The sequence below is a fragment of the Triticum urartu genome, chromosome 1 (genome assembly GCF_003073215.2).
Source record: "Triticum urartu cultivar G1812 chromosome 1, Tu2.1, whole genome shotgun sequence".
Classification (NCBI taxonomy): domain Eukaryota; kingdom Viridiplantae; phylum Streptophyta; class Magnoliopsida; order Poales; family Poaceae; genus Triticum; species Triticum urartu.
Genome location: NC_053022.1, coordinates 514,376,270 through 514,447,952, shown reverse-complemented (window position 1 = coordinate 514,447,952; position 71,683 = coordinate 514,376,270). Strand labels below are relative to the sequence as shown.

At 47.6% G+C, this 71,683-nt stretch overlaps 2 protein-coding genes across 5 annotated transcripts; both read right to left on the bottom strand.

The window, feature by feature from the left end:
- Window positions 1-32,049: 32,049 nt before the first annotated feature.
- Window positions 32,050-40,775, bottom strand: LOC125524437 (regulator of MON1-CCZ1 complex). 2 transcript variants are annotated; one of them, XM_048689494.1, is made up of 14 exons: window positions 40,461-40,775; window positions 39,194-39,295; window positions 38,201-38,278; window positions 37,878-38,018; window positions 37,536-37,795; window positions 37,151-37,304; window positions 36,735-36,844; window positions 36,560-36,647; window positions 35,138-35,449; window positions 34,975-35,049; window positions 34,259-34,884; window positions 34,072-34,180; window positions 32,650-32,829; window positions 32,050-32,362 (listed from the first exon to the last, which is right to left on the bottom strand). In XM_048689494.1, the coding sequence occupies exons 4-14, from the start codon at window positions 38,016-38,018 to the stop codon at window positions 32,201-32,203; spliced, it is 2,217 nt and encodes a 738-aa protein (XP_048545451.1). In that variant the 5' UTR covers window positions 38,201-38,278; window positions 39,194-39,295; window positions 40,461-40,775; the 3' UTR covers window positions 32,050-32,200. The 2 variants fall into 2 exon arrangements, with proteins under 2 accessions (XP_048545451.1, XP_048545458.1); XM_048689501.1 differs by lacking the exon at window positions 39,194-39,295.
- A 3,000-nt stretch (window positions 40,776-43,775) lies between these two features.
- LOC125524419 (serine/threonine-protein kinase tricornered-like) lies at window positions 43,776-52,059 on the bottom strand. Of its 3 annotated transcripts, none has more exons than XM_048689480.1 (14): window positions 51,890-52,049; window positions 50,793-51,180; window positions 49,887-50,061; window positions 48,033-48,116; window positions 47,700-47,941; window positions 47,377-47,614; window positions 46,324-46,403; window positions 46,126-46,210; window positions 45,462-45,593; window positions 45,261-45,374; window positions 44,681-44,728; window positions 44,472-44,556; window positions 44,320-44,376; window positions 43,776-44,229 (listed from the first exon to the last, which is right to left on the bottom strand). In XM_048689480.1, exons 2-14 carry the CDS (start codon window positions 51,002-51,004, stop codon window positions 44,108-44,110), a joined length of 1,674 nt encoding a protein of 557 aa, XP_048545437.1. In that variant the 5' UTR covers window positions 51,005-51,180; window positions 51,890-52,049; the 3' UTR covers window positions 43,776-44,107. The 3 variants fall into 3 exon arrangements, 2 of the variants coding, with proteins under 2 accessions (XP_048545437.1, XP_048545431.1); XM_048689474.1 differs by having other exon boundaries at window positions 51,819-52,048; XR_007290752.1 differs by lacking the exons at window positions 43,776-44,229; window positions 44,320-44,376 and adding an exon at window positions 45,140-45,191 and having other exon boundaries at window positions 44,471-44,556; window positions 51,819-52,059.
- Window positions 52,060-71,683: the final 19,624 nt, after the last annotated feature.

The window sequence follows — 71,683 nt, the reverse complement described above, 5'->3', positions numbered from 1 at the left end:
ACAATGCCATGGAACACAGTCCGAGTAGGCATGAGTTGCTTTGTCTTGACGTTCAGCTTCTCCAGGGTGTCACGGTACAGGATGTTGATGCTGCTCCCGCCGTCCATCAGCACTCGGGAGAAACGGGCGGCGCGTCTGTCCGTTGCAAGGGTGGCATCCAAAACCAACGCATAAGAGCCGGGAGATGGCATCACCTCTGGGTGGTCGGCCCGGCTCCAGCTGATAGGCTTTTCTGACCAGTGCATGTGCTCGGCGGGGTTGGTAGCGACCATGTTGACTTCTTGGTGCTCTCGGCATCTGCTACGCCGGCCTTCGGGTTGCCTTGTGAAGACGACATAGGCGGCATGCTCGTCGGGGAACTCATCATGCACAGCTCCGACTGCTGGCCGAGCGGTCGGCGGCTGCGGAGCCGGAGACGGCGGGCCAGCAGGCGGAGGCGGCGCGAGCCCTTCGCCTTTGGAGATTCGGGTGAGCCAGTGGCACTTCCGGGTTGTGTGGTTGGACGGCTTCGCGCCGCTGTGGAACTTGCATGGGGCGTCGAGGGTTTACTCGTAGGAGAAGGCCGACTGCCAAGCCGGCCTACCGCCCTTCGGCTTCTTGGGTGCGGGCCGCCCTTCGGGCTGCTTGTCCTCGACTGTGGCCACCTGCCGGCTAGTGGAGAGCGGCACGGGGCCCTTGCGCTTGTGGTCGTTCTGGTACGGGCGTCGGCCGGAGTCCCCAGTCGGCGTCTTGGGCGCCGGGTTGATTACCTTCCCGGACGCGTCTACCCGGAGTTCGGTCTTCATTGAGGAGTCGGCGGTGGCGTACTTGTCCGCTATGACCAGAAGCTCGTCGAGGGTAGTCGGCTCGTCGCAGAGGAGCTTGTGCTTGAGGAGGGTGCCTTCTCGGCATCCGGCGGTGAAGTATTCTATGGCTTGCACCTCGTGCACCCCTTCGCAAGAGTTGCGGAGCTCGGCCCAACGCGTGAGGTAGTCGCGAGTGGACTCGGCGGGGCCTTGTACGCACAAGGAGAGTTGTCTGGGCTTGGGGGCCCGCTTGTAAGTGCTGGTGAAGTTGCGGACGAAGGCCTCCGTGAAGTCTAGCCAGCTGTTGATGCTGTATGGCCTGAGGCTGTTGAGCCAGGTCCGCGTCGTGCCTTGCTGCATGAGGGGCACATACTTCACGGCAACGCGCCTGTTGCCGTTTGCTATGCGAACCGCTGTGGAGTAGTCGATCAACCAATCTTTCAGCTTCACGGAGCCGTTGTACTTGGGCGTGTCTCTTGGGAGCGAGAACCCTTTGGGGAAAGGCTCGTCGCGGATGCGGGGGCCGAAGCAAGGCGGGCCGACATCATCTTCTTCTTCTAGCGCCAGGGATCGCGCTAGGCGGTCAATCCGATGGCGGGCGTCGCTCTCGCCGACTCCTTCACGGAGACCTAGTCGGCCACTGAGAGTCGGATGTGTGACAGGCGGTAGGGTGGGATATCTCTCCCCACGAGGCGGAGGCGGAGGCGGGTTGCCCCACCGCTCCACGGCCCGGGGACGGCCTTCTGCGTCTCGCTCGATGGAGGTCCGGGTTCGGCTTCGGCTGGCAGCCAGCTCTTTCTCGTGTCGCGCGCGGGTTTTACCCACAGTCGGCGTCCGGCTCATCGCGCCGTGCTCTCGGCGCGGGGAAGGGATTTCCGCGCGGGCGTCGGCTTCGTGCCGCTGTGCAGCTGCATCGATTAGTTGCTGGATGCGTCTGGTCATGTGGGGGAGTTCTTCGGTCCCCAGTCCATCTAGCTCGTCTACGGCCGCCTGGGCGGCGCGCAGGTTCTCGAGTGGAGTGGCGTAGACTGGGCGGTCGACTCCTAGCGTATCGGCGAGGGCAGCGCCGCGCTGTCTGACAACGCCGGCTCGGCTTGTCCCGCCTGGGGCGGCGTGCCAAAGGCGGCGCGGTCGGCTTCGCACTGGTGGGCCTCGGTGAGGCGTCTCATGGAAGCCAACTTCCGGCCCTCCGCGAGGAGGGCGAGGCGGCGAGCCTCCAGTGCTTCGGCATCGGCATCGGCCGGGAGGGGGATGGACAAATCGTGGACCGCTGCATTCGGGGCGTCGAGGGCGTTCTCGCCAGAAGCGCCACCGTGGCCGATGACCATCACCTCGGTGGTGGCGCCGTCGCAGCCATCGGCCCGGGGAAGAGGGTCGTTGTAGATCGCGACGTCGGTGGGGAAAGCGTCGAGCGAGGCCGTGTCGGAGTCGACAGGCATCGGATCGGTGGAGCCAATAGATTCCAGGTCCATAGCAAGCTCGTCGGAGACGTGGGGCTGGCCGAGGAGGTTGACGAGGTGGTCGGTGCCCGCGTCAGAGGCGAGCTCGTCGGAGATGAGGGTCTTGTCAAGGAGATCGGCGAGGCTGCTCGCTGCGCAGACGTTGGCGACGCCTTGCAGCGCATCGTGCCAAGCGCCATCGGGCGTGCCGGGCTGGCTACGCTCACTGGGGAGGAAGAGGGTTCCCGTCCAGAACAGGTCTCCGGACGATGGTGCACCTGGCCCCACGGTGGGCGCCAAATGTTGGGTGGTAGGTGCGACATATGCCAACGGGTGGCTTATCATTGTGGGAGCCAGTAAGACGTCGCCGGTGCCTGGAAGCGGGATGAGGCGAATACATGCACGCCGGCGAATCTTACCCAGCTTCGGGGCTCTCTGAGGAGATAACACCCCTACTGCTGCTCTGCGGGGTCTCCGCATGATCACTAGATGAACGAGTGGCTACAAGATGCTCCTTGAGCTGTTTTGCGAGAAGAAGAAGAAGAAGGGCACGGCTAGCTCTCTTCTCCTCTCTATGTGGTGTCTAATACTAGCTCAGATCAACCCTTTGCATCGGTGCCCTGGGGGGTTTATATAGGCTCACCCCCCGGGGGTACAATGGTAATCCGGCTGGGCGTGGGCCCCAGCCATCTGTGTCTACGCTCGCCGGCTTCTGCGCTGGCTACTGGGGCCCGACGGCTGGTGGGTCCCGCCGGCTGCCGGCTCCTTGGTCGACAGGCAGGCCCCACTGTCCAGGGCCTTGTCGGTGGCTGGTTACTGTTGCCTCAACCTGGTCACGAGGGCTTCGCTGAGGTGGGCGTGGCTACAGTGCCGCCGTCCGGCGGGCAATCGCTGTAGCCTCACTGCATCTTGTCTCCTTAATGGGGCGTCTCCTTCGAGGGAGGGGGCAAGCCGGCTGTGGGGAGCCGGCCCCGTCGCGGGCCGACTGGGGGAGGCCTGGCCACCTTCGGGTGTCTCTCTGCCTGAAGGGGCCCACTGCCCGTGGGCCGCGCTGGCAGCCCGTCGTGGGTGACATCAGGCTCAACATGGTAACAGTGCCGCGCCAGACGGGTCATGGCCACCCCGTACGGCGCACTGTGCCAGGCGTGCTCCAGGATTCGGGGGTGGCAGGCTTTACTGTAGCCACGCCCCGTCACATCGCCGTTATGTGGATGCAGACTTCGAGGGTACGATCTTGACCGCTTGGTGGGAGCTGGCCTCTTGGAGTCGGCCTTCTCGTGGCCGGCTTCTTGGAGCCGGCCCTCCTGCGGCTTTCTTCATGAGGGCTAAAGTCGGGCCGCCTTCCGATAGTCAGCCTGGGAGACAGCCGGCAAGGGGAAGGCGGCCCCACGTCTTGGATTCTTGAGGGCCGGATTGGTTCATAATTTTTTCAGATGGGCCAGGGGGAGCCGGTTAGGCTACCCGTGGTCATTTACTCCGACACTCAAACATGGTGACCTCGATCACCGCTTGTACAATTCCTATATGGACCTTCCTTCTTAATAATGTTTGGATTATTAATGCATCTTAGTATGGCCTTAGATGTCTCACGTTTTCTCCCCTATTAATCTCATGTAAACTCTTTGGCGGAGTCTATATCAAATTATTCTTGTTGGCCCCCTCCTTCACATCTTTCCTTCGCCCAGGTCTTTTGTCCAGTGACCTGACATCCGGCTCTCCGGCCGGACATCCGGGCCCTGGGAAAATTTCCTTGCCACTCAAAACTGGTATCATCAATCACTTACAGTGGCCGGACATCCGGGCCCTGTACCCAGGCTGCCTGATTTTCTCACGCCGGATATCCGGGCCTAGCCCCGGATGTCCGGCCTGTCGCCCGCAGCCACATATGCCTGGAGAGGGGTGTGGGATTTGGGGGCAGTTCCTCACTTCTCTCGTTCCTATCCACATCTCGCCTCACAGCCGCCGCCGGGCCATCGCTCAGGTGCTGCCCCGGCCATCTCCACCGACCTCCGGCCCCGATCTCCTGCTCACGGATTCGTCTCCTCCCGATCTCCGATTCTATCCAATCCATTTCTTGGGTTGTTGTGTGAATCCCTCGGGAGGGACCGGTGCCTTGTGGGATTCACCGCCGGAGCTCCTCATGGCACGAACCAAGAACTCCGGCCCCAATTGCCCCGAGCTTTCTTCCCAGGGTATGGTTGCTGTCTCTACTCCATTCTACTTGTATGGTGACCGAAATTTTTTAGGGTTTCATTCTCTCATGCAAATCTAGGCATCTATATCTTGCTAGAGTTTTGGTGTCTCTTGCCTAAGCCTCAAAATCTTCCTAAGTACTCGGCTAATCATTTTAAATCATGGACATGTCGAAATTTTTGATCTACCACTGGACTTGTTCTATGGTCATGATAAAAAATATTCATCCCATTGTTTAAATTGTTTTATCTGTGTTCCTACTTGTTGGCTTATTCTCATCGGAACCTATTCATTATCTATTCTAGTTGATCGCCGGCAAGGCTCAACCGACTCCGATGAGCATGCTAGGCCTAAGAAGAAGAAGACCGCCACCAAGAAGAAGAAGCGGGCACCATCCACAAGTCCATCAGCCTCGGATCCAGATGATGCGGATTATGTTGGAGAGGAAGAGGATGACAGTGCACCAAGGCAGTCCATTGGACAGTCCAAGCCTGGTACTAGGAGGGCGCCGGTACCTCAAGTTCGAGGGTCTGCAATGCCCGTTGTTCATGGTCGTCGCATCTCCATGGAGCTTCCTGACAGCGGGGATCGTCCCACTCACAACTTCACCACTGTGGGGGCGGCTCAATACCTTACGTTTCGTCGGGATATCAATCAATATGAGATGGTGGCTGATGCCAAGGACCCTCGGTTCCGGACTCGTATGCAGCAGGATCTCTACTCCAGCTTTGTTCATGGTCGAGGTCTTGCTCCTCACAAATACGTGGATCTCCAATTCCTACATGACCATCCGACCATGTTTCCTAACAATCCGGTCCAGATCATTGATGCTATGACCCTAGGTCATGCAATGACCTTCAGGTGTGATTGGAATGAAGTTGTCATCCTTCAGTTCTATGCCACCTGTTTCTTTGGTCCAGACAACACTCTCACATGGATGATCGATGACACTACACTGAGTATCACCTATGATCGGTTTGTTCAGATTTTGGGCCTCTCTGGAGCTGGACATCACATTCACGTTATGGATCCAGAGTTTAAGCCCAAAGGGATTGATGCTTGCTTGCCTCTGGTGAAGCCTCCCTCTCAGCTCACTGAAGAGGAACATGTATATCCTCCCAATGAGGTATCCATCTTCCGTGCTCCTTACTTCATCCTTTATCAGTGTGTTCTTCGCACCCTCTATCCTAAGAAGGAAGATCGATCCAGGGCTCGCAACTACTGTAATGACTTGATGGTTCGCATGCTTGACGAACCCTCTCTGCCGTTGGACACAACCCATTTCATTTGGCATGAGATTCGGTTGTGCAGCTTCATTTAGTCGCGCCAGTGTCCTCATGCTCCATTTATTCAGGCACTGATTGATCACACTGCTCCCTTTGCGGTGGTTAAAACTGTTGTGCACTCTATTTGGACGCCTCCTTCTCACATGCGTAAGGTGGCTGGTGCCCAGACTGATGTTCCTACTCAGCCTAGGAGGTTTGCTAGTGGAAATCCGTCAACCGAATCCTCTGCTCCATCTTCCTCGACCGCTCCTCATGGCTGTCTTCACTACAAAAAAAGACACATCCATGACATTTTGGGTCGAACGAAAAAAATTTATGTCATACATATGACACTTCTATGACGATAATTGTGACAAAACCCGGTATCATCATAGATGTGGTGGGCTCCTACTTCTATGTCAAAAAATCATGACAGAAAATGGGCTTTTCATCCTGGGCGGGCCGGAGACGCAGTTGCATGACATTCTTTGGGCCGCCCATGACGGAAAAAACCATGGTAGAAGCGAGGGGGAGGAAAATTTCGGGGAGTTCCCGGTTACGGTGGGAGGTCGGGGGCCGAGCGATGCGCGTTTCTCTCGTATACGTACGCGCGTGTGTGCGAGGCGTTGGCTCTAACTGAACCCGAGCGAGGCGTTGGGCTCTAACTGAACCCGAGCGATTGCATTGCAGGCTACGCGTTACTGAACCCAAGCGATCGATCGATGGCTGTTAACTAAACCCGATCAAGCAATTCCCTCGCTACTGCTGCTAACTGAAGCCGATTGATGCTGCCTCTGGATGAATAGTGAGCGTTGCGGGGGGGGTTGGATGAACAGTTCCCGGTGGGGGTGGATGAACAGGACCCCGTGGTGTTGCCTCTGGATGAACAGGACCCCGATCGATCGAGCCGGTTGGGGCTGGATGAACAGGACCCCGTGGAGGGCTGGATGAACAGGACCACCCCATGGAGGGCAGGACGAACAGTAGACGGTGGAGGGCAGGATGAATAGTAGCCCGTGGAGGGGTGGTTGAACAGGAGCCCGTGGAGAGGGCTGGTTGAACAGTAGCCGGTGGACTATAGCGTGGTGGAGGCTGGATGAACAGGAGCCCGTGGATGAACAGTCGCAGGTGGAGGCTGGAGGAGGTCGACGGTGGATGACAGTAGCTCGTGGAGGCTGGAGGGGGTCGACGGTGGAGATGAACAGTATCCCGTGGAGTCCCGTTTTGCGGTACGCCACACCCCTCCCGATGAACAGGACCCCTGTTTCGACCGTAGCGCTCCAACACAAGTCCGTTTTGTCCGTTTTGTGGTACGCCACACCCCTCCCGATCAACAGGACCCCTGTTTCGACCGTAGGAGGTCTGTTTCCTCCGTTTTGCAGTACGCCAGACCCCTCCCGATCAACAGGACCCCGTTCCGAACGTAGGAGGTCCGTTTCCTCCGTTGTGCGGTACGCCAGGCCTCGTTTCCATCGCCTGTTCCGTCCAAGCCCTCCCGATGACCACGACCACGCATTCCGTTCCAACCCAGCAGGTTGGCTCCCACGCGCTCCGTTGCCTCCCGATGAACACGACGCATTTCGTTGCCTCCCCATGAACACGACGCATTCCGTTGCCTCCCCATGAACACGACGCATTCCGTTGCCTCCCCATGAACACAATGACGATGATGTTTCTCCGTTCCAACCCAGCCATGTACACGAGCCCTCGCCGTATGTATGCGTGAGTAGGCATTTGAGACCCCGCCCGTATGTACACATACGTGGCCGTATTTTCTTTCTTGCACCCTGGCCGCTGTACGTACGTGTACATGCTACGTGGGCGCCTCTACTACGACACGTGCGCACCTCTACATCGACCAGTATGTACGTACACATTCGCGACCAGAATGACAACGCTACGTACGCTTCGACCAGGTGGGTCCCGACTATCAGGCACTTCTTTGCCTGCGAAGATGTAGCTGGTGGGTCCCAGCAGTCAGGGGGCGAATCGTTTTTTTTGCCTGCACGCACTTCCTTGCGTGCGAAGATGTAGCTGGTGGGTCTCAGCAGTCAGGGGGAAACTTTTTTTTCGTGAAATACAGTGGCCCGTCCGGTGGGTCCCAGCTGTCAGGTGGAGGAATCATTATTTTCCGTGTAATAAGGAGGCACTTCCTTGCTGCGGCCGTGGACCCAGCTGTCAGCCTCTCCACGTACAGTCCACGTCCTATGGAAGTCGTTCCTTGACCACGTTGACCATGCCGCGCCGAGAGCACCAGGGCGGTGGACGATGGCGAGGCCTAGGAAGGGGACGACACGGAGGCAGGGAAGACTCGGCAGTTGTTTCCCACGCGGAGGGGAGTACAACTGTACGAGGGTTTACTGGTTCGTCTGTCATCGCCGGAGAATAACAGCAGGTGTGGGTGAGTAGAGGGATGGCTAGGCCAGCGATGGGAGTACGGTCGGGCGGTGAGGCCTGCGCGGCAGCACAGCCGGCCGCGAGGAGGAGGGAGCAGGCAGTCCCGCTGGCGCTTGTTTGAGCGGCTGGAGTAGGAAGAGCGGAGATTGAAGAAGCACGACGGCCGTTGGATGGACATCCAACAGTTAGTGCTTGTGCGTCAACCTTTTTTAGGAAAGCCACAAATCTGTGGAAAACAGCATACAGCCCATCTTCCATTATTTCTAATAATTTACAGCCCATTTGCTAATTCTTAAGGTTTTTTTTGGAACCCATATTCTTTTTGTTAGCATTACAACCCATATTGTGGCAACGGTTAAAAAATTATACAAAATTTTGCATATTTCGGTGCGGTCCGAACTGTTTTTAATCCCGAAATTTCGACTCACATTCAAACTGATTTTAAAAATAAATGTATATCAATATAAAATCCAACAAATTCTCCACGCATAAAAATTAATGTAATTTAAAATCTTGAAATGAAAAAAAAGATATTTGAAACTAATTGCCGGTTTGATGTGTTTTAAAAATGTACAACCCATTTCTCATTACTGATGGGCCATTTTCTCGGCCAGCCAAATGAAAGCTCTCCTCGTCTTGAAAGATTTGCAGCCCAACAGGCCTGACAAAGCGACTTACTTGGCAAATCACAAAAAAACTGGGTTGTGACCGTGGACCCAGCTGTCAGCCTCTCCACGTAAAGTACTCTTCTGATGGAAGTCGTTCCTTGACCACGTTGACCACGCCGCACGGAGAGCACCACGACGGTGGACGACGGCGAGGCCTAGGAAGGGGACGACGCGGCAGTGGAAGCCCGCGCGGAGAGGACTATGAGGGTTCACTGGTTTGGCTGCGGTGTAAGGTTGCCGTCGCCGCAGGGCCTGGCCAGCGGTGGGAATAGTAGGGGGCGGTGAGGCCTCTGCGGCAGCACAGCTGGCCACGGGAGGCAGGAGCATGCGGCACGATCGGCGCTGCTTTGGGCGGCTGGAGCAAGAAGATTAGAGGTTGAAGAAGCACTACGGTAACTGGAGCTAGAATCGTTCATATTGACTAAGTTGACAAAGCCCTTCGTCCCCGTCAACTTAGTAGGCCCACAAGTCAGCCTCCCAGCAAGGTGGGTCCCAGCTAGCCGGGGGAGTATTCATTTTTTGTGCGTAATAAGGAGGCACTTCCGGTGGGTCCGAGCTGACAACGTGGGGACATTTTTTCGTGAAATACGGTGGCCCGTCTGGTGGGTCCCAGCAGTCAGGGGGAAAGATTTTTTTCGCAAAATACTGGTGGCCCGTCCGGTGGGTCCCCGCTATCAGGTGGAGGAATAATTATTTTGCACGTAATAAGGAGGCACTTCCTTGCTGCGGCCATGGACCCAGCTGTCAGCCTCTCCACGTACAGTCCACGTCCGATGGAAGTCATTCCTTGACCACGTTGACCACGCCGCGCTGAGAGCACCAGAGCGGTGGACGACGGTGGGGCCAGGAAGGGGACGACGCGGAGCCGGGGAAGACGCGGTAGTGGATGCCCACGCGTAGAGGAGTACGAGGGTTCACTGGTTCGCTGCGGTGTGAGGCTGTCGTCGCCGCAGAATAACAGGGGGTGTGGGTGAGTAGAGGGATGGCCTGGCCAGCGGTGGGAGTAATAGGGGGCGGTGAGGCCTCCGCCGCATCGCAGCCGGCCACGGGAGGCAGGAGCAGGAGGCACGACCGGCGCTGGTTTGGGCGGCTAGAGCAAGAAGACCAGAGGTTGAAGAAGCACTACGGCCGTTGGATGGACATCGTACGGTCACTGGAGCTAGAATCGTGCATATTGACTAAGTTGACAAAGCCCTCCGTCCCCGTCAACTTAGTAGACCCACAAGTCAGCCTGCCACTAAGGTGGGTCCCAGCTAGCAGGGTGTATTCATTTTTTTTGTGCGTAATAAGGAGGCACTTCCGGTGGGTCCGAGCTGACAGCAGGGGGAACGTTTTTTTCACGAAATACGGTGGCCCGTCGGGTGGGTCCCAGCAGTCAGGGGAAACGTTTTTTTCGCGATATACTGGTGGGCGTCCGGTGGGTCCCTGTTGTGAGGTGGAGGAATAATTATTTTCCGCATAATAAGGAGGCACTTCCTTGCAGCTGCCGTGGACCCAGCTGTCAGCCTCTACGTACAGTATTCTTCTGATGGAATTCAGTCGTTGACCACATTGACCACGCCGCGCCGACAGCACCACGGCGGTGGACGACGGCGAGGCCTAGGAAGGGGATGACGCAGAGCCGGGGAAGACACGGCAGTGGATGCCCACGCGGAGAGGAGTACGAGGGTTCACTGGTTCGGCTACGCTGCCGTCGCCGCAGAATAACAGGGGGTGTGGGTGAGTGGAGTGGAGGGATGGCCTGGCCAGCGGTGGGAGTAGTATGGGGCGGTGAGGCCTCCGCGGCAGCACAGCCGGCCACGTGAGGCAGGAGCAGGCGGCACGACCGACGCTGCTTTGGGCGGCTGGAGCAAGAATACCAGAGGTTGAAGAAGCACTACGGCCGTTGGATGGACATTGTACAGTCAGTCGAGCTAGAATCATGCATATTGACTAAGTTGACAAAGCCCTTCGTCCCCGTCAACTTAGTAGGCCCACTATACTGGGTCCCAGCTAGCAGGGGGAGTATTCATTTTTGTGTGCGTAATAAGGAGGCACTTCCTTGCGTGTGAAGATATAGCTGGTGGGTCCAAGCTGTCAGCAGCGGTAACGTTTTTTTCACGAAATACAGAGGCCGTTTCGGTGGGTCCCAGATGTCAGGTGGAGGAAATCATTATTTTGCGCGTAATAAGGAGGCATTTCCTTGTGTGCGGTCGTGGACCCAGCTGTCAGCCTCTCCACGTACAGTCCACTTCAGATGCATGTCGGTCGTTGACCACGCTGACCGCCACGCCGAGAGCACCAGGGCGGTGGACGACGGTGAGGCCTAGGAAGGGAACGACACGGAGGCAGGGAAGACTCGGCCGTTGTTTTTGTTTCCCACACGGAGGGGAGTACGACTGTACGAGGGTTTACTGGTTCGTCTGCCGTCGCCCGAGAATAACAGCAGGTGTGGGTGAGTAGAGGGATGGCTAGGCCAGCGATGGGAGTACGGTGGGGCGGTGAGGCCTGCGCGGCAGCACAGCCGGCCGCAGGGAGGAGGGAGCAGGGAGTCCTGCCGGTGCTTGTTTGCCGGCTGGAGCAGGAAGAGCAGAGATTGAATAAGCACGACGGCCGTTGGGTGGACATCCAACAGTATACATGCCATCTGTGGAAAGCCTCAAATCTGTGGAAAACATCATACAGCCCATCTGCCATTATTTCTAATAATTTACAGCCCATTTGCTAATTCTTACGGGGTTTTTTGGAGCCCATATTCTTTATGTTAGCATTACAGCCCATATTGTGGCCACGGTTAAAAAATTATACGAAATTTTGCATATGTCGGTGCGGTCTGAACTGTTTTTAATCCCGAAATTTCGAGTCACATTCAGACTGATTTTAAAAATAAATGTATATCAATATAAAATCCAATAAATTGTCCACGCATAAAAATCAATGCAATTTAAAATCTCAAAATGAAAAAAAGTTATTTGAAAATAATTGCTGGTTTGATGTGTTTTAAAAATGTACAGCCCATTTCTCATTACTGATAGGCCATTTTCTCGGTCAGCCGAATGAAGCTCTCCTCGTCTTGAAAGATTTGCAGCCCAGCAGGCCTGATAAAGCGACTTACTTGACAAATCACAAAAGAACTGGGCTAGCCATTTTCAGAAAGAAAAAAACTACTGGGCTGGTCTGTGGTAAACATAAATGAAAAGGCTGTCTAGACAGACCAGAGTGTCCCGCACAAGCAGTATTTCTGAACGGACGTGTAGGCCGGGGCGCCTCTTCGTGAACCGTGGAAAACTCGCAACCGTCCACCGACTCTTCGCCTTTCCCTCTCAATTTGGAACTGATGTCGCACGCTCTTCCTCTCCCTCCTCCATTTTCCTTCAGCCCTTCACCCTTTCTTCTGCCATTGTTCGATCGTCTTCTCCATGGAGGGAACAGGCCAGAAACGACCCCGTTATTCTTGCCCCGGTCTGAAAGATGACGTGGTGGAGGAACTCATTGATCGATGTGACGTCATCACCTCGGCTAGCATGGTAGGTTCGTTCAAGCCCATTCTCGACTCAACTAATAACATCATTACAAAGAACCCAAGAGTCAAGGAGCGGTTTGATCTCCCCTATCTTTTTTGCCGTGACCCTGATAACTGGCGCTGGCACGACGGAGGCCTCGCCCTGTGCCAGTTGATGCCGCTTGATAATGATACGTATGATGTTAAGATGCCATCGCTCGAGGGTAAGGCTTGGGCGGGCGCAAATGGAGATTGGGTTGTTTACATTGGGTCCAACTGCGAGTGGGAACTTGTGAATGTGTACACTCGTCACCGGGTTCCACTTCCAAAAATCTCAGCACACTGCCCAGAGGTTGAGCACACCGGTAATGTACGCACGTTCAAATACGATCATGGTGACTGTCTTCTACGGAAGATAGCAATTTGTCGAGTTCCCAACCACTCTTGGAATTACAACAACTATCAAGTTGTTGCTATCTTCGACAAGCTTGTTGCCGTCCTTCGTGGTTCGACTCGATGGATATTGCTCAAAAATCAGTTTCTGTACACGGATGAGTACTGTGATGCAATTCAATACGAGGGCCTTGTGTTTGCTGCCACCACTCGTGGCACTATTTTTGCATGGCATCCTAATAGTTTCGGTACGTTTGTCTTCCACCGTAATTATAATTGTTTCATCCACATGCATGCGGGTTAGCAAGTTTCCCTTTACTAATTAACCTTCTTCTTGTGTTTCCAAGGTCCTGTGAACATCCCACCACCTATACTTGAAAAAATTTATAACCAAGGGGGAGATGACGATGGTGATGATCACGAGCATGAGGACAAGCAGCGGCGATATACTCTGTGGCGCCTAGCAACTAGATGGATCACCTCTTCTTGTGTGTATACAACCCACTAATGATGTTACTGGTAAGGAAGCAGGTGTCTCCCATGGTCGCACTCTCCGGACCAATTCCAACACCCGTTGCATGGTATTCGGGATGGATACTAGTGTGCTAGCGCCAACTCCTTCTCCCTGGCACAGAATTGATAGTCTTGGAGAAAACTCGCTCTTCCTTGGACAAAACTATCCGATGATGGTGAAAGGCGATCCAACTGCTGCTGACACATTTATGAGAAGCAATTGTGTCTATACCTCAGACATTTGGGTGGTTCCCTACCCTCGTACTGATATAGTAGGCCGCTTCAGCCTGGATGATTGGTCCTGTGTTGGTCTCCAGATCGACAACAGATGGCCCGTCCCAGAGAATCAGTTGTGGTTCAAAGCAAGCGTTTCCAACGCCGCGGAATGGTTGAGTTGAAGTTCATTTCATTGGTTGTTATTTGTTGTGTGGTGAAAACTTTAGTATTTATAATGTATCCTCGTTGTCGATTGTTGGAAATATGCCCTAGACGCAATAATAAATTGATTATTATTATATTTCCTTGTTCATGATAATCGTTTATTATCCATGCTATAATTGTATTGATAGGAAACTCAGATACATGTGTGGATACATAGACAACACCATGTCCCTAGTGAGCCTCTAGTTGACTAGCTCGTTGATCAATAGATGGTTATGGTTTCCTAACCATGGACATTGGATGTCATTGATAACGGGATCACATCATTAGGAGAATGATGTGATGGACAAGACCCAATCCTGAGCATAGCACTAGATCGTGTAGTTCGTATGCTGAAGCTTTTCTAATGTCAAGTATCATTTCCTTAGACCATGAGATTGTGCAACTCCCGGATACCGTAGGAGTGCTTTGGGTGTGCCAAACGTCACAACGTAACTGGGTGGCTATAAAGGTACACTACGGGTATCTCCGAAAGTGTCTGTTGGGTTGGCACGAATCGAGACTGGGATTTGTCACTCCGTGTAAACGGAGAGGTATCTCTGGGCCCACTCGGTAGGACATCATCATTATGTGCACAATGTGATCAAGGAGTTGATCACGGGATGATGTGTTACGGAACGAGTAAAGAGACTTGCCGGTAACGAGATTGAACAAGGTATCGGGATACCGACGATCGAATCTCGGGCAAGTATCGTACCGATAGACAAAGGGAATTGTATACGGGATTGATTAAGTCCTTGACATCGTGGTTCATCCGATGAGATCATCGTGGAACATGTGGGAGCCAACATGGGTATCCAGATCCCGCTGTTGGTTATTGACCGGAGAACGTCTCGGTCATGTCTGCATGTCTCCCGAACCCGTAGGGTCTACACACTTAAGGTTCGATGACGCTAGGGTTGTAAAGGAATTTTGTATGTGGTTACCGAATGTTGTTTGGAGTCCCGGATGAGATCCCGGACGTTACGAGGAGTTCCGGAATGGTCCGGAGGTAAAGATTTATATATGGGAAGTCCTATTTTGGTCACCGGAAGAGTTTCGGGGTTTATCGGTAATGTACCGGGACCACCGGGAGGGTCCCGGGGGTCCACCAAGTGGGGCCACCAGCCCCGGGGGGCCACATGGGCTGTGGGGAGTGTTCCTTGGCCTACATGGGCCAGGGGCACCAGCCCCACCATGGCCCATGCGCCTAGAAAGGGGAGAGGGGGCAAACCCTAAGGGTAGATGGGCCCTAAGGCCCATGCTCCCTGCGCCTCCCTCTCCTCCCCCTCTTGGCCGCCACCCAAACCCATCTAGGGCTGCCGCCCCCCCTAGGGGTGGGAACCCTAGAGGGGGCGCAGCCCCTCCCCTTCCCCATATAAATAGAGGCCTAGGGCTGCCCCAAGACACACGTGATTCGATCCCTGTTGGTGCAGCCCTGCATATCTCTCTCTCCCTCCTCTTCTGTGGTGCTTGGCGAAGCCCTGCAGGATTGCCACGCTCCTCCATCACCACCACGCCGTTGTGCTGCTGCTGGATGGAGTCTTCCTCAACCTCTCCCTCTCTCCTTGCTGGATCAAGGCATGGGAGACGTCGTCGGGTTGTACGTGTGTTGAACGCGGAGGTGCCATGTGTTCGGCACTTGGTCATCGGTGATTTGAATCACGACGAGTACGACTCCATCAACCCCGTTCTCTTGAACGCTTCCGCTTAGCGATCTACAAGGGTATGTAGATGCACTCTCCTTCCCCTCGTTGCTGGTCTCTCCATAGATAGATCTTGGTGACACGTAGGAAAATTTTGAATTTCTGCTACGTTCCCCAACATCGATGTGGGTTGATGACCTGTTGTATGTAATAAAATGATATGCCTGTGATAAACTTACTAAATTTATGAATGGCTTTCGAGTCGCTTCTCTAAATTTGTACTAGCTTCACATGCTTCGCGCGTCGGGTGGGTGTTTTTACTGTAGCCATATGTTAATGTGTCCGTTGTACGTAACCAGCACCTCGAATCCTCGATACTAGTATACTATATACTAGTAGGAGTAAGTAGTAGGAGTAGTAGGGTGACATGGGCCAGGACAAGCATTCACGTCCAGGAGTACGGCACACGCCACCACCACGACATCCATCTGACACCATATTATTTCTTCGAGTCCGTGCTAGAGCAATCTCTTCAACCTCGTCGTTTCTCTAAGGCTGGTTATAGTGGGGAGTAACTTAGACTAGTGTCATGCATATGACACTACTCTTTGTTACTACCTTCATAGTGCAAAGTAACATACAAGTAGTATCATAGATGAATGCATTTATTACATTATAGACTCATTTTGCTTTGGTTTGCGTTATTTTATAGTAACATATTATGTTACTCCAAACATTTCTCTCCTCATTAACTATATGCCACATAAGCAAACTTGTCTTGAAATGCGCTATGTTACTTGCTAAGTTACTCCCACTATGACCAGCCTAACTTCAGCCATCGCGCGGCGGGCGAGGTGGGGGTTCCGATAGTTGGTTTCCTTAACTGCGGTCCCACTTGTAAGGCCAACTCCAACGCACGGCCCCAAACGGACCTCCGTTTTGCATGAACTCCAACAATAATTTTGACTAGAAAAGCAAGACCAAAGAAAACAAGAACCACAAGAATACATTTTACTACTCCTGTAAGTTGGATTAGTGCTTTCTAGATGCATTCATTATTGATCTGCGGAGGCTCGATCTTGCGTGCTTCTTTCTTCTTCGAGTGTAAAGAAGTAGACGTTGCTTCCTCGCATCTAGTCTCATGTCTAGCCTCTATTCTAGTAGGAGTATCAACAAGTGCACTAATCTCATCCGAGAGCAGAACCAAAGATTTGGTCGGGTTCTTCCTCCTTTTTCCGACACGTGGGACATCCAGCATCCAGGTCGTGTCATGAAAGAAAATAGAGTGGTAGTTGAAGCCACAAGATGTGCATCTTGGGTTAAACTGTAAATAGAATCGTACTACTCTTGAGTAACTCCAAAAGCAGCCACCGAAGATCTTTATTGGATTTGTTTTTCATCACCAGCACATCGAGGTGAAAGATGTGCAGGTTCAGTGGGTCCTCTTGCGTTTTCACTGACATGTGGGGCCGCATGTGAGCTAACAGACGATGGGCTCCGCGCGTCCGCTGGCTGGCTGAGAAGAGAGATAGAGGAGGGCTGAGCACGGACTGCAGGATATTTGTTCTACGTACCTCGATATAGGCTCAATATAGTGGGGTGGCATGGGCCATAACTCAGTAGCATTCACGTCTAGCAGTACGGCACACGCCACCCACACGAGTCCCATCCGACACCGATTTTCTTGGAGTCCGTGCTACAGCCATCTCTTCTCCCTCCTGTTTTCTCAGCCATCATGCGGTGGGCAGGGTGGGGGTTTGCCGATAGTCGGTTTGCTCAACTGCGGTCCAAGTGAAAATGCAACACCGCACGCATTCCCGCTTGAGCGGCGTGCTAGACCAACCGTGTGGGGGTGCAACGCGAACACGGCAGGCTTTTCCTTTTGAACTCGTAACTTGTAAAATTTGGTTCTGCTCCATGGCGCGACCGATAGATAGAAAATAACGATTTTGCCTAGAGTAATGAGAAGTTTGGTTAGGGCGCCGTTCATGCATGGAGTACGTACGAAAATTATGAAGTTGATGCAAAAGGTAAGATAATTACTGTAGTATCATATACTACTACATGGATTTGACGGAAAGATAAAAATACATACGGATCCATCAACGTTCAACGACATCCTCACGCCCTAGTGCGTCGGGTCACCAACCGACGTGTGAGGAGCAGCGGCGTTGGCGGCGAGCTCAACATGCTTCTGAACAGTGTCGTCTAAGGTTGCCCTGCGCTCCAAGAAGGCCAGCGTCCTATCGTCCTCCTCTTGCATGTAGTAGTCCTTGTGGACGATTTGCGCGTAGATGTGGGTGATTATGTCGATGGTGTCTTGCTACACCAGGCGCTGCGCGGCGAGCGCGACCTCGAGGTGGACATTCTCCGGCGCGACGGCGGGCAGTCGCAGGGCCACCAGTGCGTCGAAGAGGTTGTTACCATAGTGGCCATTGAGGGTGGCGGGCATCGTAGAGCCTGGGCACGTCGGCTGGAGGCTTACGTCAAAGTCGTCCGCAAGCTTCTTGACGACGGTGAACTTGTCAAGGAAACCGACGAGGACCTCGTCGAACAAGGAGACAAAGCTGTCGTCCAAGCGGCCCCTCGCCCTGGCGGCCTCAAGCAATACTACCTGGAGACGTTCCTCGGTGCCGGGCCGCAGGTCGGCGTCGTGGACCATCTGGCATAGCCGGCTGATGCTCGCGCTCATCGCCTCCATGGGTCTAGCGTAGCTTCTAGTCAACTGATCTTGCGATTCGAGTGATCACTCAGCCCTTGGTTAGCGTGCGTAGGTGCGTAGGATTTCGTACTACTCCTCGGCCCTCTACTGCACCTGCCTTTGGCTGTATGATAGGTGGGCCAGCCACCCCCTGGGGCCACGTGTCATTCACCCAAAGGCAGTTGCCGTAAGTCAATGAAGTTGCGTCCCCCTCCATGCCGGTGCAGTATAATCATCTCACCGGACCTCTAGTTGGGGCCAAACGAGAGAAGTTTGATGTTTACTGGTTTATTGGTCCCCTTTGCATTTTACGCCAAGTTTTGACCTTTGATTTAACTATTAAATGTTAATGCATGTAAACAAAAATGTTGTGTAAGTCACCTTACGAAAACCAAATAATCCCAAAATACTTAGGCACGATGCATTAACTCCCTCCTTTCTTCTTATTTCTTGACATATCAACCAATGAGAGATGTGGGCCGTGCATGCTTTCAATGACTTGAGACTACCAAACATGACATGCAGTGTTTAGTTCATTGCATGCAATCCTATTAGTACTCTAGTTAGGAGTAGCAAAAAAACATTAAGTTCTCTCGCCGATAGGAATAAAACACCATGTATTTATTTACAGAGGGAGTAGTACATTTTTGGTGACATGCATTACTAGATATTGCTAGTCAAATACTAAAATCCAGATGGACGTGGTAGTACTCCTAAATCTAGACGGTGGTGCTACTAGTACTAGTAGTAGTACTACCAATGTAGTAGTAGGAGTACTAGCACTGTACTATCCGTTGGTCAAATTATTACGTGTTGCTCCTCACAGTGAAGTGACAAGACCCTGCGCCGGAGATGACACCTGAGTATAGGCGTCGTGTTCGCCATACCATAGTCAGCCTCACCGTCTGCAGTCACTATCATCATGGCTGTAGAGCTAGCCTGCTTACAACTAGCCCTGTTCGACATAATTTCCCGTGCGTAGATGCCCGTGCATTGCACGGAACACCAAGATTGGGGGTGGACGGCTCTGGCAGCGGCCATCGCGCCAGATTTTTCCACGGCCTTCTACTCCTAGATGTGGTGGGGAGGAGATGAGGCTGATTGTGAGAGACAAGGAGTTGTTTGTAAATAGGGAACAAGTGCGGGTATCTTTTTACAAAAATGGAGAAGCTTGATTTGTATGCGTCAGATCTAGATCCGACGGCTATTGGTGAAAGATGGGAGGCACAACATCATCACCAACTCAGGACCTGTTTGATTCGCAGGATTTTGAAAACGCAGGAATAGGTCACCCTGTGCGTCCGGTTTATTCGGTTTACATGGTCCGATTTATATGGTTTTTCAGTTTGTACGGTATTAATACTTCGGTAAATATGGCATGAAACTAAAATATGGTTCGGTTTCGGTATATACCAAATTATTTCGGTATGGTTTCGGTATATACCATAAAAACCAAAGTTGACGCGAATTTGGAAATGACGTAATAATAATTAGCAAATTTATGACTCAAAACACATACTATTCTACACAAATAGTATATGACTATATATATAAGTATATATGCATGCATTGATTCATCTGTTGATGGTTATGGACGTGCTTAGCATTTTAAAAATAGAAAAATGACTATGTTACAAGAAAAAATTACATGCTTAGTAGTGCATTTGACTCATGTACAAGAAAAATGACAACTTGTATGGTTGTTCATCTCAAGAAATATAAATTTATTTTTTACTTCGGTTTATTCGGTTAACCATTCGGTTTTCCGGTATATACCATAAAAACCAAGTTCAAATCGGTATGAAAAGTTCATACCATACCGAAACCATAAACCATAAAAACCATAAAATTGGTTCAGTTCGGTTTCAAACTGATATTACAAATGTTAGGAGTAATGCTGCACCTACGAAGAGGGAATTACTAGGAAGTTTACGTAAGAACTTTCGTTACTTTAGGTGGATGCAGCATTATCATACAAACTAAAATCCACCGCCCTGACAAGTCACTAATGGGCAAATAAGTTTTCGAGTCTCTGGCCACTTGATGTTTCAAAAAAAATTCAGCTTCTGCGGAGAAATGAGCTCCACCGTGTACCCGCGCGGGTGTGGCTGGGCACAAAGCGTGAGTACGTGCACGGTGAACCTATTATCTTCTTGTATACGTACACCACCTACGTGGGGTTGTGTGAGAGAGATACAAACCTAGAGAGATATAGTGTGTGGGTTCTTGAGAGTTTTTTTTGTGGGGGGGGGGGGGGGGGGGTCAATCAAAAAATTAACATATGCAATGTGTGTGAAATAGAGTCCTGGATATAACATATATATAGAGGGGGCGATCCACGAGAAGAGAGTGGAGGTATCATCGGCTTGAGGTGTCCATAGAATCGAAGAGAGGGATGATGTGTGTGTGTGTGCGCGCGCGCGATCGATAAAGAGTGCCATCGAATTTGTGTGTGCCCACGTCAAAGATATAGAGTGGCTGGCCTACTGGAACGTGAGATGGGACATGTGCAGTTTGTCTCTATGGCATGGATACCTACCTGCAGTGCTCGACTATCGGTGTGTGGTGGGGGAAGAGGGAGGCCCAATTAACTATAGAGGTACAATGGTTGGTATATGTGTGGAGGAGGAGAGAGGCCTACCTCATGTATTAAGGAGATCAATATGCCTCATGTATTAAGGGAGATCGATCGGCATCCATGCATATGTGCAGGAGATGAATAAGGTTGGGAGAGAGACAGAGCTAGAGTGTTGGAGGGGGTGGTAGTGGAGTTGCTTCTAACAAATGGTGGGATAGGCTTGCTAGACAAACGGAGGGCACGCCCGCAATATCAATAAGAGAGGAGATGGCTGCTTGTTGTCTGTGCACGTGCGTGTGAGAGACGGGTCAGGAGGCATGCACGAATGATGAGGGGGGACGATGTGGCTGTGGTAAGCAGACGTAACTACGTAGGAAGATCAATCGCCCTTTGTAAGAGAAAGGAGAGACATAACTTGTGAGGTACGTCAATCAATGGGGGGTAGTTAAAGTCGATCTAGGTATATGTTGGGAGATCAATCGGTATACATGCATGTGTGTGTTAGAAGCAAATGAGGCACGAGGAGAAGGATAGAGAGAGAGGGATGCATGTAGGAGGTGGTACGAGAGGCATACTATATCGAGGGGAGGAGTGTGCGAGTACGAGAACGATGAAGAGAGTGGTGGGAGTGAGGCATGGACGATGACAAGAGAAGAGGGGAAGCTTGTGTTTGTGCTAGGCACACCTGGCTAGAGAGGCATATCGATCGATGTGTGCCGTAAAGAAGGAGCTGGGGGCCTACACACACCGTGGGTGAACGACCTAAAGTGAAAAGACGAATTTGCGCGATGGAGCTAGAGAATGCTGAGGGAGGGTGAGAGGGATGCGGGCGTGTGCATGCACAAGAGAAAGTTAGCGCTAGCTACAAAGATAAGAGGGTTGTGTGGGTGTAAAACACGAATAGAGATCATATATACTTCATTATAAAAAGCAAATTCGGATATTTGAAGAATTTATCATAGTGTTTCAAACCGACGGATGTGTGAATATATATAACGGTGATACACATGGTGTGGTTATGAACATGGTATACTACATTTAATATGTTTTATCTCTACTCTTATAAAAACGGAGTTGTTGATGATGGTGTGCCTGCCATCCTGCATTATAGGCCGTCTGATTTATATCTGGCGGATAGCAAGGAAACTATGATGGTTGAAATTGGCAACAATCATGATTGTAGATTCTTATTGAAATAGAGAAATGAATTCAAATTTAGTTCGAATTGCAGCGGTAGTATAGACATTTGGAATGCACTAAAATGTTGGTATGAGTAGGTTACATGCATTATACAGCAAGAGAAAAAATTTAATCGGACATAACATGGATTCATACTCCCTCCTTCCATCTATATAGGGCGTAATGAGATTTTTAAGACCGCCTTTGACTATTGACAAGATTAATAGTACATGACATGCACAATGTGAAAATTATATCATTGAAAGAACCTTTCACAGACGAATTTAACGGTGTGCTTTGTGTAAGTTGCATGTCATATATCATTGCTCTAATATTTGGTCAAAGTTAGCATCGAAAAATGCATTAGGCCCTATATAGATGGAAGGAGGGAGTAGCTTTGAATAGCATTTATATAGTAAAACGGGGCAAGACTCTCTCTTTGTGTGGTGTGAATAGTTTTATTTTTTTCATTTTCTTTTTGGTTGAGGGAAGTGCGAATTGATTTGGTACGTACAAGTATAATATTACTACACGTTAGGCTTGTCCCTAAAATTCAACCCGCGTCTTGTTATATCCCGAAAATTCAGATATCGTGCTCCCAAAACTGGTGCCTTCACAACCCGCGCCTTGCTATCCCGAAATTACAACGCGCGCGAAAACTCCCTCCAGCTGCCAAATCCCGACACACGAAATCCCCCTTCTAACCCTGAGCCGAAAGGGCCGCTAGTTCAAATCGGTGGGGGGTACTTTTGTAACACACCCTACATTTTGGATAAGCGCGTTCCTAAGTCATGCTTCACCCCCTCCCATCGCCCCCTTTTCGCCATTCGAAATCCCAGGCCGGCATAACCTCTCCGCTCCAGCCGCGAAACCCCACCCTCCTCCGTCCGCCACGTCACCGCTGCCCAGCCGGAGCCTCTTCCCCGACGACGTCGTCCAGCGTAACAGATCGACGTCCCTCTTCCACCTCCCCGGATGAGGATTCGTCGTCCATCTCGCCGTCCCGCCGGTTCAGCCGCCCCGTCCTCCACCTCCAAGGAGCTGCTCCGACGATCGCCTCGTCTATCGCGGCTGCTCCATCCCCACAGCGCCGCCTTAACCTGCTCCACCGAAACTGCAGTATCCTCACCGACTCCTCGGATGAAGCCGAGGCCTACTCGGCGCCACCAAAGAGGTTGTACACTCATCGCATCGCACCTTCTCCTTAACTCGACCTCCCGGTGCCGACGGTGCTCCATCCCGCACCCCCATGGAGCGGCTACCTTGAAGCCGGTGCCGTAGGTGAAATCTCCATGGCGGCTCTCCCCCAGTGCGAGGCCCCTTCGGCGGCGGCGTCCATACCAGCGGGATCTGCTGCTGCTGCTCCGGCTCTCGCTCGATCGCTCGCTCGCCCAGCTGCTGCTCTCCCCCTCGCTCGTGCTACTGCTCTGCTCCGATTAAGCCACACTTTAGTCGACTGAATCGACTTTTGGGTCAGTCAATTTTCAGGGGTTGGGGGGCTCGCTGGAGTTAAGGAAGAACCACCCGCAGCAGGGACAGGGGCTCGTCGGAGAGGTACCCCACTATCTATCTTAGGGTTCAGGGTGGGGGCGGGGGCCTAGAGTGCTGGCCGGGGCGGCAGTGACGAGTTGTTTCGGGGCGGCGAGGTGGCGCTGGGGCCGGCGGTTCGGCTGGTGGTGGTTGGCGGCTCAGGGGGGTGCAGGTTGAAGATGAACTGCATGCCCTCCCTAAACTACATGTCAAGTGCCTCTCTGCTACCATTGCGTTCAGTTTCGACAGTAGCATTCAGATTCCACAGTAAATTTCAGTTTCGACAGTTAAGTTCAGAGTCAACAGGTTTTACCTCATCTTTTGTAGTCAGGTGGTTTTTGGTGATGTTAATTTTACATCCATTTTACATCATCTATTGGAGATGCTATTAGAATCCCACTTGAGATTGACGATGTTTGTCTTGTGCTGCTTTAGCCTTGACGTCTTACGGCTCATCGGAGCTGCTCCAACGACAGAACGATCTGTCACAACAGAGCAGTGCCCTGGACGCCATCTACAGATTCCTCAGATCTTCCTCCACACCTCCGATAGCCACCTCTGCCTCAACTGCTTCAGCGACCAACCCAATGATGCTGAGGTCGACACGGCTACGGCAAAGAGGTTGTACACTTGTTGCATCACTTATTACTATACATTCACGTCGATCCATTAGGGCTATTTTGGTTCAACGGAAAAACATCGATCCACTGGTTGTTACCATCACTCTAAATTTCTGCATGCTCTCCTTACATAATCTCATCATATTTTTTCGTATGCATGTCAGATATTGTACACAGTCATGCTGAACATGTAGAGAAAAAGAGAAGAGTTTTGCGCGGCAATACAATGTCATGCAGACATCGCTCCATGGTGGGTTCAATGGCAAACCCTCCCCACCCCTCTCCAGATTGTAATCCAAAGGAAGATATCTGTTCTGAGGCGGATTCGGACACCGCTGACCACTCCTATTTACCTCCCAAGGTGTTTGCTCTACCTTGGCATGATGATGTTAGTCATATCATGCATATGTTGCCTTGCAGTGCCTACTTTTAACATCATATATGCCATTTGCTTAGTTTAGACATGTTCTGTAATGCCACCTGTTTAGTTTCTATATCATATATGGGAATTATGCAGTCTCATGTCTTTTAGCCAGCCATAATATATGTGAAATGTGCAATGCCATCATGTTTAACCAGGCATCATATATTTGAATGATATCTTGTCCATCCTTTTCTTCATTACATTTCCATTTGTCGACAATGTTTGTACATTAAACTACTCTTCCTGTGAACCAGCCATTTGGGTGGGAGATGGAAAAATCTAGAGTGAAAACAAGGCCTTCAGAGCAGACAGTGCTACCTGTCGAAGCAGATCTCTTGTTGGGTCTCGATAGCTCCTCAGAGATGGATTCAGAGACAGATGACCAGTCCTATTCCACCACTGAGGTGTATGCTTTAACTTGGCACGGTTATACTGCTCATATCATGCATACGGTGTCTTGCATTGCATAGTTTAGACATCATATACACAATATTCAACACCATGTTCTTAGTTCAGACATCATATTGAATGCCCTCTGTTTAGCATATAAATCACATATGTGAATTAAATAATGCGATCATGATTACTTAGATAACATGTAGGTGAATTATGTCATGCGATCCTGTTTAGTTATTCATCATATCTTTGAATTATGTTATGCTATGCTATCCAGTTTAGATAGACATCATATATGTGAAATTATGTCATGCTATCCGTTTTAGTTAAACAATATACATGTCAACTATTTCATGCCCTCTTTTTTTCACACTATCTATTGCATCTGTCTCTCATACAATGTCTGTACATTCAACTATGTTTCCTGTTTATCAGCCATTTGAATTGGAGCGGGTGATGCCAGTATCTAGCGGACTAAAAACACGGTCTTCAAATAAAACAGTGCTACCTCTTGGTGGAGATAGCACCCCGGTTGTACATGCACAAGAACCAGCCCTACCACACATAACCCAAACTCTCGCAGATTGTACCCCTACTACGATGGACAGAGAACCAGCTTCACCCAATCTAACCCCAACCCCAGCCGATAGTAACCCAGTTCCTGTTGACACAGCACCATCTCCACCACAGAGCTCCCAGACAAGAGCAGTTAGTAAGACAGCTCCAGTGCCCATAGGGCCAGTACTATCACGACGAACCCCAACTCCACCAGTTAGTACGCCTATTCCTGTGGAGGAAGCACAACCAGCTAGTCGTAGTTTAGCATCTATCGCATTTGATGTTGTTAAATCCTATGTGCGTATCTTCCCATCTTGGAAATATTATACTGAAGATGAAGGAAAATGCCAGTTGCAGGTGTTTGTCCAGGAGTTATGTGTAAGTAATGTTATTCATGGCAATTACTTTGCTTCGTCCCATACATTCTACCTCCATGATGGTTATAATACAGCAAATTTTCCCATTTTTCTCTATAGAGAAGGACCGATTTGGAAACTCAGGATGAGGTAACCTGTGCTAATACCTCTGCTATCTTCAAGAATGCTTGGTGGCAGTATCGGAATTACCTGAAGAAAATGTACTTCACCGGCAAAGAAACTCATCAAATTCCCTTATGTTCTCCTGAGACACATTTACTGGATGATGACTGGGAACGCCTTGTTCTGTACTAGTCCTGAACCAAGAATGTGCTAAGGTCTATGAGCTCATTTTCTATTTTAAGTATTATATTCTTGCGTCTTACTGTACTCTGTTCATGTAGAACAAGTGCCTAAACCTGAAGAACAATTGTTCTAATTTAAGATTCCATTGCTACCATAGGACATAGATATATGTTTGTTTGATACTTTTTTTATGTACTAGTACTTGGCAATCGAAGACTTGGTAGTTTAATCCTGTCCACCTTACTAATGAACTGGTTCACCAAAATGAGTTTCATATACTAGTACATGCTAAACTTGTTATGTGTCTGCTTGTTTCTTCTTTTAGAATGCTGACAGAATATTGGGGAAGGGTGCCTTATTAAGCAATGGTAAAGGAAGTAATGCAGATAAGGTTCATGATAGTGACACATCCTGTCTTAGTTTAGTGTTGGAGTTACTGGCCACTACCGCTTGCACAAGCTATTCAAACTCACTGTCTGAATCAGTTCAGTTTCTTGAGTCTCAACTACAAGCTGAAAGACATCGATCAGCTGTGTTGCGACAAGAAGCGGAAGGACTGCGGAAGTCCCTGGAGCATTCAGATGCATACTTTCTGGTGCAACAGCAAGCGTTGGAGGATTTTAGCACCAAACAGTACAAAGCTAATCAGCTTGCTAAGCTTATTGCCAGCATGGTGGATACCCAGGATAACATTTCTTGAGCTCTTCTGAAGTTGTTTCAGTTATGCTCTTGTTTTGCTGCCGCATTTGTTTGCACTGGTGGCCAATTTTGACGGCCAGTGTATATGATATGCTGCTTTGTTCTCTATATTTGCACTGGTGGCGAACTTTGATGCCCAGTGGATGTAATATGTGTAATAGCCGTGATAGCCTAGCGTTAGTTGCTTGCTTATTTATTTCCTTGTCGTCTTGTTTATTTGTTTGCTTGTAGTCATTGCAGTTCTTTTTCCGCGGTTAACTAGTGGCTGCAATAACCTAATTTTTAAAACTAGGCCACAATAACCATGGGCTAATATTTACTGTAGTGACGCTGGGCCTCCTACGGGCCGTAGAAACAGTGGGCCTTCTACGGGCCGTAGAAACAGTAGGCCTTCTATGGGCCGTAGAAACAATGGGCCTTCTACGAGCTGTATCATCAATGGGCCTTATACGGGCCGTATGATCGATCGGCCAAACATGGGCCAATAACAGGTCGCATTATGGCCGTAAACGGGCTAGAGTTGGAATCGTCCGTTCATGGGCCGACCGTAACGGGCCATCGTTAATAGGCTGTATTTGATGACGCTATGAAAACGGCCCAACGTATTAACGGACCACAAACGGGACGACTGTAACCACGGGCTGAATTTGGCCCACAAGCAGAAAATGACAGTAACGGGCGTAAGTAAACGAATGCTGGAAATGAGCCCAAGAATAAATGGACTCTGAGAAGGCTGAAAGATAACATGGGCTGAAAACGGCCCAACAGAATAACAGGCCGTTAATGGGTATAAAGTGATACACTGTTCATTACGGGCCAGTTTCACCATGGGCCGTTAATGGGTGTAAAGTGATACACTGTTCATTACGGGCCAGTTTCACCACGGGCCGTTAATAGGCCAAGAGTTACATAGGGCCTCATATGGGCCAAAATACGTCATGGGCCATACATGGGCCAGAAGTGAAAACAGGCTGGAATCATATTGGATGGCCCAGATGACGCTACTGGGCCTAATTCGGATAGGGTGTAACGGGCCTTGGGTTAGCGGGCTGTAAATGGGCTATATGCGAACAGGCCGTTAACAGGCTTTCCATGGGCCGGCCCGCCACCTTTTGACCAAGTCAAATGGGTCGGCCTTTTCACAGGAATGGGCCTCTGTTGGGCCGTGCCACGTGTCGACGTATCATAGGCGCCTTCCGTCCAATGAGTGGTTGACATCTGTCCCAACGATGAGCCGACACGTATTTCCTCCAGCCAATGATGATTTTACACGTGGAAAATCCCCATTGGTCGGGTCTGTTAACGGGTTATCGGATCCAAAACCCGACCCGATAGCTTAACGGCGTTCTGTTACGGTGGATGCCACGTGTCGGTCACCCTTGACAAAAGCACTTCTGTGACGCGCGATTTATCGTCATGGAAGTGGACACTTCCATGATGATAATTTTGGTAATGTCATGGAAAACTTCTACGACAGCACAGGTATGACTATCTTGATTCTGTCATAAATTTTTCATGGATGTACATGCATGACAAAAAAGCGACCTACTGTTACAAACACGTATCATCACGGAAGTGTATTTTTTTGTAGTGCTTGCATCATTCTTGGGTAAGGCTCAGTCTGCTATCATGAAGGCGATCACTTTCAGCTGTCAGGAGAATCATGATGTTCAGAAGCGCCTTATCATCGCCTTCGTGACCGTGGGAGTCCCGTTAGTGATGATGATCCTCTTCCCGCGGCTCCATCCTCGTCCACCTTCGGCTTTCCATCTCGTGTTGAGTATCCCGAGTTCCTTGATGATGATGATGACATCCGCCAGGCGTGATTGAGTCCGTTTAGCTCCTCGCCCCTTTTTACTTGTTGCCGTAAAAGGGGGAGAAGTAGTATCCTAGTATCCTAGTAATCTTAGGTCATGCTATGGCTATGTTATGTTGACTATGTGTGTTCACTCCTATTCTGTTATGTTTGCTACCTATGGTGCTATTTGATCGTGTGAGAAACTATGTTATTATCTTGGATTATCATGTGGTTATGAAATGTTGTTATGTCGGAGTTATTATGGTTTCATATATGCATTCCATGCACACTTTGAGGGGGAGCTAAAAGCAAATAGAAACATAGACTTATTTTGTACTTTTGCTCTCATGATTGTCAATGCTAAGATTATTTAGTGCATCTATGATACTACATGTATGGTTGTCATCAACAAACAAAAAGGGGGAGATTGAAAGAGCAATCATGCCCTTACATCATGTTTTGATGTTGATGACAATATACATGTAGGGGACTAACAATGGTTGTCAAGTAAATCTCAGGTATTGTCCCCGGTTCATCTATGTGTGTGGATCAAGAGCTTACAAGTGATTTTACTCAAGGATGAAGCATAAAAGTTGATTACATATTTGTTTTCTTGAGTATAGGATCCCGCACTATTACGAGGGGATTGATAGGGTTAGTTAAAGGCTTGCTCTTGCCACAAACCTCCTGACCATACTACACATGCCAAAAACCTTCATGTTCTGTCTCTTGGCTGCCAGATGTCCGGGCTGCACGCCGGATGTCCGACCTCCTTGCCGGATATCCGGGCCTAGCCATCCAGAGAGCAGTTGTATACTGGGCTGATCGCTGGATGTCCGGGCTTTCTCCGGATGTGCGGGCCTTTCTGTTACGCCGGATGTCCGGGCCACATTCCGGATATCCGGGCATAGCTATCCAGAGAACATCTTTATGCTCGGCTGTGCGCCGGATGTCCGGGCCTTCCTGTTATGCCGGATGTCCGGGCCCCATTCCGGATATCCGGGCATAGCTATCCAGAGAATGTTTTTATGCTCAACTGCGCGCCGGATGTCCGGCCACCTGCCGGATGTCTGGGCCTTCCTGGTATGCCGGATGTCCAGGCTTGGGCCCCGGATGTCCGGCCCCTCTGTTCTTTTGTTTTGTGTTTGTTCTGTTCTTCGTAGCTTACCATGCCGGATGTCCGGCCCCTTGCCCGGATGTCCGGCCTGCTCACTCACTTACACTGCAACGGTCATATTTGAGCTCACACTATATATAGCCCTTCTTCTCCTTGGGAGTAGGTTGATCATTCACTTTGAACAAACCCTAGAACACATTTCACTCTCTCTCTATCTCTCTCTCTCTCACTCCTCCACACCAAATCTTAGATCCCCAAGGGATTTGAGAGCTTTTGAGAGAAGTTGTCCGATCAAGTGATAGATCCACCCCTTCTTCTTTTTTGCACCAAAGGAATTTGTGATTTGAGCAAGTCTTGAGCTTTTCCCCATTGTTCTTGTTACTCTTGGAGGTTGGAGACTCCTAGGCGGTAGGAGTCCTTCGGAGAGGAATCGACCTTTGTGATTACCCCCGGAAAAGTTTGTGAGGGTTTGGAGACCACCCCAAGGTCTACCACTAGTGGTTGAGAAACGCCTTCATAGTGTTGTCTCAAAGGGAGAATAGGGTGAGCCTTCGTGGCGTTGGTGTGCCTTCATGGTAACATCCACCTCTCTAACGGTGACGTAGCTTCCCTCCAAGAAAGTGAACATCGGCATACATCCTCGTCTCCCGGAGTTGCGGTTATTCCTAACCCTAACTCTCTACTTGTGGTTACTTGTCTCTTAGCACTTACTTATATCATATTGTGCTTGTTTACTTACATACTTGTGTTACTTATTTATCTTGCTTAGCACTTAGTACTACACTTACAATTGTTAGGCTCACTTTCATATTCCGCATTAGTGCCTAAAATTGCTAAGTAACAATTAAAATTTGTTATTGTACCTATTCACCCCCCCCCCTCCCCTCTAGGTCCATCTCGATCCTTTCACCTGACCCCCTGATCACGGCCGTCAATCCCGCTCGTTGACCCCATGCAGGTCATCAGGCAGCAAGCCCCCGGCACAAGGCCGACAGAGGCGGCCACCAGCGCGCCTGGTCATGACCACCTCAGGAGGTAGGTGGCGGCCACAGCACCCCAAGCTGCGACCACCAACCCCGGCCGAAGATCCTAGTATGGACTACATACGAAGCAAAATGAGTGAATCTACACTTTAAAATATGTCTATATACATTCGTATGTAGTCCGCATTGAAATCTCTAAAATGACTTGTATTTAGAAACGGAGGGGGTATACTGAGCTAGTTTAAATACTCCATTTGAAATACATTACGTAATTGGTTTTGTTTTTAGTCCAACTTTGGAAGCTTATGAAATCTATAGAAAAATATCAATATCTACAGTACAAAATAAATACAATGTGTAATTATTTTTCATGATGGATCCAAGGTTATCAACTAATTATTGTGAACATTAGTACTTTTTTTCTACAAATTTTACCAAACCTCCTAATTTAACTTGGGACGGCAAATTGTAGAAAGAAAGCATATTTATATATTTTGAAAAGAAAGTACTCCCTCGGTTTCATAATGTGGTGCATATAGGGAGGCGTTTGTTTCATCGTTTTTCGTCCGTCATCTGTTTACAATGTAAACAAAAATCTAACGGGCGTTTGGTTGTGTCTGTCCGTAATCAAGTCCCTCCGTAATCAGGTCCAGCCTAGCTAATGGTTGATACCCACCGGTATACCTGGCCATGGGCAGCCCGGCCCGGACGGCTCGAAAATCTTGGGCTGAGCTGAGCCCGAGCATGCCATCGGGCTGGGCTCGGGCCTAAAAATCAAGCCCGCCGGGCAAGTCGGACCGGGCTCGGGCTTGCACAAAACAGGATTTTAGCCGTAGCCGGGCCGTGTCGGGCTTTTTCAGGCTTGGGTCGGGCTCGATCCCAATTTAGTAACGTCGCCGCCTCCCCGAGTTCAGCGCTGCTGGCCTGCCGCCTCCCCGAGCCTAGCGCCCCACCTTCTTGTTCCCCTCTGCCTCCCCTCTATCCTCGGCAACGCGAGGTGCCTGTCGTTTCTGTTCTTCGAGGAGTTCATCGGCGACGACCATATCTACAGGGTGTCGCCGCCGGACGTGCTGCTTGCCGCGGTCGCCGACCAACCCCTCAACCCCTGGTGCCCGTGGGCCGCCAGCCTTCCCACTGCATCAGCAACGTCCCCGGTGTGGCGCCCCTCTGCATCAGCAATCACGATCATGCCAGACCCAGGGAGAGCCCTGCCGTGGCTGCTGCTTTGAGATTTGCTAGCCTTTTTATTTTCTGGAGACGAATTGATTACGTTACACTCCACAAGTTTGAGTTTTGTTCGTTCACGTTTACAGTCCAAGCGTAATTCGTAATTCCATTATGCTTACGTTTGCGGTGTTTCTCTGGAACCAAACACCTCCTAGATTTTTTGAGAAATCAAACTTACAAACTTTGACAAAGTCTAAAGAAAATTATTTATATCTACAATACCAACTATATACAATATGAAAATATGCATCGTGATATATTATGTTCTTTATACCAAACTTTTCAGGTCTGCTCGAAATTGACTCGTTGTCAGCTCTTGTATATTATAACCAATTTTTAGACGAGCTACCAAAGCCAAGCCAAATCAGCAAATCCACTCAAAGCAACCGAGACCATTAACGATGACTTCGGAGTACAAGCATAGAAATCTTTTAAACAGGGTGAACAAAGTCATCAATTATTACACGCTTCCTCCAAACCTCAAGAGCATCAAAAAGAGAATCGTTCCGCGGAATAACGATGCATAGTTCAGACCATTTCCGACAGTATGTGCCGATATCTGCTATAGTCCGACGTCGTCTTGAAACTCGGCGTGAGCTCAGCAAAAAAGCTCAGCACAGCGGCAAGGTTCGGCGTGATGTTCTTGGCCACGGCTTCCTCCAAGAACAGGGAAGGCTGCACGGTGATAACCTGGACCAATCATCATGTCAGAACCAGCCCGTTGGAACAAAGCATTCAGACAAAGTCAGGATGGACTAACTTGAGCACCGATTTTCAGACAATCAGCAACTCAGGGAGTAACAAACTTGGTTGTAGTAAGTTGCAACGAATACAATAACACTTCCTAATCAGTTGTTTTCAAGTTGATACATGGATGGAAACAGAAATGGGAAGCACTCAACAATAATTTAGTTGTTTTCTAATCGAGAAGCACAAGCACCCAAAGATAACATAGCATCAGTAGGGTAGGCGAATACCTTGTATTTTCGAGCATAGCGTAGAGCCTCCAGGTAGTACCCGTCTTGGAGTAATGCAGCCACGTAGTCATGGTGCAGGCACCTCTCCCGGAGCATGTCGACTCCCAGCTTCCTTGTCAGCGAATGATGTCGACCCAGATCAATGAGCTGCATTGCGAGTTCCCTGGACGGCTCTAGAATCTGCAGGAATTGATCCATCGCCAAAATGACACCATACTTCTTGGCCACATTCACTTAGGGAGTTGACAGTGGTCAATTTGTTTTGTTCTTTTATGTGGAAAAGGTCGATTTGTTTTTTTGGTAAAAACTCTCAAAAGTCATCGTAGCGTGCAAGCATAAAAGCATAGTGATTCGTGCTAACAAAATCTGATGGCCACAATGAATTTCCATCTGTGCAATGAACTGATGGGCTCAATTAGAGGGCGTCATCAGACGACTCAGGTGCAGGCTCGGATTCAACAACAGTCAGTGCTAGTAGAGACAAGCCTCAACTGAAACTTTTCATAAACAATATTCAAAGGCTAATAGTACTACCTAAAGGAAACTGCAAACTACAGTTGACGTATGTATTTTCTTCAGAAGTGAATCGCTTCTGCTCGTTTCCAATCATGTTGGATTGGACATTATCTTCTATATCTAAATAGCTAGCCCCCACTAACCTATTTCTCTCAACATGCAAGCATGCCACCTCATCATTCAACATGCATGGGAAAAGGCCCACCTCAACATGCACCCATGCATAAGTAAAAGCTACCTCAACATGCAAACATGCATGCGATTTTTTATTTTATTCAAATTTAATAAATATTTTACAACTAAACAATAATCAAACACAATAAATCGTTAGTATTTTAATTTTTAGTTCTCATATTATTACTCCAAATATTCATGTTCCATACAACCAAATCTCATTAAAATATATTGCAAAACATTCCCACAACAATGTGCAGGGTATCATCTAGTTCATATAGTTTTCATCCAATGATGGATGAAAAAGTTTGTTGGATTGGACACTATTCATACAAATTTAAGGCATGTGAAAGATAACAATTTGTTTGGAATCATACTCGTCAACATATTTAACCCTACTTGCGCTAATATAGTGATTTCAATTTTCTTCTCAAAACAGTAATATATTTAACCATCAGCACGCCTGACATTATAATTGTAATTGCCACACAGATCATTAATAATGGTGTTGAAATAATGAAGCAAAAAAGGTAATACATTTAACCACCAGCACACACGACATGATCGATTGTGCTAGTCTAGTTAATGGTAATCGCCCACTGGTCATTAAGAGTGGTGTTGGAATAGCAAATTGAACTTCTTAGATACAAACATCATGATTGATTGTGCTAGTCTACTTAATGGTAATTGCCACATTGATCATTAATAATGGTGTTGGAATAACATACTGACCTTGTTCGATACAAACAGTGCTATTTCAGCATAACGGTTGCTGCAGGCCAGCAAAGCAGTCATCATGACATAAAGGTCAGGAGGAGCCTTCAGCCCAGCTTTTGACAGGCTGTACAAAAACAGGACAATACTTAGTGTACCTTTTCTTTGTTGCTTCTAAATTAATTTTAAAGAACACTAAATGTACCTTCGTAAAAATTCCATGATGACAGCAATAAGGTATGCAGGATCACCCATCATTTCATCTTCAACAAGCACAAAGACGGACTGGACCATTTCAATTGGTGAAATTGCCACACTAGCAACATGTGTTCCATGCTGCATTGATGTACCAGAAGCCAATGGTTGGCTATCCTCTCCTACAACCTGCGGTCTTTTGCCAGTGGCGTCAGATATCTGGGAACTTGATGTTGCCTGACTTACCGCTCTCGATGTATTGGTAATACCGTCAGAATCAGAGGATGTGTTTAAAGATGACCTATCTACATGTGCTGCCAGGTTAGCAATTCCATGCTCAACTCCTGAATTTGACTGTGACTGTCCACTCTCAACCCCACTTGCTGAATCAGTGTTGATAACAGGTCCAATCATGGTTCCAGGAGGTTCCTGAGAAACCACACGGGAGTCCTCAACAGGCTGAAAACTTGACTGTTGGTTTTGCTCAGACGTCCTCCTAACCCCAGCAGCACCGCCTACCATTTTCATCGAACGAGAGTATGAATCAAGAATGATATCCATTGCCTTTGCAACCAAAGTTACTGGCCTCCTTTCCAAGATGGTTGTTCGAACTATAGCAAGGCTTAGTGTCTTAACCTGAACCATAAGTTTCAATAAGAAATATTATGACAATGGTAATAGATGGCGAAAACTGAACTATCACGAAGTAGTGAAATCGTATTTTACCATACTCAGGTCAGACTTTCGTCTCTGAAGGAATTCCAAAATCGAAGGAGCATCAGAAGTACTAGCAGCAATAGCCTAGAGATTTCAAGCTACTCATGTCAGGAAAATTGTATTTGTGTTGAGGATGAATTAATCAAGGAATAATCCATTGCCGATTCCTTACCTCCAGATCTAAATGAAGTTTCCAGAGTAGCCCATTCTCAGCATCACAGATGAGGTCAGGAATGAGAAAGTTCCAACCTTCTCCATATAAAGTCCCGCCATAAGCACTTGATTGCTGATCTGCAGGTTGTGCTGCTTGCTTACTATTGCTGGCCAGTCCTCTCACAAGCAGTGGAAGTGGTGCAGATATTGGTGCGTAAGAATCCATAAATACATCGTAAAGTATGACAACTTTCGCATCAATTTGATGGATCATGATTATATTGTCAACTGCACTAACTGCAATTCTGCTTGAATATACTGGGAGAGTACCCTGAAATAACAAGCTATGAGTTAGGGGACTACGGTTTTTTCTTGACAGACGAAATAGAAGAACATTTCCCAACAGGGATTTCAGAACCTAGACCAGCAAATCGGTTTTGTGATCACCGACTAAGACACTCCTTAAATCTCTCATTTTGAAAGGAAATTTGCTGGTATCCCAGTGGCAGAACTTTGCCAAAAGCAGCAATACGGCATTTTTCAGCCAAACTTAGAGCAGTTTATAACTTTTCAGGAACACAAGTGTTTACTTACAAGGGACAAATGAACATTTAAATTTTAATTATAAATTATGTAACTGTAAACAGACCTACAGTTTAATGTAAACTGAGTAGTTTCCTACAACCTAACCAGGCCCAGGATGTCAAACTGAGGCACTGAGGTACAACTCATAGACCTTGTGTCAACTTTAGCTCCAGCTACCGCAGCTTTCTAGGGAAGGAAACAACACACTGGAAACAAAGCGTGTAACATAAGCTTACATTACAGTCTATTCTTCATGTCCATATAAGAACTATATGATTCCAACAGTTACCCTCGTCTTTACTATTAAAGGGGAGTTGGGGATTGTACATCGCTTTTTTGGTAACATTCACGCTCTCCCTTGAGTGCCCTGTTATGGAGCATGAGTTGTGAAGGTGGAAAGTGGTGCCGCAGCATGGTGTGCATGTGAGGCCTATGTGTCAGGGTGTATTCGGTTGGCTACAAGGGCTTGCAAGCTGTGATTGAATCGGCGGCTGACGAATAAACAAAAAACTCGTCTCCTCCTCTTGTGCCTCTCCTCTGTTCTTTATCTCAAGTCAGGCAACCACCATGAGTCACACGTCAGCAATCATACCAGCAAGTGGATAGTTACACAAGATAATGAAAACACAAGAGATCCCTGTCACCTTAATCTTAATCACCTTAAATTAAAGACATTGCAGAATATGTGGCGGACATGACGAGGGGTGGTAATTTTCATAAATATTAAATAAATGCTACTGAACTTATTATCGGAATCTACAAACTGAAACAGACACCTAACTCGGAAAGAAACTATCTGAACATGACATGTATTTCTTAAGAAAAGAAATTGGAGATCGGCACATATCGTTCAAACCTGTTGGACAACAGCATCACGGTAGAATCGGTACAGGTTCAATGCCATGCCGACTCTATCCAGCTGCAAGCAGTAAATCCTACCATACCTGCCAAATTTGGGAAATGTTATTGGGATTTATGTGAAATTTGTAAAAAAGGAAAAAAGAAAAAAAAAAGAGGGACAGAAAGCATACACTGTTACAATGTGAACATCAGCAGCAGCTAGGACAGGCTTGTTATTTGCTTCGGATTTAGACATCACCATCTCAAACTTAGGCAATTTGACGATCCCACCAGCAGAAAACTGTTAGAACCATACATAAAAGTTAGCATACAGTTTAGATGTTAAATCAATGACCCATGTCAATTTAATGGAAATAGAAAGTAAGTTCAAAATAAAGTCCCAGCCCTGCACTCTACTACACAAAGATTACTTTAAAATGTCTCAGCTCGGAATCTGCTTTAAAGTTTAAAGCGCAACTACAGCATCAGCCCACCAGAATGAGCATGGTTAAGAAAAGTTAAATACCAATCAACATGTATAAAAACAATCCTCATCAGAGTTGTTTCTTTGGGGCATGTTATCTTCAATGGGTGCATAATGCATTACCTGATATCCAGTGAACAGCGTACATTGCATTCCAGATGCAAGAAGAAGCAACCTGCTTTCATGAGTGTAAAGATACCAGGTGGCACTGCACTTTTTTGACTCCACTAACCGAAGAGCATTTGATTGAGGCTCATAGACAAGCAGATCTAGCCCACTGCAATAGAGACACATTTCACAAAAAATGAACCAAAGAACAGGATAGCTTCCTTCTACATAGAATTAAAATATGAATGAAGTCAGTCCCAAAATAAGAACATGACTAATTGGTTCATCTTACAAATGCTCCTGTGGCTGTGAGCCTGTGACAATAGGCTAATTGGATATTTGGATGCAGAACATATAAAGTTTCTGCTATTTATATTGTAGCAGCAACACCTTTACAAACCTTGTTTTTATAATTATGACATCACAAGTGGGACAGTCAGTCCAGAAAAATCCCAGTATGGTCTCAGAATCTGCTCTGCACTTCTTACTACAGCCTTCCCCTGTTTCTCTATTTCTAAACTCGACCTCATGACTGGATCGCTGAATCCCTATGGCTTTCTGATCCAGAGAAAATCGAACTGATAAGATGGGGCCTTCATTAATTGGATCAGAGTTTGGAGGTCCAGATTGAGTAGATGCAGCTATCTTCCAGTATAATATCTGCAGTAATGTAACCAATTTACTTTGTGATAACCAAGTATCTAGCGGAAATGTAAAGTCGATTAATTAGATATTCAAATACCCGATCAGCTGTTGGGGCTACAAGAAACCTATTCGCATCATCATAGAATAGCCCCTTAATATCTGGAATGTCACACCGTAGCGGAGGATGTTGTACATAAGCGTGAGAGAGCGCACCAGGGCTGCTCAAACCTCCTTGCATCTGATTGTGCACAATTCATTTGTTATTTCAAGCTTGTCAATTAGTGATCTTGCAGTTTACCAACATAATACAAAAGGGAGCTGTTGTCAGCATGATGCACAGCTCTTTTTCTTATTACATGGTTATAAAACACCATGATATCCATATTTTCTTTGAGTCGTAAAATACAGAGCTAGACTCACCTGAGAGCACACTGATCACACTGAAAGGTGGTTAACACCAAACTCCAAACGCCTTGAACTTCAAGCCTTATTCTTGACCTTTGAGGACAGAGTAATGAAAGTTAGGACAGGAAGATAGATCCACTTTCAAGCATGAAACGATTACACAGATTGTAAGCAGTCTTTTATAAACCAAATACAAATTTAAATCCGTAAGCCTATGAATCGACAAAAATAAATTAATGTAAGGACTGTATATGAATTGACAAAAATAAATTAATTTAGGGACTGTATATTAATCAACAACATAAATTAATTCAGGAACTGCACACTGACAGTGTTTCCGATTGGCCATGGGACCAAGATTAGCCCTCAACTCTTTAGACTTCTCTCACCCTGCTCTCACCTCCCGAACATCCCATCCTCACTGCCACCCATTCCCCAAGGTCCGCTGCCCCCTGCATCACAAGAGTCGCTCTAGCGCCACGAGGCCTGCCATCCAGCACCAACACCAGCAGCTCCCTCATCCCCCTCTCTCACCAGTCGCTATCTAATCCATTGCCCCCGCCATCTTCCCTGTTTCCGCCGCTATATTACTGCTGGATCTGCCTCCTAGTATCAACCACCACCAACATCTCTCCCAGATTATCTACCAACCGATGTTCTTGACATGCCAAGACGGCCTGCCACCCCCAACGGGTTATCCCTTTAAGCCCCACAGGTGCAGAGAGTCACCATCCACCCCAAAACCTCACCGGCGATGGTGGAAATGGCATGGTCATAGGGGGAAGATGGACGGAGTACGCAGCAGCAGTGGAACAAAAAAAATAAACAAACAAGAGGAGGAACAAAAATGGGTAGAGAAGTTGATTGTTGGCCAAGAAGAAAACAGTGATTTATTTAGAACAACCAAAGGCCATTTCCATTTGAATTGGGTGCTTAATTGTACAGGTGAAAGTTGTAACAGTATGATTTGATACAACCAAACTATTTTCTTAGTAATGGGAAGATTACCGCAGTTTGCATGCATGCTCTGAGTGCTAGAAACTCCTTAGAACACATATTATGTTCAATCTCAGGGACCTTTGCTGCTATGCATCTCCCATAATCTTTTGCCTGCATAGCATAGCTGATAAATAGAACACTCGCGACATTATAAAACAAAAAAAGACCAGATCATAAGGTTATTGAGTATTTACTCATCTTCACCAAGCCAGTTGGCGCTAGCAATTTGAATTGCATATGGTATCACCAGTACAGCAAGTTAGTAAGTTACATAACCCTTCAATGTCAAACTATTTCTTTGGGGTGAAGTGAGCGTAGCTCAGATGGTTAGGTTCCTTGTGGTGGAACCAACCCACCCGGGTTCAAGTCCGTGCTCGCATTTTCCTGAATTTATTCCAGGCTTTTTGGCGATGTTCATTCAATGGGAGCCGATGTTCCTATCGAGTAAGAAGTGCCTGTGGTGACTTCATCTATCTCAACATTTGCCGGCTCGGTTTCCCGGAAGTGCTCATACAGGTAGGGTGTGCGTGTGTGCGTCCATAGGGGTGAGTGTATGCACGTCTTTGTGAACGTCTACATTTGTACTATGTTTCTCAAAAAAAGATATTGGGGAATGTGTATGGATACTTCCAGTTCACTCCTGCTTAGCTACCATTCATATCATGCTATTCGATTCAGTGTAACAACATATGAAAATCAGCAGCAACAAATTTAGGGGTAATTAACAGATTGAAGTGCACTTCCTAAATATAATCACCCAAGGGCAGAGGAGCAAACAACTAAGCAGCAGGCATCCTCCTCATAGCCGAAAACCAAAATCACACTAGTGCAGAACCGGGCAATAGCACCGGTTCGTAAGGCCCTTTAGTGCCGGTTCGGTAACCGGCACTAAAGGACGCCAGGACTAAGCCAACACCCACACAGATCAAATTAGACCCCTATAACAGGCTCCTAACAATCCGGTAGCAACAAACTACCTTTAGCGAAGTACTAGCACCGGGTAGCAAAGAGACACTAATTACAACAGTGTATGTATATCACCCATCGTGATCTTCCCAGCAGCAACAGCAAACCAATCTGCAAGGGGAAACCTCCCAAATCTACCACCAGCCCGTGACCACTTGCTGCAAACCAAAACTAAACTAGGGAATTCTGATCCCCGATCCTGCTACGGCGCATTAGTACTAAATAGCTAATAACGAGTGAACGAACCATCACACTTGTCGGCAGGTGAAGAGGGGGGGATTAACGAGTGGAGGAGCGAGCGGGCGGGCACCTGGGACGCGCAGGTGGCGAGGATCCGGGCCAACGCAGAGGGGGCCGCCGGCTTCCGTTCCTTCATCCAAACCCTGGCCAGATCACGCGGCCATACCAGTGGGGAGAAGGGGAAAACAGCAGCGGCGGCGGCGGCGGCAAGGAAATTCGAGGGGGGGCTCGAGCTGGGGCGGCGGTCGAGTGAAGAGGGGTTGGGATTTGAGTCGCCTGGTCGGGGTGGTGGTGGCGCGAGCTCGTACCGTCGTCTTCTTCGCCGGCCGGTCCACGATGAGGCAGGCAGGGATGGAGAAGAAGGTCCGCGGAGATGGGTTCGGTAGAAGCTGAGATGGGAAAATTCACCGGCTTGGCTCGCCGCGGTATCTGGGCCTGGCGCTGGGCCGAGTGGTTCGCTGTAGGGGCATGGGCAGCCCGGCCTGAACCCGAAGCCCAAGGGACGTGCCGGGCTCGGGCTCCAGTTTTGGTCCAAAAGCCTGAATTGCCTCAAAATTAGGGTTTTATCAGAAAATATACTAACACCTCAAAAAATCAGCAAATATAGCTGTTACTCAAACAAAAATCAGAAAATATTGATATAATATAGGTTTAATATGAAAAGTGCAATGTTTAGTTGTTTTGGGTCAGGCCGACCTCAGGTTTTGGGGGTCGGCCCGAGGAATACCCAGGTCTAGTCACACGACTTTGTACATCGAAAATCATGGAGATAAGTATATTTACTACGCGTGAGCACGCATTAGAAACCACTTCGTGGGAGAGGGGCAAGGCGGGCGACTGAAACCCTAGCCGCCACCCCATCTTCTCCCCTTCTCTCCATCGCCAGGGTGCATCACTAGGAAAAGGCCGCACAGCGTTGGCACCATCGGGAGGTTGCTGATCGTGGTGGGCCTACTCTGGAGGAGTTAGTAGGCTACCATGGGTCGGCGACGGAGATGAGTAGCCGAGGTGCGGTTGTCGACAGGCGATGCTCGACAACATCGATGGTGATCCAACGCGATAATCTCCAACGGCAGCCCCGCCTGGCTAGGTCACTGGAGAAGAGGGCGTTGGTGCATGGTCGTGGGCAACGATGAGCTTGACATCAGACTCGAATATGGCGTGCAGTGGCATTTGTGATTTGTCTCTGGTTTCTTTGGAGAGTGTTCGTGTCTAGTTTCAGGTGTGAGGCAGTTGTGTTGTCCAAGTATATGGATAATCTCCTCCTTGCCCTTTCCCCGTTTCATTGGTGTGCTTGTTGCCGACACTGGAGGGTGTCTAGAGCTATGTCTTTGACAGGCCTCCCAGGATCTGATGGATTCGTTTGGATTCATATCGCTTTCTTGGTCCTCGGAGTTTCCATAGGATCTTTTCGGCGTTTTTTCTCTAGGGCGGAAACTTATTTCGCTGATCGCAGTCACCGGCGTCTCATGGTCTGCATCAACGACTTTCTGGTTGTTGCTTCTACAAGCTCCTGATTTTAAACAAGTTTTGTCCCGCTGAGGTGGAGGCCCAGAGGCGGCATCGAGCTATGCTCACAGTGAGTCGTCAGTGGATGCAGGAGGAAGAAAACTTTGACACCCCTCATAATTTCAATGTGATGTTTTTTCTATAAGGGTGTTTTTGTACGGACTTGTGATATTTAATATATGGCTTTAGAGCCTTTCACAAAAACAAGGTATATTATTCCCTCGAACTATCAAATTTTTGACATATCCCCATCCCTAACCTTTTATTGTTACCCGTATCATCGGGCAGTTCGGCTAATTTTGTGACCTGTTTGGTTTTGATTCCCCATGTTGTATAAACTGTATGTGCCGAAGGAGCTAAAAGGAGCTCTGGTTCATTGAGTTTGGCGCGAATGGAGATTGGCCACATGGAGCCAGCAGGCGTGTTGATGTAGCTCGGTGCCATGGGCAGCCCATAGCTGCTGAAGCTAAGCATCGCCGGTTGTGGATCGTGCCTTGTATGAATCCGATGCGGAAAGTCGAGTCGTCGAGTTCCCTCATCATTTTCGCCATGCCACATCGTCTGATGTCGTGTCCACCTTCGTGAGGGGGTCTTGTACTCCTTTGAGTCTTCACCTCATAAGGTGGCCTAGTTTTCATGAGTCATATCCATACTCGAGGAATCTCATTAGTGTTGATGAGTTAAGCTCTATGAATGAGAGTTCAAACCGTAAGTGTTTGTAGTCCAACAAGAAGGGATAAATGGGGAAAACATACATAGGCTTTGGGCCCAACTTTTCTCTTCTGGCATTAGCAAAAGACAGTACTCCCTCCCTTCGTTCGTAATGATGTTGTAGCTAGTGAAACGGTTTTTTAATTTGTGTTTTACCAATTGTTTTATTCACATATGTTAGTGGGAGTATGATCTTTTATTTAAATAAATATGTGTGTGTGTATAATGGTACCATTTTTTCCTCGTGTTCTTTTAAAATTTTATACTACTCACTTTGTGGATCTAAAAGTCATTTATTTACGATAGACAGCTGTGTCTTATTTTTGTTAAATGATAAGATATTTTGCAAGCTATGAAAAAATGTATTTAAAAAATGCTATTATACAGAAGGCTGCAATACAAGATACACAGCTTATTTTGCAGAAAGGTTTTTTGTAATTTCCGCACAAGTCGCAAGTGGTAATACAAAATGTAAAATGCAAGTTTCTACTAAATACTCCGTCAGTTCCAAATTATAAGGCATTCTATATTTATTTTTTACGAATCAGATGCATATAGACGTGTTTTAGTGTGTTTGTTCACTTATTTCAGTCCGTATATAAATCCATATTGCAATATCCAAAACATCTTATACTTCAGAACAGAGGCAGTACATACATGCATGAACATTCTTTGTACAGTATTATAGCCTTGTGACAGACAGAAGCTGGCAAAACGATGTGAAAACCCATGCCTCCATCTTCAGCTCTGGTTAGCTCGAAAGAAGCTCATTGTTCTCTTTTGACGCGCAAATGCTGGCTTCAAGTGAGAATATTGGTCCCTGCCCCCCTGGCGTACACATTTCTCGTTTCGCTTTTGACGAAGAAATGCAACTGGTGGGCCGTACTCAGCATGTTACTCTCCACACACGGGCAAGAAATACCCTCGCCTGTTCCAAGCATTTGCATTCAAATGATTCCGCAACTGAGCCAGTGCCCGAAATTACAAGTTTCAGAACTCGTAACGCACATATAGAAGCACCAAAGCAAACAGGCGACATGGTTGGAATAAAGGGTTCGGTAAGCCAAAACCAGAACAAACGTAACCCACAAATCATCATTGCCTGTCAAGATCTTGATAACCATATCAGTCAGTTTTACTGTAAGCTATAAAAATCTCTTCGAAAGGTTCAGAAAAGCAGAGGTGAATTCAATTGTAATACACATGCTCGTCAGAGCTGGTAGCAAGTATACACTTATGCTGTAGCCAGTAATAGCCGAGGACCCATCGCCGAGACTGTCAACCCAACATACGGCGAACCGAACAGGCATCACTGCTAACATCAAACACCATACTATTTTGGAGACAGGGGATGGATTTTGTTTTAACAAATTCACTAAAAAGAAAGCATCGGTTAGGATTTACAAAAGCTGGACGGGGTAACACCAAGACCAAAAGGCAACAGTTTTTTTCCTCTCTTTTACTTTTCTGTGGTTTACTTTTCAAAACCTCCATATCCTATTTACGTCGAGGTTGGTATTGTTCTGGTGGGGCGCTTGAGTGAGAAGAAGGTTGTCCCTCCTTATGGGGCAACATATTTAAGAAACTGCCGTGCACAGGTTCATCTTCATCCATGCTCTCTGTTTCAATACGAACAAAGGTAAATGGATCGTGATCAATAAATGGTGAGGTGGGGAACCAAATGTAAAATACTGGCCAGTGCTAGTTACCAAACAATGTCTTGATGGTTGGCCGTTTTGATTTGGAACTCTTTTTCTTCAGCTCGGCTGTTGCATAAAAGCACGATTCAATTCTAAAACTAACAAACTAAGAATACAAAATCCCAAGGCCAAAGGCAATAGTGCAGTCAAGAGAGACTAACCAATCCCGGCAACTTCATCGTCATTCACAATTTCAAAGTTCTTGTACGTGTATCCAACAAAATTTGCATCCTTGGATGGAAGCATCTGGAAGAAAAAAAAATCTTTAGTGCCGACATGAAGCTGAACATGAGTGAACTCAATGTTCCCATGACATCATTATTTTTAAGCCAAAAATGCATGCTGCATTTCATGTTGAATTCAGGCATACCTTTCTCCATGGACCCGCCTTAGATGAACTCTGAACTTGTGCTCCAGTCTGTAAAAATATAGTTGAAACAAAGGTAAATGTAAGCATGACACCTTGAGCTTTCGACACAGTTCTAATTCAAGTCTCAACAGCATTTATCATGGAGATCTATCTAAGTAGTAGGTACATGGGAAACATGGCCCATATTTTAAAAGTTGTGTTTTCCCTGTGTCAATTAAGTGTATTGTAAAATTAAAAGTGCAAACCACTAAAAATAAAAGGTGAAAACAGGTAAAAAAGAAGGTTATTAGCAGCTTCCATGCGAACTGCAACTGCAGTAGATGCATATTTTACTGCTCGGAAATATAAAACGCACAGCATTCTGGAATCTCTTAAGTTAGCCACTGCATAACTGTGAGCCATGCCAACAGTCAATGCATGACAGACCACCGTCAGCACCAAAAAGAAGTGGGAACATACTTCAAGCCACTTTGGTTATCGACTGTCATGCACCGCAGAAACCATCAAGTGTCTGGAGCAGGAAATACTATTAATGCATATTGTCTAGAAAGATATACAAAGTGGAACCACAGAATATTACCTCCTCAAATTTCTCAAAGTTCTGAGTATCCAACTCGCCATTAACTTCTGGTATGAAAGCAGCTTTCATCTGATACAACTTTTCCCATTGGACACCTCTAAACCATGTATGTGCCTGAAGTGGATGACATGGTGTTATCAGCTAAGCAGGTAACTGAGAGAAATGAGGGTGTACTGTGTAGAACCAAGGTAAGGGACACACTTTTATTTCATGGGCTCCTTTTGTTCCAAGTCTCTGCTCAACATTACAGAGAAGTTTGCTAATGAGATCCTTAGTTTCAGAAGAAAGCTTTGCCTCTTCAGGAAATTTCAGGTGACTTCTCCAGTTCACAATCTGGATGAACAAAAAAGAGCATCAAACAGATCAGATTGCATTTTTGTACAGTTATACAAGTATTCTGTGTGCCAATGAACAAGTTAGGTGAATTGTTGGATACAAATTCCTACTACAGAACACTAAACAGGGTAAACCCAATATCATGAATGCAATGAATAATATAGTCCATATAAGGTGTATAGTAGGGAACTACTCCCTCCGTTCCGAATTACTTGTCGCAGGTATAGATGTATCTAGATGTATTTTAGTTCTAGATACATCCATTTCTGCGACGAGTAATTTGGAACGGAGGGAGTAGATATGAGCTGCAGTGACCAGCTACAACTATCAGAATCTATCCACAGGGTAGTAAAACTACAGGCAATTCACACTACTATTGTGCATCTATGCATTTTGCCCTGTCCTATGTGTTACAGATTTGACTAAAGTCAGTCTCGTGCGAGTCTGGCAAGCGTTACATAGGCTGAAGATGCCAAACCAAATAAACATCCTCAGTGATTGATTCATGAAGCCTGTGTGAGAGACATACCTTTCTGCAGGTCGACATTGGATCCTCTGAATAAAACGGGGGATAACCAACTAGCATTTCATACATGATAGCACCAAGGGACCACCTAATAAAGAAAGAAATGTGAGACCAAAAATCCATTTAATACATAAAGCATGTGCAATGAAAATTAAGAAGTTTAACAACTAAAGAAAATCATTACAAGATAAGAAACCTAACCAGTCACACTCCATTCCATATCCTTTCTTCAATAGAACCTCTGGAGCAATGTAATCAGGAGTACCAACTGTAGAATACGCCTGTATGACACAAGAATGACCAACATGTTAGCTATGCCAGTGGGGCATACTCGCTTGTTAACATAGCAAATCATAGACAACAGATATGAAAGGAAAAGCCAAGTCAAGATACAAATCCCACATAAGAAAAACCAATGTTTATCAAGAAGTACCATAATACATCATTTACACAACCCACTAGAAGTTCAAGCTTAGAATATGAGGTATTTGATTTCCTTGCAATAGTATATCGCCCCACTGAAGGAAGGTAACTGGGTTTCTTGAGCTGAGCAAACACTTTATTTAAAAACATCATGAAATTGGATTTGACTAGGTTCAACACCGTGAAGATTGGCATGTTACACCAAAACCATGCCTCCTTAGATCCGGACAGCTTATGTTTATGTTAATGTTTCTGTGTTGTTAATTTCTCATAGTTCTTCCTTGAGAAAGATTCGTGTTCAAAATAGCTCCGACACATTTTCAGCGAAACAATAGATAAAAAGTTGAAATTTGATATGGTTTTTTGCAAGGTAGGAGGCCAAGAAAATGGATGCCTAGGAAATACGAAGATAGCATAAAGCCTGCTAGGACCATAGGGTCTGTCTTGTTTGATGCCCCAAGTTGACAAGCCAACATTTCAGCAATGTCAAAAGTTGCCATGTTTCGGTATGAAGGTTGGTTTTCTGCCAATTCTGTGCCAAATTTTGGCAAGGTGCGTTAGGATAGTGATTGATTTGCTATCAACATTAGAGACAAGATAATACCTTGCCAAATTCAGTCAAATCCTGCCAACATTCATGGAGCCAGAAAATTGGGGACCACATTTCTACAAACTATTTTGGCAAGGCAAAACAAGGCATGAAACCAAGTATGCCCATAGAAGTGTACTACAAACATTAATATATCAACTTATTAGACATGGCATCATAACATTGTTAATACTGTTTCCCAACCATCAATAAGTTGATTCCATCCTAGATGTGTTACTTACCAACATCCGACGGTTCTTTTGCCAATGTGACAGCTGCTCCTGCTGCGTACGCTTCGGTGCAGAAGAGTTAGTTAATCGACTGGTGTTATCGGGTAAAGGTTTAGCACCCTTTCCAGGTGTATAATCCGGTTCATTCAAATTTGGAAAATTACTGCTATCCAAAGGTTTGCACAATCCAAAGTCAGAAAGCTTCAAGTGACCACTGAGATCTAACAATAAATTATCTGGCTTGATATCCCTGACAGAAGAAACACAAAAATATATCTTAGATTACCTAAGCGGCAGAATTATTAACAGAGCAAGAGAACGGTTATACACGATACCTGTGAATGTAATTGTGCTTGTGAATGGACTCTATTGCTAGTACAGTTTCTGCGATGTAAAATTTGGCTTCATCTTCTGTCAGAGTGTCCTTGCGCATGAGCAAGGTCATCATGTCACCACCAGGAAGGTACTCCATGATGAGATACAAGAACTCATCATCTTGAAAAGAATAGTAAAGCTTTACTATGTACGCACTATCGACTTCTGCAAGGAGGTTTCTTTCGGCTTTGACGTGTTCCACCTGAAATGTGTACAAACATGACACTGTGTCAGAGGACAGCATATAACCAGAAATGGAAAATACAAAAAAAGGATAAACCGTACACGGTTACCTGGCCCCTACGAAGCATTTCAGATTTCTTAAGCTTTTTCATTGCATATACACTTTTAGAGGTCTTCTCTCTACAAAGACGCACCTGCATAATCACAATTCAGAATGACATTAAACATGACGCACATAGCGATGACCAAAAAAGTACAAATAACTGGCGATGGTTACTTTATTACATACGGCCCAGTTCTTTTGGCGGCTTATGACAGTGCCGCCCCCTCCCCAACTTATTCTAGAAGACGCCCCCCATATTGGTTGGAGCTTCTAAAGAAGCGCCCACGGTATGGGGGGGAGGGGGGCTTCTAAACTAAGCTAGGGAGGGGGCAGCTTATTATAGAAGCCGGTAAAAGAACTGGGCTGTAACGGGCTAACTGGGCACACATTTTTATAGTGCAGGGGAAAGAACAACACAGCTGGAGAAGAATAGGAAGGCATAGGAAACAACTGAAAGAAAATATATCAGAAGAACAGAGCACACCACAAAACCAGGCCAGCATGTAAACGTTGCTTTATAAGTATACGGGTCAACTGCACTACGCAAAAACATTATTCTCATGTTCTCTTGCTGAAAAGGATGAAAGGTGAAATGCTTGTATGAAGGGACTCTTTTTATCCTGGTGTGATATATGAAGGGCGGGCCTAGCGCAGTGGTAGAGTCTCCACTTGTGGCCTGGAGGTCCTGGGTTCGAACCAGTCTCCTTGCAGAATTATTATGCAAGGGGTAAGGCTAACCCTACCTTGTGTGGGAGCTTTCGGCACTGGGTACACGCTCTTTTTTATGTGACTATATATCTCTACTTCACCACCATCTTATAAATTGGAGTTGGTGGTAGCGGTGAGTCCCCCCAAACTCCACCTCAATTTCCCTCGTCTATCTAGGACCCCTTCCGTTTTTAAAAAACAAACAGAAATAATGCAGTCGGGGAGCCTCGAACCTCGCACTTGCCTCTACACCCAACTCAGTCAAACCAACAAGCTACCACCTCACGCATGTTTCGAATGGGGAAGTCTTTCATAAGTACGGGGGGGAAAACTACGAGACAAACAAGCCAGTCAATCTGCCAACCAATTGTTTTCCCTGCTGCGGCTACTCCCCAATCCATGTCTTCCGGCCGGCCCTCCTTCCAACCTCAATCATCATCATCATCAACAACGACAACAACAAACCCTTTAGTCCCAAACAAGTTGGGGTTGGCTAGAGTAGAAACCCAAAAGATCTCGCAACCAACTCATGGTTCCAATCTCAATCATCCTAGCTTTCAAATTTCAAAATCCAGACATGGCTCTGCCGCTTCAAATCTTGCACTGGTGCTCCCATGGCCGCTGCAGTTACGCAAGGCCAGTGTTGCTGCTTGCTTGAGTTTTTCTTCGCAGTGTTGCAAGTGTGTTGGTTGTTCTATACTCTTAATCCAATACAACTACAATCATATTGTGGTTCCGTAGCAACGTAGGACATTGTTTTAAGGCGTCCTGCCTTGGACGCTTAGGTGGCAAGGCACCCTAGCAGCACCTTGCAATTTTTCCTGCCTTAGTCGCTTAGGCATCAGGGCGGTGGGTGCTCGCCTTAGGTCACCTTACAGCCTAAAGAACAATGACACATGGGCATGCTTGTAGACAAAGAATACACAGGACGTTCCGTGTTGAGCGGCAAGTATAGAGGGAGCACAGCGCAGCACAATTTTGTGATTACATAAGAGATCATGTTTATGGGGAAAAGGTAGGATGAGCAATAGTGTCAAGCCCAATATTGGCCTTCTGAATCTACTATTGACAACCAGAATTAGAAGACCAAGAAATCATGCCACATAGGAGGTTAAACATATAAATAAACAACAGGGACCAAACTGAGAGGTACCTCTCCAAATGCACCTCTTCCAATAATTGTCAAAAGTTCAAAATCTTCAACCCCCATCTTGTGTCTTTGCAAACGCATATATTCAGTCTCCTTTTTCTCCAAATGTTTTAGAATGTTGTTCTGCTCTTCTGCAGGAACTTCAGCATCCTGTAATTTCCTCTCCAGCATCCAGCGCCTAAAAGAAGACAAAGATATAAGATCAGGATGATGACTAAATTGTAGCCAGTAAATTAGTCTCAAACAGAAGTGGCACATCAAAGCATGAAGCAGATTGAAATAAGTTACAATCGATGCAAAATATACATCTCAGGGAGTAATGTTGATACAAGTTTTAACTGAGAACAAAATAAACAATCAGACGCAGGTTATCAAAATTGTGCATTCACAATGCGGAAATTAACAGTGATGGTGTCAACCAAAATCTCTGAAAAGGACGGCTAGACGGCTTTCAAAATGGGTATATTAATCACCTTGAGCGAAGTGTTTTGAGATTAATATATCAAACCTGAAGACCAATTACAAGTCATATCTGGTAGTGAATTAAATGTTTTACTAAGCCACTTGTGCAACTGGAGGACTCAACAAACCGTTCAAGCTATGTACCTAATTTGGAGCTAGAGCTTTAATCCATTGGAACTCCTATTTATGGCGGTGACAAGGTCCCGACAACTTGTGTGGCCCAAGGACTTCATCTTAACAACCTGAATCGGTGTTTACCATTCCAATCCCAACATGGCATGTGATGTGTGTTAATAAGCATCCTGCTCGGTAATAGCAACAAGAAGGGTGCTTGTCGTTTTCCTACTCCGCGGCATGGTAGGATTTATTGAACCAGATGGAGTCAAGTACCTAAATCCACAGCTAAAGCAGGGGAAAGCGCGCCAAACATTTAAGTTGCCAGCCTACCTCTCTTTCCTATCTTGCAAGGACTTCATCTGAGTCTTGTAGTGGTTCTCAATGTACTGTTTTGCCGCAGCGACCTTCTGCTTGGTCGCGCTAGAAGGCGCGTCGTCGACGGGGGGCTTCCCGGGATCCTTCCCATGGCTGGCAGGCACCGCCGGGCTCTTGGACTTGTCCCGCGGCTGGAACTTCTGGAACCAACTTCTCGCGGAATCCATCTTGTGCTCACAATGGCATCATCTCCAAGACCAGAGAGCGTATTATATTGACCAATCCAGCAGCCGCCCACAGGCCAGAGGAGCTCTAGCTCTGAAGCGGTCAATACCCTCCAAATGGATCAGATGTCCAAACCGGCGCCTCCTCCGTAGAACCCGATGCTGGGAATGATGCCTATCTGGAAAAATCATAGAAAATTACCATCAGTCAGAATCGTTCGCACAAGTTGCCATCCATCGCACGACTTACACGGGCGAGGGAGGGAACGGTCAATAGAATCCTTCCAAGTTTCTCCTATTCTCGGACACGACACCTAAACCCAGTCAAAAATCCCGAAACTAAACCACACTGGGCATGAACCCTCCGTCGACGGCAGCGGCTGACGCGCCGGTTACGAACCAGTAAAAGGAACGTAAGATCCCAATTCCCAGCCGAAACCCCCCACCCCCACCAAAAAAGAAAAAAAAATCCTCGAACAGCCGCATTCCGGCGAGGAGATTCGCGGAATTCGACCCGGAAATCGCATTGCCGGCTCGCGCGCGCGCGCGAGGCCCCCCGGAAATCGAGGACGAGGAGCGGCGCCAAAACCCCCCGTCAAACCACCGCAACACACGCCACCGCACTCCCGAGCCCGCGGCCGCGCGCGGCGTCGAATTCGCCGCCGGGAGCCCGCCAAAACCCCCGCTCCCGGCCGCAGCGGCGGCTACTACTCAATCCAGAGAGAGAGAGAGAGAGAGAGAGGGAGGCGGGGATGGGATAGACATCCGGAACAGCCGGCGGGACCGGGCGGCGCGGATCGGCGGGCGGGGCGCTCACCTCGGCGGGGGCGGGCGCGGGGCGGATCTCGGCGGCGACTGGAGCAAAAGGGGGAGGGAGGGGGGACTCACGCCTTTTTTTTCCTCTCTTCTCTTCTCTTCACCCCTGCCTGGCTGCGTCGCTCCGGGTTGGTTGTCCTTTTCGTGGGCAAAGGCAAAGCGTGTGAGGGGGAGGGAGGAGAGAGAAAAGGCCAGCCCCGCCGATGCGATGTGCACAGAGGGAGGGAGGGAGGGAAGGAGCGCTGCCTGTGCGTGCGTGCGTGCGTGCGCGCGTGTGAGAGAAGCGTGGCTTGGCTTTGACTCCCCGGAACGAAACTTCCGCGTGCCTTCTCTACCCTGTTTGAGCCTGCTCCACCCTCCTCCCTACTCTGTTGGTGGTGCTAGTTGTACTGCTGCGGCGCCGGGGGCGGGGTCCCCCACCTGCCGCGCACAACGCGACTGCCCCGGCTCGCTCCCCGGCCTGCACCGTCGCCGTCGGTCGGCCCATCAACCCGCTCGTCCCGCCCCGATGAGTGCTTTTTTAATTTGTTCCGTTTGCTTGTGCGGGTACGGCGCACGCCGCCTGCCGCCTTCGGGCGGCTCGGCGGGTTATCTCGTTGGCAAACCGTGTGTCCACGTTTTCTTTTATAATTTCTTTATATATATATATATAATTTATTCAAGAGCTGTTTACTTATTTCTCAATCGATCGATCTAAATGGTTATTTTTAGGTTGAAATTTATAGGTGGCCATTGACGACCTTCATCCTTTGTGCTTGCAATAAAATGAGCAGGTCGGATGGTCTTTAGCACCGGCTTTGAAATGGTGGTGAAACCGCCTTGTTTCAGATGCGCAATGCGAAGAGTGTTGGTCACCCTCCTCGACTAGTGATTTTCCAAGTGGGAAAAATGGCTTGACCTGCAATTTTCTCGACGCTGGCGTCGTTGCCACCTTACATGATGATATAATTTGTTGTTGTATGATCATCATGGATCATCCGTATCTGCTCGTGAAGGTGCGGTGGTAATAGACGACAATCGTTGCCACCTTAATGGTCGTTGATGTCTTCTCGTCTAGGTCGGTAACGGTTGCCGACATACGCTAGGATGATGACTCATTGCCTCGCGCCATTCTAATAGGGCTCAACCAACAACAACCCCCCACCCCCATCCACTCTTCCAGTGTACGAGTTGGTGATAATTTATCTTCGATGGAGCCCTAGCCTCCTTGGCGTGGGTTCAACTGCACCTTGTTAGTCGCTTTGCTCATCATTGCATTGTTCATGGATGAAATATTGCGAGGGTATTGATTCTGATCCCAGTGATTGGAGGGTGTCGAGGGGACTCAATCTTGCGTCAGGTTCATGGGGTTTTATGATTTGTTTGATCCGCTCACAGTTTCCATTTACAACCTCCCGGGCATTGAAGATTTTTAAGAATTATGTTTGATTTGTCTCGGTGGTTGTGACTTTACAACACATTTTTACCATCCATATAATCCATGATAAACGACTAGCCGGTTCAAAGTTAGCCATGAAAACTGACTAGCCATTTCCAACGCCAGGTCCTCAAATCAAGGTCTCGCCGACCATGCCCCACAGCGACCGGCATATTTCCGACGAGTCCCACCGACGTTCACACAGTTGCTGTTACATCTCGTGGGAAAACACCCACAGACGCATTTACAAAGTCGGCAACGCCCGAGTAGAGTACAGCAGCGACGTAGCGTACGTAGACGTATAATCGTATTAAAAGCCGCCGATCGGCAGTAGACTGGACACACGCACAACCTACGTACGTACCGCTGCTGGAATTGATGCACCACCTACCCAGAGCCTGCCGCTAATCGTACCTACGCGTTCGGTTTTTTTTTTTTTTGCCATCCCACGAGTGCCTCGGAGCTACTCCTTTTTTTTCAAGCGAGTTGCTAGCGTTTCCTGAAGAGTTAGCGACTGTGTTGCCACCAGCCACGTACCGTTGAGCAAGCAAAAGAGAAAAAATCACGCGACGTTTGTCACTCGTGTGCTCCGAGTCCCAACATCCTGCGGATGTGCGAATCAACCTGTGGTTGAGTTGGTTAGGTGAACAGTGGTATCCTCAACTCATCAGGATTCAAATTCTGATGCTCGCATTATTTCTGAATTTATTTCAGAATTTTTCGGCGATGCGCTTTCAGTGGGAGGAGACGTTCCCGTCGACGACGAGACGCTTACGGTGACTTCGTAAATCTCAAGATGATATGCCGGCTTAGTCTCTCGGAGATGCTCATAAAGATAGGATGTGCGTGTGTGCATTCATAGAAATGAGTGTATGTGCGTGTATATGAGTGTTTTTGTCTGTACTGATGCTAAAAAAAAACAGCCTGCGGTTGCGTGAGACGGAACGTACTACTAGCAGCTCGGGTAGTTCCGACCCGATCGACGGTGCGAACCCAACACAGGCGAGGAGTCGCCGCCGGCCGGCCGGCCGTGCTGACGGTTCCGGCCTACCCCGCCCCTACCATGTCCGCCACGTCCACGTAGCTGCCGCTCCCCATCGACGGTGGAGTCGCCGTCGGGCGAGGTTCCTTTGGCTTCACCCCAGCGCCGGGGCAGGTGCACCCACCCACCGCGTCCTGCTGCACTCTCGCCGTCGCCGCGGATGATGTGGGCTTGTGCTGTGCGACGAGCCAGGGACGGTTTCTTGCGGGGACGCACAGCGGAGTTGGAGGTCTGGCGGCTGATCCATCGCTTTCTTGGGGAGGAGAGGGCGGACAGGTCTGTGCCTGATCCACGACGAACAGGGACAGCCCCTAAAGTCAGACCCGACCTGATCGCTGATGCGGACTTGATTATTAGTGTTGTGGACCGAGGAGCAGGCATGGGCCGAGTCGTGGATCGGTCGAAGCCGGTACATGTTCGCACCGATCCATGGGCGAGGACTGGTCATTTCTTCTTCTTTTTCTACGATCCTTCAAGTCGGAAGCGCAAGACGGGTGCTGTCAGATGTTTTCAATTGTCATTTTTATCTGATGAGTAGGGTTTTCTGTTAGCGAATCCGATGAGTAGCTTTGGTCAGTCGGATGTAAGCTTTGTTTGGTTTATAAGTCCTAGGACTTTTTTTAGTCCCAACTTATAAGTCACAAGTCTCTAAAAAGTCCCTATCTGTTTGGTTCCTGGGATTTAATATAGACTAAAAGACCATACTATAATTATAAGTCCCTATAAGTCCCTCCTTGAGAGTCTTATTTCATAAGTTCTAAATGCCAACTTTAAGTCCTTATAAGTCCCTCATGTTTAGTTAAGATGGGACTTATAGGGACTTTTTTAAGTCCCTAAACCAATAAGTCCCTGAAAACAAACACCCTTTAAGTCGGTGTGATGATCTTTTGGTCCTACTTAGGAGGTACGGGTGGTACCGCGGTCACAGTTACTTTGACGCGCGATCCAAAAGGAAACGCAGCTTTGGGGTGAAGATGGTCCGTACGCAGAGTTTCGGTGTGGAGCAGCTTTGATCAACCATGTTGATGCTGTCGTGTAATTAATCACACGGAGAGGGCTCATGGCCCATGTGCACTTGAAGCTTATTAAGCCAGCCAGAGTGGTCATCTCGTCCTCTTAATGTTAGCCGTGTGTAAGTTAATCATGTTGTTAAGATTAGCCAAATACATGTGTGCAGTGTTGGAAATATGAACAAATTACTATGAAATTTAATCCGAATAAACAGAAGATAAATCATGACCACAACAGCAGAGATTAAACTAATCATGCGAACTAACATAGTAGATGAACATATCACATCTAGGGCACATACTAGAAGCATGAATTCTACCACGATCTCGAACAGGAATGATAGAATCACATACGGTGCAGCGGGTACAGCACCGCCGGCGTTGACGTTGTCGCCCATGTCGTCGAGGACGAGGTTGCCGAGGTCGGGAAGAAGTCGTCGTTCGCGAAGTCGTCGCTGCCAGCAGTCGCGCGAGTGCGCTCCCCAAAAACCTGATCGCCCCTCTCCCGTACAGGATCACGAGAGGCGGGGTTCCGGAGGCCTGCTGTCCCTTCTCGCGGTGCACGCCGGAAGGAGGGATGGAGAAGACTTGCTTGGCGGCGCAATGATCTGGAACGGTGGTGAGAAACCATACGAAGCGGCGACGGCTAGGGTAGACGTCTGCCTGACTATATAGTGCGGGCCGGGTAGGTCGTGGGAGTAAACCCCACGTCCGAGTCGTCACGATCCAAAAGAATCGGAAACGGTCCAGTAATTAACGCATCCGTTAATTATTAATTAATGACTCATTAATTTTTCCATGCAGCAAAAATATAGACAACGTGCATAGCTCTGTCCTCGGCTCGGCTCAATCCCGCAACCCGCAACCCGCGGCGCGGCGCGTCGTGACAAGGCGTGGCGTGGCGAGGCGAGCGAGGAGGAGGAGCGCGCGTGTAGGTCTCCTCTTCTCATGCTCATACAAGTGGTAGAAGAGCTCACCTTATAAAGAGGTGCAACTCTCTCTCAACTTCCGGGGTGGGACTAAACTTTAGCCTCACTCACTCCACTCACATGTGTGCATGAATGGGCCAAGAGAATTTCAGAATTTTAGTTGGGCTTTGGGCCAAAGGCCTACTAGCAAAATTCCAACAATCCCCCACAAAGTCTCATTGGCACATCCCATCATTAGTTCCAAAACATTGTTTTATATATCGGTGCTTAGTGGAGACTGTGAAGTTGAACTTCCACTTAGAAATTTATGCTACACTAGATCACAACTTGAATAGTGGACTATGCCTTGAACTACAAGTTTTCTGTGAAACTAGTTTCACACAAATTCTTGACCGATACTGGGCTGCCGCAAGGCTTCCCCGCGGGTGGAGCGTATACGTCATCACAACTTGAATAGTGGACTATGCCTTGAACTACAAGTTTTCTAGTTCCAAAACATTGTTTTATATATCGGTGCTTAGTGGAGACTATGAAGTTGAACTTCCACTTAGAAATTTATGCTACACTAGATCACAACTTGAATAGTGGACTATGCCTTGAACTACAAGTTTTCTAGTTCCAAAACATTGTTTTATATATCGGTGCTTAGTGGAGACTATGAAGTTGAACTTCCACTTAGAAATTTATGCTACACTAGATCACAACTTGAATAGTGGACTATGCCTTGAACTACAAGTTTTCTAGTTCCAAAACATTGTTTTATATATCGGTGCTTAGTGGAGACTATGAAGTTGAACTTCCACTTAGAAATTTATGCTACACTAGATCACAACTTGAATAGTGGACTATGCCTTGAACTACAAGTTTTCTGTGAAACTAGTTTCACACAAATTCTTGATCGATACTGGGCTGCCGCAAGGCTTCCCCGCGGGTGGAGCGTATACGTCATACTCCAGGGCCTTTCATGAATTTATTAGAGAACACCCAATTCTCACAGACTGCGACGTTAACAGTCAAATTCATATAGGTGTGTTCCTCAGAAGATGTTCTGCAGGACAACATCTCTGCTTACCCGAATAAGCCACTTGGAACACATTAAGATAAGTATCAACCTGCCATGCAGATCAGGAGAGTATTGCATCTTCATGGAGTGGGATAATTAATATAGGGATACTCTCCTCCCAGCTGACCAACAGCTTGTCTCTCACTTCTACTTCACGGGATCTTCGATCACATAGAGTGGTTTACCACTATGGACAACTCATGCGGTGGGTCTCAAACCCATCTCCATCGATGCATTATCTATCACATTACGTGATAGACCCTTTGTGAAGGGATCTGCCAAGTTTTTCGACGTTTGGATATAATCCAACGTAATAACTTCGGAGTTCCTCAATTTTCTGACAGATTTTAGTCTCCTCTTCACATGCCTTGAGGACTTCATATTGTCCTTAGAACTGTTTATCTTGACGATCACAGTTTGATTATCACAGTTCATCAGGATAGGGGGTATTGGTTTTTCAACCATAGGTAAGTCCATCAAGAGTTCACGAAGCTACTCTGCTTCAACAATGGCAGTGTCTAATGCTGTGAGTTCTGCTTCCATAGTTGACCTCGTTAAGATGGTCTGCTTGCAAGACTTCCAGGAAACAGCGCCACCACCAAGTGTAAAAACATAACCACTTGTGGCCTTAATCTCATCAGCATCAGATATCCAGTTTGAGTCACCATAACCCTCCCGTACCCTTGGATACCCGGTGTAGTGAATCCCATAGCTCGCGGTGCCTTTCAAATAGCGCATAACTCTCTCAAGCGCATGCCAATGATCATCTCCCGGTTTGACACAAACCGACTCAGCTTGCTCACAGCAAAAGAGATGTCAGGCCTCGTGGCACTCGCCAAATACATAAGCGAGCCAATAATCTGAGAATACCTCAGTTGATCTCTAGCAATCCATCGATTCTTTCGAAGCAACACACTAGCATCATATGGAGTTGGAGAAGGCGTGCAGTCGCTATACCCAAAACGACTCAAGACCTTTTCCACATAATGAGACTGAAGCAGTGTGATCCCACCATTCTCATCTCTCAACAGCTTGATGTTTAAGATAACACCAGCTACTCCTAGATCCTTCATCTCAAAACAGCGAGATAAGAAATCCTTAACCTCCTTGATTAAATCAAGTTTGGTTCCAAAGATTAATATGTCGTCGACATACAGACAAAGAATAACTCCTTCGCCCCCACCATAGCGATAGTACACGCACTTGTCACCATCGTTTACTACAAAGCCGACAACAGTTAATGTTCTTTTGAACTTCTCATGCCACTCCTTAGGAGCTTGTTTAAGGCCATATAAAGACTTTAATAACTTGCACACATTTCCTTCTTGACCAGGTACTACAAAACCATCTGGCTGATCCATGTAAATTTCCTCCTTCAACTCTCCATTGAGGAAAGCCGTCTTAACGTCCATTTGATGAACGAGAAGACCATGTGAGGCAGCCAGTGATAGTAGCACCCGAATTGTGGTCAGTCTAGCCACGGGTGAGTAAGTATCAAAGAAGTCTTCACCTTCTTTCTGGGTATAACCCTTGGCCACAAGCCGTGCCTTGTACTTTTCAATCGTACCATCAGGTCTAAGCTTCTTCTTGAACACCCACTTACATCCTACAGGTTTGCACCCATAAGGACGGTTAGTGATCTCCCAGGTACCATTAACTAAGATGGAATCCATCTCGCTACGTACAGCTTCCTTCAGTAGTCAGCATCAGGAGATGCATAGGCTTCTGAAATAGTCCTGGGTGTGTCATCCACGAGGTATACATTGAAATCATCACCAAAAGACTTTGCAGTCCTCTGTCTCTTACTCCTCACAGGAGTTCCATTGTTACCCTCAACAGGATTCTCAACGTGTTCCATCGCAATGGTGGGTTCAGGAATTACAGTGAATTCCTCACTAGATGGAGTAGGTATCTCCTGATTTGATGAACTCGACATATCCTTCATAGGAAATATGTCCTCAAAGAAAGTTGCATCATTTGATTCCATAATCGTACCAACATGCATGTCGGATACCTCAGATTTTATTATCAAAAATCTATAGCCGATGCTATGAAAAGCATAGCCCAGAAGAACACAATCCACGGTTTTTGGTCCAAGCTTGCGCTTCTTGGGAATTGGTATATTGACTTTCGCCAAACAACCCCAAGTACGTAGGTAAGAGAGTTTCAACCTTTTCCTTTCCCATTCCTCAAATGGAGTCATGGTCTTATGCTTTGTGGGAACTCGGTTTAGGACATGACACGCAGTCATTAGCGCCTCCCCCACCATTCCTTGGATAGACCCGAAGTGTCTAACATGGTGTTAACCATATCAGTTAGAGTTCGGTTCTTTCTTTCGGCTACCCCATTTGACTGGGGTGAGTAGGGAGGCGTCCTCTCATGGATTATACCATGTTCCGCACAAAACAGATCAAATTCATTGGAAAAATACTCTCCACCACGATCGGACCTAAGCCGTTTAATTTTTCGATCAAGTTGGTTCTCTGCCTCAGCTTTATAGTTTTTAAAGAAAGTCAAAGCCTCATCTTTTGATTTCAGAAGATACACATAACAATATCTAGTGGAGTCATCAATCAACGTCATGAAGTATCTCTTTCCACCTTTTGTCAACACGCCATTCATCTCACAAAGATCAGAATGTATAAGCTCTAGTGGCGCCAAGTCTCTTGCCTCTGCAGTCTTATGGGACTTGCGAGGTTGCTTAGCTTGCACACATACTTGGCACTTGGAGCCTTTGACAGTAGAGATTTTCGGAATTAAATTCATATTGGCTAACCGCGTCATGCAACCAAAGTTAATATGACAGAGTTGTGAATGCCAAATATCAGACTCATTATTGTGGCAAACATTATTAATAACTTTAGTGCAAATATCTGACAAAGATAGGCGGAACAAGCCTCCGCACTCATAGCCTTTTCCAAAAAATTATCCACACTTAGAAATTACAACTTCATTGGATTCAAAAACCAACTTAAAACCATCTCGACATAAACGGGAACCGCTAACGAGATTTTTATTGATGGACAGCACATGATGAACGTTCTTCAGACGCACGGTCTTCCCTGAAGTAAACTTCAGATCCACCGTACCAACACCTCGAACGATGGCATGTGACCCGTTCCCCATCAGCACGGGTGAAGTCCCTGTTGCCTGGTAAGAAGAAAACATGGAGGCGTCAGCACAAACATGTACATTGGCACCAGTGTCAATTAACCAATCAGGGGATTGAAATACTGAAAGGATGGTAGGAAAAATACCGTACCCTGATTCCTTCATATCAGTATCACCGATGACAACATTAGCGGACTTGCCGCTCTTCTCATGTTCGCGCTCCTCAAAGCGGTTAGGACACTTCGGAGCCCAGTGTTTAGGATCACCGCAGACATGGCAAAGTCCCTTCCCCTTCTTATGAGAATTCTTCTTGAAGTTGGTAGAATGTGATGGCTTGTTCTTTGTATCAAACTTGCCTTTGCCCTGAGTTTTGTTCTTATTGTTTTTGAACTTGTTGGGCTGGGAGTTCTTCTTCTATACCATGTGGGCACTAGAACCTTCCTCAGCAACTCGAGCACGTGTGTCCTTTGCTCTCGCCTTCTCTTCAACATCAAGAGTACCAATGAGATCCGCAACGGAAAACTCCTGTCTCTTGTGTTTCAGGGAAGTAGCAAAATTGTTCCACGAAGGTGGAAGCTTGGCAATGATGCCTCCGGCAACAAATTTGTCCGGCAACACACACTTGAAGTACTCAAGTTCTTTTGCGAGTGACTGTATCTCATGAGCCTGCTGTACAACAGGGCGCTCATCAGTCATCTTGTAGTCATAGAATTGCTCCATGACGTACAACTCGCTGCCGGCGTCCGAGGTACCAAACTTGGCCTCGAGCGCAGCCCACATGTCCTTGCCGTTGTCAAACGACATATACAATCCACAATGGAGTCATCAAGAACACTCAAAAGAGCGCCTTTAAAGAGGGTATCGATCTTCTCAAAAGCTTCCAGCTGTGCTGGATTAAGATCGCCCTCAGGCTTGCCCTTGGTGGCATCATAGCAGCCCATGGTCTGAAACCAGTAGACTGCTCTCGTGCGCCACCTCTTATATTGCGCCCCCTTAAAGGCATGCAGCTTCAGATGCGCAGCAAAACCACTCGGAGTAAATTGCCTATAATCAGGTTTTTGGATTGTTGGAAATATGAGCAAATTACTATGAGATTTAATCCGAATAAACAGAAGATAAATCATGACCACGGCAGCAGAGATTAAACTAATCATGCGAACTAGCATAGCAGATGAACATATCACATCTAGGGCACATACTAGAAGCATGAATTCTACCACGATCTCGAACAGGAAGGATAGAATCACATACGGTGCAGCGGGTGCAGCACCGCCGGCGTTGACGTTGTCGCCCATGTCGTCGAGGACAGGGTTGCCGAGGTCGGGGAAGAAGTCGTCGTTCGCGAAGTCGTCGCTGCCAGCAGTCGCGCGAGTGCGCTCCCCAAAAACCTGATCTCCCCTCTCCCGTACAGGATCACGAGAGGCGGGGTTCCAGAGGCCTGCTGTCCCTTCTCGCGGTGCACGCCGGAAGGAGGGATGGAGAAGACTTGCTTGGCGGCGCAATGATCTGGAACGGTGGTGAGAAACCATATGAAGCGGCGGCGGCTAGGGTAGACGTTTGCCTGACTATATAGTGCGGGCCGGGTAGGTCGTGGGAGTAAACCCCACGTCCGAGTCGTCACGATCCAAAAGAATCGGAAACGGTTCAGCAATTAACGCGTCCGTTAATTATTAATTAATGACTCATTAGTTTTCCCATGCAGCAAAAATATAGACAACGTGCATAGCTCTGTCCTCGGCTCGGCTCAATCCCGCAACCCGCGGCGCATCATGACGAGGCGTGGCGTGGCGAGGCGAGCGAGGAGGAGAAGCGCGCGTGTAGATCTCCTCTTCTCATGCTCATACAAATGGTAGAAGAGCTCACCTTATAAAGAGGTGCAACTCTCTCTCAACTTCTGGGGTGGGACTAAACTTTAGCCTTACTCACTCCACTCACATGTGTGCATGAATGGGCCAAGAGAATTTCAGAATTTTAGGTACGGGTGGTACCGCGGTCATAATTACTTTGACGCGCGATCCAAAAGGAAACGCAGCTTTGGGGTGAAGATGGTCCGTATGCGGAGTTTCGGGGTGGAGCAGCTTTGATCAACCATGTTGATGCTGTCGTGTAATTAATCACACGGAGAGGGCTCATGGCCCATGTGCACTTGAAGCTTATTAAGCCGGCCAGAGTGGTCATCTCGTCCTCTTAATGTTAGCCGTGTGTAAGTTAATCATGTTGTTAAGATTAGCCAAATACATGTGTGCAGTGGCTTTTTTAAGGTGAGGCGAACTCTTAAGGAAAAATCTTTTTGATGCAAACCAACATAGATAATGCTGTATATACCAAGAGTGCACAACATTATTTTCTTATGATCTTGACTAGTGATTCTTTGTTGTAAGTGGTTACTTTACTTTTTAAACTTGCCCTTTGATTTCTGAAATCCTCACATTTTTTACCTCTGCCCTTTGGCTTTGCTGGCACTTTCACCTTCATGTTCCTGTCCATCTGCTCCTTCTGGCCGCTGGCCTCATGTTGTCATGCGAGCCGCCGGAAAAGCTCCCCCGCCCCCACGCGCGTACAACACTCCTGCTGGTCGACATCTCCGCGTGCTCTCTTGCAGGCCCCGCACCTATGCGGGTAAGCGCCGGGCAAATATCAGGTGCTACCGGCTCTTAGGTGATATCAGGATATGGGCTCCTGGGCCGTTAGATCTCAGATCCGATGGCTTTCGAGATCTCCGTTGTCGTCGGATCTGAGATCCAACGGCTCCAAGGAGCCTATATCATAATATCGCATAAGGATCGGTAGCATCTGATATTTTCCCGCTAAGCTCCTTCTGACCGCCACCGCTAAGGGTTCATGTCGAGCGAGAGTCTGGTGCCTAGTGTGGTGTCCTGCATGGCCTGGACGAACGACTTGATCGAGTGAGGCTGCGAGGGCACAAGGTTGTTCGTGAATCGTGACCCAGTCTGTGGCGTGGCCTACTAGTTTTTTTATAGAATATACTGACGTCAACTGCTAGTTGCTATGGCCTAATAAGGAGTATAGAATTCATGGCCCACTAAAATGTTTCATCATGGTTTTTAGCAATCGACAGTTCCTATACGTATACCTAGTAAACAATCGCCAGAAATCAAGGTAGCGCGAGCACCTCACTGATACGCCTTCAACGTATCTATAATTTATGAAGTATCACTGTCATGTTTACAACAATTTTATATGGTTTTAGTATGATTTGATTGGAACTAACTCGGACTGACGCTGTTTTCAGCAGATCTACCATGGTGTAGTTTCTTTGTGCATAAATTAAAGTTCTCGGATTAGGCTGAAAATTTATGGTGTTTTTTTATGGGCCAAAAGAGACCCCCGAAGCACCGGAGCTGGGCCAGGAAGTGACCGAGGAGGCCACAAGCCAGGGGGCGCACCCTACCCCCAGGGAAGGGTGCTCCTGGCTTGTGGGCACCTCGGGCACCCCCTTGACGTGAGCCCGATGCAAAAAATTCTTATAAATACCCAAACCTCTGAAAAGAACCCTATATGAGAAGTTCCTCCGCCGCAAGCCTCTGTAGCCACGAAAAACCAATCGGGCCCCCGTTCTGTCACCTTGCCGGAGGGAGAAATCATCACCGGAGGCCATCTTCATCATCCCGACGGCCACCATGATGAGGAGGGAGTAGTTCACCCTCGGGGTTGAGGGTATGTACCAATAGCTATGTGTTTGATCTTTCTCTCTCTCATGTTCTTGACTTGACACGATCTTGATGTACCGCAAGCTTTGTTACTATAGTTGGATCATATGGTGTTTCCCCCTCTTTATCTTCTTATGCTGAATTGAGTCTTGCTCTTTGAGGTTTCGTGATGTTGGATTGAGTATTGGATTTGAGAACACTTGATGTATGTCTTGCGATGGGATATTTGTGGTGACAATGTGATGTTCTATTGATTCACTTGATGTATGTTTTGGCAATCAACTCGCGGATTTTCGAGGCGATATTGGGGTAATCTATGCATAAGGGTTGATGCACGTTTTCGTCCTATGTTCTTCAATAGAAACTTTGGAGTGATTCTTTGTTGCACGTCGAGAGATTGTTATATGATTCATTTTTGTTATCATTGTTGAGAGAATTTGCACTAGTGGAAGTATAAACCCTAGGCCTTGTTTTCAAGCATTGCAATACTGCTTTTGCTCACTTTTGTTACTAGTTACCTTGCTTTTTTATATTTTCATATTACAAAAACATATATCTACTATCCACATTACACTTGTATCACCATCTTTTCGCCGAACTAGTTCACCTATATAATTTACCATTGAATCGGGTGTGTTGGGGACACAAGAGACTCTTGTTATTTGGTTGCAGGGCTGTTTGAGAGAGACCATCTTCACCCTATGCCTCTCACGGATTGATAAACCTTAGATCATCCACATGAGGGAAAATTGCTATTGTCCTACAAAACTATGCGTTTGGAGACCCAACAAGAGTCTACAAGAAGAAGGTTGCGTAGTATACATCACCCACCTCGCCCTACCATGCCCTCCGTATGTGCCTGTGTGTTGTCATGGAACAATAAAACATAGCACATAAGGTACAATTGAAGTTGCTAACTGCTACTTCTTGAGCTTGTGTTGATTTTTTCCCTTAAAGAGGAAGGGGTGATGCGACAAAGTAGAGATAAGTATTTCCCTCAGTTTGAGAACCAAGGTACGTATCAATCCAGTAGGAGACAACGCACAAATCACCTAATACCTGCACAAACAATCAAACAACTTGCACCCAACATGATAAAGGGGTTGTTAATCCCTTCACGGTCACTTGCAAAAGTGAGATCTAATAGAGATAAATAAACGGTAAAGTAAATATTTTTGATTTATAGATGGGAAAGTAAAAGATTGCAAAATAGTAGATTGGAAACTAATATTGTAGATCAGAAACTTATATGATGGAAAATAGACCCGGGGGCCATAGGTTTCACTAGAGGCTTCTCTCAAGATAGAAAATAATACGGTGGGTGAACAAATTACTGTCCAACAATTGATAGAAAAGCGCAAAGTTATGACAATATCTAAGGCAATGATTATGAATATAGGCATCACGTCCGTGTCAAGTAGATCAAAACGATTCTACATCTACTACTATTACTCCACACATCGACCGACTCCTGCCCGCATCTAGAGTATTAAGTTCATGAAGAATAGAGTAACACATTAAGTAAGATGACATGATGTAGAGAAATTAACTCAAGAAATATTATGAAAACCCTATCTTTTTATCCTTGATGGCAACAATACAATACGTGCCTTGCCGCCCCTACTGTCACTGGGAAAGGACACTGTAACACCCATGATGTGGCTATATCTCCCACGTGTCGGGGCACGACTTAGAGGCATAGCCGCATGGTAGGCTTGTTGCAAGAGGGGTAATCTTCACACATCTCGTGTACTGAATAAGAAAGGGATAAAGAGTTGACTTACAATCACCACTTCACACAACACATAAATAATCCATACATCATCCAAGGTACAATCAAAGGTCTGACTACGGAACCAAAATAAAAGAAGACAACCCCAATTGCTAGATCCCCGATCGTCCCAACTGGGCTCCACTACTGATCGACAGGAAACGAAACAAGACAACGATCAAGATCTTCATCGAGCTCCCACTTGAGCTCGGTTGTGTCACCTGCACTGGTATCCTCGGCACCTGCAACTGTTTGGAAGTATCCGTGAGTCACGAGGATTCAGCAATCTCACACCCGCGAGATCAAGACTATTTAAGCTTATGGGTATGAAAGGGGTAGTAAGGTGGAGCTGCAGCAAGCACTAGCATATATGGTGGCTAACATACGCAAATAAGAGCGAGAAGAGAAGCAACGCAACGGTCGTGAACTAGAACTGATCAAGAAGTGATCCTGAAACTACTTACGTTCAAGCATAACAGAAGACCGTGTTCACTTCCCGGACTCCACCGAAAAGAGACCATCCCGGCTACACACGTGGTTGATTCATTTTAATTAAGTTAAGTGTTAAGTTCTCTACAACCGGATATTAACAAATTCCCATCTGCCACATAACCGCGGGCACGACTTTCGAAAGTTCAGACCCTGCAGATGTGTCCCAACTTAGCCCATCACAAGCTCTCACGGTCAAGGAAGGATATTCCTTCTCCCGAGAAGACCCGACCAGTCTCGGAATCTTGGTTACAAGACATTTCGACAATGGTAAAACAAGACCAGCAAGACCGCCCGCTGTGCCGACAAATCCTGATAGGAGCTGCACATATCTCGTTCTCAGGGCACACCGGATAAGCTAAGCGTACATGTACCAACATAACCCAAGTTGCCAAGGGACGGTCCCACACGGTGCTCTAGTTTGGACCAACACTCAGAGGAGCACTGGCCCGGGGGTTTAAAATAAAGATGACCCTCGGGAGCGCGACTCCCAAGGGAAAAAGGCTTAGGTGGCAAATGTTAAAACCAAGGTTGGGCCTTGCTGGAGGAGTTTTATTCAAAGCAAACTGTCAAGGGGTTTCCATAACACCCAACTGTGTAAGGAACGCAAAATCAAGGAACATAACACCGGTATGACGGAAACTAGGGCGGCAAGAGTGGAACAAAACACCAGGCATAAGGCCGAGCCTTCCACCCTTTACCAAGTATATAGATGCATTAAAGTAAATAAGATATAATAATGATATCCCAACAATATCCATGTTCCAACGTGGAACAAGCTTCAACTTCACCTGCAACTAGCAACGCTATAAGAGGGGTTAAGCAAAAGCGATAACATAGCCAAACAACGGTTTGCTAGAAAAGGTGGGTTAGAGGCTTGACATGGCAATATGGGAGGCATGATATAACAAGTGGCAGGTAGCGCGACAAAGTGATAGAACGAACAACTAGCCAGCAAAGATAGAAGTGATTTTGAGGGTATGGTCATCTTGCCTGCAATGAACTCAGAGTTGTCGAAAGCTTGATCCTCATAAGCGTACTCAACAGGTTCCTCGGTCATGTACTCGTCTCCCGGCTCTACCCAAAGCAAGAACACAAGCAAAGGACCAACAATCAATCACAGTGCAATGCACAAGCAACATGATTGAAAACATGGCATGATATGCAAGACATGATATGCAATGCATATGCGTGCTCCTGAAAGGAAAGAATGATCAAGGCATCAACTTGGCAAACCAAGTGTGCCGCTGGAAAGATGAGATGATTCCGGGTGAAATCGATATAAAGATCACCGGAAACGGGTGCACGGTTTGCAAATGGCAAGCAAAACAAGAATGACGCAAAACTGCGATTAACAACACGATGCCACCTAGGATGCAACAAGAGACTAAGCTACTGCACCCCAACATAGCAACAAAGCATATTGTTGGGGATATTACTACTGGACGTAAACTGGCTAGGAGTAGCCGGATTAGCTTTATGAAGATTAGAAGCCCATGAAGACGTAAGAATGATGGCGCTTTATGAAGGCCCAAGGCCCGGAGGCGAGTTAAGGCCTGTAGATGTAAACCGACCTAATTATGTAACTTGCATTGTAAGATAGGAAGTGTAGAGACCGAACCGGACACATCTATGATCCGGCTTCGGGACTCTGTAAACCGGTGGGCGTCAACCTATATATATATAAAGGGACGACCCGACAGCGGTTGAAGGACAACAGACAACAACTCGAGAGCCAGTCAAAGCAGATTCTCTCCCTGGTCATCGAAACCCTAGCAATACCAATCACAACTAGACGTAGGCTTTTACCTTCATCGAAGGGGCCGAACTAGTATAAAATCCCCGTGTCCCCTTGTCTGGTTTAACCCCTTTAAGCTAACCCATTGCGATGGCTCCATGACTAAGTCCTTTCACAAGGACATCTGCCGTGACAAACCCACGACAGTTGGTGCCCACCATGGGGCTATCGCACGGTGGTTTCGAGTTCTTAAAGGGCAGCTTTGATGGACTCAAGGGATACGCTGTGGGCTGGATGACGAAAAGTCGTCGCGGCAAGCTCTACATCGACAACACAGGATGGGGCCCCGAGGCCGATTCAATCGAATACGGGTACTGGATCCCCTTTGGTGGAATTCACGTCTTCATCGACAAGATTGGCAAACCGGGCCTTGAGCCAGACACCTGCACCGACATCATCGAGACGGCTCAGCGTGTAAGCCCTTCCCCGGTTCAGCCCGTGGCGAAGCATGTTTTCATAGGCATCATCCATGGAGCAGAATATGAGGACGGACCGGCATCCGATGGAGAAACCATTGTCTGCTCCGACGACGAGTCTTCTGGAGAGACTGAATCGCTCTATCAGTTGCAGCATGGCCGGATCGGTGGAGGCTTCGAGGGCAACAGTATTCCGGACTCCCCTGATCTGCCCAATCGGGCCGCTATCTTCATGGCCGGCACACAATCAGCACCCCACTCATCAACCGCTGCGGCGATGCTCTCCGGTTCAGCAACAGCCACGCCGGCAGGGGCAGGGGGCTCTGCGCCACATCCGGCTCAAGTTCTGTCTGACTTGTTCGATGCTTTGGCAACATTGATGGCCGCGGAGGTGGACGCAGCAGCCCGGGATCAGCACAACGCGGAGATCGCAAAGGTAAATGATCAGATAACCCAGGCTAAAGCGGATCTAGCGGCAGAGACCGCTAGGATGGCTATGGAACGGGCCGAGTTGGAAGCTCAAGCCTACTGGATTAGGATGGATCAGAACGCTTCAGAAGTCATGAGAAGAAGATACCGATCGCATCTCCCGTCGAGTTATGAGCCAAGAAATCTCTTCAATACACCAGGAGTAGGAACGAGTAACCAACCAATATTAAACCGGACGGAGGCGCCAGGAACAGGAGCGCCGGTTTAGCCACGCACGATGGACCCGCCTCGTCAGAACAACATTGTGCCACAGTATGTTCCAACACCTCCCGGGCATTACTCCAACCCGTTGGACAACATTGTGGCCGCTGCTTCACGATTGGCAGCCCTCCCAACCGACGGCGAATCACCAGTTGCAATTGAGGCACGACGGGCCAGGGATCTCCTTCAAACAGCCTAAACCAGCAGCAGGCGTATTCACACAACCGTGAGTGGATTCATTCCACCCCCCGTCCAAGCCGGAGCTACAGCAGGCACGTTGAGGATGAACCGGCCGTATCGTAATTCGCCGCGAAGGCACAACCCGGCAGGGGGAGGTGCTAATGCACAAGATGTGGTGGATCACGGTCGCGCACGTCGAGAGGCCGAGTTAGCAGCTTTACACAGAGCCCGTCAACCTACTCCGGTTCACCCTACCGCTTCAGTAGAGCCAGGTGTGGTATTCAGTTCCTTAGGGGTGCCGTGTCTTACCCTCGCTTTGCGTAATGTGAGACTGCCCAAGGATTTCAAAGGACCTCGTAAGGTACCCAATTATACCGCCGATCTGCAACCAGAAGCATGGGTTGAAAGCTATGAGATGGCAATGGAGATGTTAGATGTGGATGAAGCGGTATGTGGTAAGTACTTCACCATGATGTTGGAAGGAACAACTCGTACTTGGTTGAAGAGCTTACCAACTAACTCTGTCAGATCATGGGCCGAATTGAAGCATCGATTTATCCAGAACTTTAAAGATACTTGTAAGCAACCCATGTTAATTGTGGATCTGGCCGCTTGTGTCCAAGAGGATGGAGAGTCGACGACCCATTGGGTAAAGCGGGTCTCAGCTATTTTGCATTCATCAGATCGTATCAATGCAGATATCACAGTGCTAACGTTGGAGGGCAATTGCCGTTTTCTGCCGCTCAAACAGAAGTTAGGAAGGCTCAAACATCACTGCAATGATATGTCAATGCTTATGGCCGCTTTGGTTAAATACGCCGATTCAGATAATAGCAAAGACCCTGACTCAAAGGAGGACAAACCGGAGAAAGGGAAAAAGAACGGCAACACCAAGGGTTGGCAGCATAATCCGGCAGGCCATGGGAACAATGGTAAGCGCAAAGCCGACAATAGCTTGGACTTTGTCGCTAACACCAATGCTCTGGAGAATGGGCAACGCCGTAAGGGCAAGCAGGCCCCTAGGGACGGAGGTTCAGGCCCCAATTTGGAGCGCCTGTTAAATCAACCCTGTCCAAAGCATGGATCAAAGGAGAAGCCAGCATCGCATCTTTGGAAGGATTGTTATATCATGCGAGATTTCAAGAACTCCAATATGTTTCAGTACGATAATGGCCCGCCCAGCGGTTCAGGAGGTGGTTTCCATGGGCCGGGTTATGGAGGTGGCAGTTCCGGTTCAGGATTTCAGGGCAATCAAACCGGACACATCAATCAAGGGCACCAAGGCAACTAGGGAGGTTACAACCATCAAGGGAACCAGCAGCAGCAGCAGTCGGGCTATCAGAGCAATCCTAAGCAGTTAAATAGTGGGCAATATCATGTCTTCACCACTAGCTTGTGTAAGCGTGATCAGAAGCTTCACAAGAGGGCAGTAAACTCTGTTGAACCGGCAGTGCCTCGGTATTTGCGCTGGTCTGAGCAATCCATTTTATGGAGTAGAGAGGATCACCCACCCCAGGTTGACAATCCAGGTCATCTGTCCTTAGTGGTGGCCCCTCAAGTTGGGGGATATAGGTTCACTAAGGTACTCATGGATGGGGGAAGTAGTATCAACATTCTATATTACGATACCTTCCGTCGTATGGGGTTGACAGATAAGAATCTGAAACCGTCAAACACCGTTTTTCATGGTGTGGTGCCTGGTAAGTCTGCATATCCAGTGGGCAAGATAGCCTTAGAGGTGGCTTTTGGAGATGATCATGATTCAAGATCAAAAACATTGACTTTTGAGGTGGTGAAAATCAAAAGTCCGTATCACGCTTTGTTTGGGCGGCCGGCTTACGCTAAGTTCATGGCGAGGCCGTGTTATGTGTATTTGCAGCTTAAGATGCCAGGTCATAAGGGGACCATCACAGTACACGGGAGCAGGAAGATCGCTCTGGAATGTGATGAAGGTGATGCGGCTTATGCTGAGTCGGTTTGTGCCACGGAGGAGCTGAAGTTCTATAAGGACCAAGTTGATCCAGCATATGACTTCTTTGAAAAAGCCAACTACGGAACACGATCCGGCGTTGAAATTCAAATCGGCCACAAATACTAAGATGGTTGATTTTGTTCCTGGCGATTCATCCAAGCAGTTCAGCATCAGCGCTAACCTAGATCCCAAATAGGAAAGCGCACTCATCGAGTTCATCCGTGAGAATCGGGACATCTTTGCATGCAAACCGTCTAACATGCCAGGTGTACCGAGGGAACTCGCTGAGCACACACTTAACATTGAC

Excerpts from the sequence above, each read along its gene's own strand:
- LOC125524419 (XM_048689480.1), bottom strand. The coding sequence starts at position 51,004 with ATGGATTCCGCGAGAAGTTGGTTCCAGAAGTTCCAGCCGCGGGACAAG. Across the intron at positions 47,615-47,699 it reads AAGCACAATTACATTCACAG|GGATATCAAGCCAGATAATT; the intron begins GTATCGTGTATA and ends TTCTTCTGTCAG. Across the intron at positions 44,230-44,319 it reads AACCATCAAGACATTGTTTG|AGAGCATGGATGAAGATGAA; the intron begins GTAACTAGCACT and ends GTATTGAAACAG.
- LOC125524437 (XM_048689494.1), bottom strand. The coding sequence starts at position 38,018 with ATGCAAGGAGGTTTGAGCAGCCCTGGTGCGCTCTCTCACGCTTATGTA. Across the intron at positions 34,885-34,974 it reads GAAAGTCTGACCTGAGTATG|GTTAAGACACTAAGCCTTGC; the intron begins GTAAAATACGAT and ends CTTATGGTTCAG. Across the intron at positions 34,181-34,258 it reads ATCATGGAATTTTTACGAAG|CCTGTCAAAAGCTGGGCTGA; the intron begins GTACATTTAGTG and ends GTTTTTGTACAG.